Source organism: Mercurialis annua, linkage group LG3 (genome assembly GCF_937616625.2).
Source record: "Mercurialis annua linkage group LG3, ddMerAnnu1.2, whole genome shotgun sequence".
NCBI classification, from domain to species: domain Eukaryota; kingdom Viridiplantae; phylum Streptophyta; class Magnoliopsida; order Malpighiales; family Euphorbiaceae; genus Mercurialis; species Mercurialis annua.
In genome coordinates this window covers 67,412,233-67,478,788 of record NC_065572.1, presented here as the reverse complement: position 1 = coordinate 67,478,788, position 66,556 = coordinate 67,412,233, and the positions used below count along the sequence as shown (strand labels likewise).

The window sequence follows — 66,556 nt, the reverse complement described above, 5'->3', positions numbered from 1 at the left end:
GAGATTGATGGCCGGAGGTGGTGGAGGAGGAAAGGCTGAGGAGCCACAACCACACCCACCAAAAGAGCAGCTGCCCAATATTTCTTATTGCATTACTAGCCCTCCTCCATGGCGTGAGTATAATCTTTTCTTTTCTTTTATTGAGTTTGATTATTCATTGTTGGATTTTATATTGTTTTTGTTGAATTTTTTTAAGGTAAGTTTTGTATGAATCTATTTGTAGCAGCAGGTGTTAATTGCTTTCTGTTTTAGAATATGCATTAGCTCAAAGTTTTCTTTTCTAGCTTATCTTTTCTTTATTTCTTCCTTTTTGGTAGTAGATACTCCTTTTTAAAAGGGTAGTTCCTTTGAATTAAACCCTACTGTCTTTCTGATTAAAGATTCTGTATTTTTTTAATAAGGAAAAAAATAAGAAGGGAAAGAAAAAAGAGACACTGTTTTGTAATTAATTATTCTATCTAATTATGGAGAATTTTAATGTGTTCTCCTTTTTTCTTTTATGTTGCTAATTTCTATTTTCAGGCACCATGTTGTATATACAGGATCTGGTCCTCTGTGTGTGATAGTTTCTGTTTTTTTAGAAATTATTCCTGATTTTTGACATTTCATTATTAATCTGTCATTTCCTATGTCACAAATAGAACTATGAAAACAATTCTTTTCCTTATTTTCTTTTTTGTTTAATACGGGTTAGTGTATGTGAGACAGTAATAATCTGCAATAATACTTTATTGTTTTTATTTAGTTATTAGTGTAATTTTAAATTCTTATCGAGAACTCGCGTTGATCATTCTAAATTTGTGTGATGCAGCTGAGGCTATCTTGCTTGGTTTCCAGCACTATCTCGTGATGCTCGGGACTATTGTTATTATTCCCACTGCTCTCGTTCCTCAAATGGGAGGTGGAAATGTAAGTTCCAGAGTAGCATAAATAGATATTTCATGTTTATTGAGTATTGGCTCCCGCTTGGTGTGGTCATTTCTTTCGGAGATGAACTTTAATTTCACGATCTTTAAGTAGCATTTCTGAATGTTTTGTAGAAAGAGAAGGCTCAAGTAATCCAGACATTGCTTTTTGTTGCTGGTGTGAACACATTGCTCCAAAGCTTGTTTGGAACTCGATTGCCTGCTGTTATTGGAGCCTCTTATACCTTTGTCCCAACTACAATTTCCATCATCCTTGCTGGTCGATTTAGTGATACTACTGATAACCCTGAGGAGGTTTTATTTCTAGCCCATCAACATTCTATGATTCTTCTTTTCTTTTTATAATGTTAAATTTCCATTTCCAATTAGATGTCGCGTTTTGTTTCATGCACAGCAGACTATGCATTAATCTCCATTTAGAAAAAAAAAGCTATGAAGAATTATTTCTTATAAACCTTTAATGCAAGTTTGCGTTATATTTGCTGATGTTTGTCCTAGTTAGATTGCGATTTTATGATAAATTTTGATGCCCATGCAGCGATTTAAGAGGATAATGCGTGCAATTCAAGGTTCGCTTATTGTTGCTTCAACTCTTCAGATCGTTCTTGGCTTCAGTGGCCTTTGGCGTAATGTTACCAGGTCAGCTTAGAACCTGAACTGTTACTCTGAGTTTCATCATCTCTCGTTTTCTTGAAAATACAAGTTTACCCCTTCGCTCATGTCGAGTTGACTAATTTCATTCAAATTAAATTAGAATTACGATCCATTGTACTTATGCTGTAGCTTTTTGTATCTTATCAGTTTCCACTGAAAACTTAATTTCACTTCAGGTTTTTGAGTCCACTTTCAGCTGTTCCTTTGGTATCTCTTGTTGGTTTCGGGCTTTATGAGCTTGGTTTTCCAGGGGTAAGAATCCTTGTGCTGCAAATTTGTGAAAAAGGACACATCATCACGGACACGCTCATTATGAAAAGTACCCTTGTTGCCATCAGAAATTAATTCTTTTTGCATTGGATATTAGGTTGCCAAATGTGTGGAGATTGGGCTGCCAGAGCTTATCATTTTAGTTTTTGTATCACAGGTAGGTCTTTTATAACATTAGGTTCAGCTGTCTCTTGGATTTGGATCCTTTTCTTTCTTTTACCTTATGAAAGAATGACTATCGAAGGGCTGAGAATCCATGTTTTTTCTATTGCAGTATATGCCCCATGTGATAAAGTCTGGAAAAAATGTCTTTGATCGTTTTGCTGTCATATTCTCAGTGGTTATTGTGTGGATTTATGCTCACCTTCTTACTGTGGGTGGGGCTTACAATGGTGCAGCACCAAGGACACAAATTACCTGCCGAACTGACCGTGCAGGGCTTATAGATGCTGCACCATGGTAAATTTGTACTATATACTTATATATATGTCATGGTATATATGCGATTATATTTCCCGTATCATAAAAATGGGGTGGTATAAATCAGACAAATGGTAGAGCAATAAGATTTTTTGCAGCATTGTTCTATTGTGGAATTTGAGATTGTTTCCAAAGCAAAATTTTAATAGCTACGTCTGTTATAATCAGCAATTGTCATTTGACTCCGTCATTTGAAATTTGGAAGATGAAGTTCAATCATAATTGCTGGTCTAGTTATCGTTTGAGCCAGGACACTAAATGCAAATTAGGAGTATGCCATGCCATTCACATTGGATTCATCCCTTGTCTGTATGGATTTGATTATAGCTGATGGTGGCTTTTATAAAACATAGCGTCTCTCCAGGCATGTCTTAGCTTTGTGCAATGACATCTATTGATAATTGGAATTATGGATTTTCAGGATAAGAGTCCCTTATCCATTTCAATGGGGAGCGCCTTCGTTTGATGCTGGTGAAGCCTTTGCCATGATGATGGCTTCCTTTGTTGCTCTTATTGAGGTTAGTTAATTTCTAGCGTATTTTCATCTCCCATCTCGTGCATCTTCAAAGTGTTGAGACTTTAATTAAGGATAAGAGTGCACTAAACATATTGAACTGGTCCTGTTTTAACAGCTAGTATATTTTTATGCTATACCATGTCAACAGATTAAACTGTTAACTTTTCTATAATGTAGAATAAGAATACAATTAGAAGTTAGTTGGTCATTGTAGTCAGTCTCAGCCAAAGGGTCTTACTTGAAACTGAAGTTATTCTTATTATCTTAATGTTTAATTGTTCTTTTCTGGTTCCTCGCTCTCTCTCTGAGTCCCAGATGCAGTGTCACAGATTTGATTTCTTGTGGACTATTTGACAATACGTGCTTGCAATAATTTGCTGTCTGATTCTGGAGATAAAATATTTTGTGTTTAATGAATGTGCAGTCCACTGGTGCATTTATTTCAGTGTCAAGGTATGCAAGTGCAACTCCAATGCCCCCTTCTGTTCTTAGCCGCGGTGTTGGCTGGCAGGTAATTTTCAAAGACTGACATCTTAACATTAAAAGTGTGAAATTAAGTCTCTTAATATCATTAGGTTTCCAAATGTGTTCATCTCGCAGCAACAGTTCAAATCTTTACTTTCATTTCGTATTGCTGCAGTCAATCCAATATGTTAGGAATTTTATCGGTTGAGTGCCGACTAGTGCAAAAACTTGACGTGTGCTTGCATAGGACAACTTTTTTTTATGAGACCTTGAATGTAGAAAAGCTGAATGAAAGACGGTTTTCCATTTTTGGTTGCGGTTGTTTGATCTAACAACATTTGTCCACAAAGAAGAGGGACAAACCTTCATTGTAATGGGCTGTTGAGCCTTAACCCTTTAAATGGTGGGATGGGTGTTAAATACTGTTAATTAATTCCATTTTTTTTGAAGTAATTCTCATTCTGCTACAAATCATTAACCACCATCACATCTTCAGAGCTGTGACCTTATTTCTAAAAGAAAGGAAATATACTAACTTTTTATGCAGCTAACATTTGGTTGAAACTAAATCCTTGAACAATGTAATAAACATTTAATCTTTTTCCTGTGTGGTGAGGTCATTGTCTATCCTAGGAGTTGGCATGCCTTTTTGCAGAGATGATTATACTGTCACGAGTATTGGACAAATGCATTCTTACTTCTCTACCTTAATTAATTGATGCTCTAACTTTTGCTTCAGGGAGTTGGCATTTTGCTTTCTGGGCTGTTTGGAACAGTGAATGCATCCTCAGTTTCTGTGTAAGACACACACACACAGATAGTCTTCAATTTTAAACATTTTATTTCTGTTTAAAGAAAGAAGTTCGATGTAAACTTTATTTATTTTTCACAGAGAGAATGCTGGTCTTTTGGCCTTGACACGAGTTGGTAGCAGACGAGTTGTGCAGATATCTGCTGGATTCATGATTTTCTTCTCCATTCTCGGTAAGAGATCGACTTATAAGAGTTTCTTGAAAGCTTCATTGTGAGTATTCTTATGCAGTATAAGTCAACTGTTCGTTATTATGCAGGTAAATTTGGGGCGGTCTTTGCTTCTATTCCAGCACCAATTATAGCTGCTTTATATTGCCTTTTCTTTGCTTATGTTGGTACGTTTTATTCGATCTTAATGGTTAAGAGCTGAAATGGATCTTGGATGTCTAATTTGTTACCACGAGGCCTACTAAGAATCGTACTTCGAAATATGGGTTTGCAGGTGTTGGAGGTCTTAGCTTTCTTCAATTCTGCAACCTCAACAGCTTCCGCACAAAGTTCATTTTAGGCTTCTCACTTTTCTTGGGATTGTCTATTCCACAGTACTTCAATGAGTACACTGCAATCAACGGTTTTGGTCCTGTCCACACCGGAGCAAGATGGGTATCAGAATAATTTTTTTCTTCTATATACAATGTATCTTTCTTTTTAAGGAACAAAACTGATGAAAACTATAATTCTTTTCCATGGCAGTTCAACGACATGGTGAATGTTCCTTTCTCATCAGAAGCACTTGTTGCCGGATGTGTAGCTTATTTCTTGGACAACACACTTCATAAGAAAGACAGTTCAATCCGAAAAGACAGAGGTAAGCATTGGTGGGATAAATTCAAGTCATTCAAGGGCGATACGAGAAGTGAAGAATTTTATTCCCTACCCTTCAATCTAAACAAATATTTCCCATCTGTGTGATTGATTAAAAACATTGCTAAATTATGATTTTGTCTTGTCAAAATTATGTGTTCTTCATCTTCACAATAGCTCTGCAGGATCACATTACAATGTAATGCTATTATTTCTTCTTTGTGAATCTTATATCACACGCTATATATAGGAATAGTTCTCTGATTTGTTTTTGTTGTTGTAAATCCAACTGTGACTTGAGCTTGAAGCAGCAATGCATTTTTATTACCTCTCTTTTCTGCTCAATAGTTTGTTCTTAGTAAGAACTTCTCACTGACCCTTTATTTTTGGCTTTTGTCTGTTTTGGTCGGTTGTGTAAAAACCGAACGAGATTGAATAATCAAACCAAACCGAGAAATTCAGTTTGGTTCAGTGTGACAATACAAAATTAATTTTGTATTTCTGTTTTGGATGTAAAAAATTTGAATCACTAGTTCTTATATGGTGACAGAGCAGCCAACCTTGCCTTTTGTTATTAAGGCTAACTGGTCCAGTCATATATTAATGCAGATCATACACGAGCACTGAGGGTGTTCAAAAACTAAACCAAATTAAATAATTGAACTGAAAAACCGAATCAAAATAACACACTGTATCTAAAAACTAACCAAAACTGACTGAAATTGTTGATTTATAAAAAATATTTGAAATTCTTTTAAATTTAGTCTGGTTAGAATTAAAAGAAATCTAAATTTTAATTCGGTTCGGTTCAAGCAGAATGCATACCCCTGTAAGGACTTGTAGTTCACCTTTTTTTCCAATTTCACCCAAAAGTTAAAGCTTTTTGAGACTGGTAAATGATCATGTTATCTCAACAGCATTTTCAAACAGTAGTTCCCATCAAACACCAAATTTAATTTTTAAATTAATAATACAAGGAATTCCTTGCGACGACAATGATTGGCCACCAGTAGTAAACCATTGAAAATTGTATTTTTCTTTATCAAGCTTCCATTGATAACAAATTAGCACAACATAATTAAAATATATGAAAATCATATAATCCTCATAGAAATACAAAAAAGTTAAATTTGAAAAAGAAAAGGCCGAGAAGGTAATATGTCATATTAGAAAAATTATTACACGCAACTCTTGCGTCATGTTATTCGTGTAACAAACCAATAATGCGTTAACCATGTGAACAAATTAATAATAAAAAATTAAATAATAATTAAAAAATTTCATATCACAAATGCTTATTTTTTTTTGTCATAGGCTAAATTTCCATTAATAATAATGAAAATACAATAAATGAACGGTTCTTCAACAGATTGAAAGAACTATTCTACAATAATGATGAGTGCTGTAAATACAGCTGTAAATACAGTCATCGATTAGGGCTTTTCAAACCACCAAATGGGTCACCCAATACATTTATGGTTCCAACGTTAAAAATACGATCTTGAGGTCGCTCTATCCGTGAAACTTCAAGCCTTATCTTCAACATGAATCCACAAATTAGATCTAATAAAACACAAACACAACACTAAAAAAATATTAGAAAGAAGCAACCATAAAGACTTTATTTTTCAAGTTGAGGATTAAGATCCGATCAAAAAAGTTTTAAACTTTTATGATTCGAGTAAAGATCCGTCAAAATCGACTAAAGAAAAAGAGAAGAAAAGTTTCATTAATAGATTTTTGAAGAAAACCACTAGTTAAAATGAGAAGGTGGTTTTCCGACCACCAAAACCACCTTCAAACTATAGTTCTTCATCCATCTATAATAAAAGGATCTTCTTTATTCAACAATCACTAAAAATCACTAAAAAAGAGAGAGTAAAAGGATGGAGGAGGTGGTTTTCCGGCCAAAGGCCAAAACCACCTCCTCAAAACTATGGTTTTTTATTTGAGTATTTTAAAGAGATGGAAGAGGATTTTTCTAGAGAGAGAATTTTTAGAATTAATATTACTGTCATTAGCTCCACAAATGCTTATTTACTTGTTATAAATATAACATGACACAACTAATGAATGAGATAAACGCTGGTCATATTAATATGCATGACTGTACATGGGTGGATTATAGTTTTCCAATATTCTGCAAAAAGCAAGTGAAAATGTGAAAGAAATAAAGATTAATCCAGATAAAGTTGATAGAGAAGATCAGCTAGTGATTGTAATTCTGCAAAAGCAGATGCTTCAATTCACTACTAAAAGCCTTCTCTACCTCTAAAATCTACCCAATTACATTATGACAACAACATATCACTAAGCTTTTACATTAAATTTATCAGATTTTTCTTGGAAAGATCAATCTCCACTCTACAACTTCTAACTTTTTAAGATTTTCCTAAAAGAAGAAAAAACAGCTTTTCAGATTTTTTTCATGTTAGCCCTAAAATTTGTTGAGTGTTATATGTTCTGGTGTTTTACTTCCATTGTCCAAAAAACTTTTAAAACTTAAGATTTTAGTATATTATAATCTATTTTTACATATCAAGAATAATTTTATCAATTTTCTTTTTAGATGTTTTCTAGTATTTTATTATTTGTATTCGAGTGGTATGTGATTTTTGAATATTTTGATCACATTCCACCGAATTCATGTACTAGTGCATATCGATAAAGGTTCATGTTGTACTTATAATTTGAAACAAAAAATTTCGAGAGTTTAAATTCACGATCTTCGATAAACAAAAAAAACACTCACAATTTGGCATTTTATAGTCGGTTTTATATTTTTTACTTTCAAGACGGACATTAGATTATATGATATAAATTGATTTAAAATTGACAAATTCGTTTGTTTTAAAATCACGAATTCAAATCTTTTTAATTTTTTGTGTCAAGTTGGAGGGGTAAAATGAACTTTTATTCCATTATAAACCCCACCATAAGAATTATCATTAAAACATGAAAAAGCATATCAAAGCAATCAGATTATTGTCGTCCAAGCACTATGAATTTGACTCTTATTAACAACTTATTTAACTAACAAAACATTCTCTTAATATTCTGAATACCTAAAAAGGTCTATAATTGTTGCTCAAACAGAAGAGATTTCTTGGCTTTCATAATAATTCAGACCACAAAAGTACAAAAATGACACCTATTCACCAATGCCCAATTCTTGATTTATGTTATGCATTATAGGCACATTATATGGTGAAACCAACAAAAACCATAAGAACCCTAAAAACACTCTGTATGCTGTTTGGTGAGGGGAGTGAAGTGATGGCCTATTTGGAATAATATTAAAGGTAAAACGTATATCTGGGTCCCTCTATTATCGTATTTTTTCAAAATTGGATCCCTTTTGTATACATTTAATTTCTACATTTTTTAATTTTATAGATATTAGATTATTATGTCACAAAAAATAGTAGTTATGTCAAGTTAGATTGAATAAAAACCGGTCGAATGATTAATTTTTAATGAAAATAAAAATGTAGAGACGCAGTTTATACAAATTAATAAGGATAATTAATATTTTTTCCAGTTGTATTATAGCACGTGGAGTATACACATTTCATTACCATGGTTGAGAGACCTAATGTCTATAAATTTAAAAGCGTAAGAATTCGATCTTGACAAATGAAAAGAGAAGGAACCCAATTTAAAAATAGAATAGTACAAGGATCTAAATGTACATTTTGCCAATGTGAAATTGTAAATGCTAAGGTAGTGACAAGAGGGTCCTACAAATATTGTTTCTATTGATCAGAAAATGAATTCTTGAAAAGGAGAAGAAGCAAATTGCTACCCACAAATTCTAATTCTATACTCTGCATTATGGATTTTATTGTTAAAATGTGGTTGGACAGATTCTGTACACTTAGTTGAGATCTTTAATGTAATAATTATTTATTCTTATATTATATGCTTTTTTTCTTGAAGCCAAATTTTGAACTAGAACAAGTGTATCATATAAGGTCGGTAGCAATAATACTAGTAACTCTTTCACATGGCTACTTCCCCCTTTCAGAAATTAATTTTAATGATTTGGATCACTTACATTTAGTTTTAAATTATTAATTATGCCATTTTTTTAAAATAAGCTAAGAACATTCATTTAGTTTCTCGAGTAACTTCAAAACAGTCGGTTTGATTCAGATATTATTGTTGTTGACATGAGAAATTGATTATAAAATCCTAACAACCTACGAAAACTCTATTATAATTTTTTTTATTTCAATGGTTTGATCATATCACAAATCTTTTTAATCTCTAAATTAAATATCGTCATATTCTTGAAAAAACTTTTCAATTTCATTGGCAGATGTTGAATTTGTTTAATGTAGCTATATCTTTACTTGCTTAAATCAGGTTGATTTATATGAACATTATTCTGTTACCAAGTAAATTATATTATAAGAAAATTCTTATGCTTGGTGCAAGTTGCATAAGGTATTGGACAAGTACAATATGGCATGTGGGTGTGGTTTAGTTTTAATTAGGGAAAAAAAAGTTCCAATACAAATAAGCAATCTTTTAACTAAATTTTAATCATGAAAAACATGACAATATGCATGAAAAAGCAAAACATGAGCATCAAATACTACAAGGTAACAAGATATTGTCCGCCCATAAACTAATTACACTTGTCTAAGTTAAAGGGTGTCAATCACTAACTCTAATAATAATTATTAGTGAGTTAAATAAAATCCAATAACAATTATGAAAAAAGGTCAAACAATTCTGACTGACTAGTGATTCGCCCACCACTTTAATTTTGATCTAATGTTTTTGTTACCAAATTGTGCAACCAAGCATGAAACTATGTCATGCTCTCTCAAGAATTCACAATGATGATGTTGAAACAATGTTATGAAATGATAAATCATTGCGTGGATTATAAAGTGAACAATTTGCTTCTTCTCTTCTAAATATAATTGAATGAATTGTGATATCTAAAAAAGAAAAGTAATTTTTATTTAAATTTTTAATATTAAAAAATAATTATTTATTTAATATTTTAAAATTGAATGGCCTGATTTAATTAAATGAATTGTTAATTTATGTATAATTTGGTTGAGTGGGTGACTATAAATTTAGTTAGATTGGCATGTCTTGATTTTTCTTATTGGATTTAGGAGTATTATGGATATTTTTGAGAATTAAGAGGCTCAGGGCGGTTTTTTTGGACGGTTTTGGGATAAAAATGCCATAGGTGATCATTAAATGAAATTTAGGAAGTTTAGCGGGCCATAATTTAGTTCAGAAATTTTGGTTACTCGAATGTTTAAGTTGGATGCCATAGGTGATTATAAGCCCATTTTATAAAACTAGTGTCGCTTTACGTGTTTTCACACGTGGCTCGTAGTGTAACTCGTCAATTTATGAAACAATATTTGAAATAATAGTTAATTAGAAATAGTTTATCTTATTTAATATTTTAAATGATTATTTTAATAGTTTAACATACAAATCCTATAATTATAGAAAGTTTAAATAGAAAGTTTAAATAATAATTAAATAGTATTTATTGAAAGTAGTTTACTTTATTTAAAATTTTATATGCTTAAAATAATAATTAGAACACTAATTATTAAATATTTAAAATAGCCGTTTATTTTAATTATTACTCTAATTTTAATAATCATCTAATAATTTTTAATTAATAATTAAAAAAGTAATTTATTGGAAGTAATTTACTTTATTTAGTATTTTATTTAATTAAAATAATAATTATTTGAAACTTGTTTAATTGTCATAATTTTTTAGAAGAACATATGGTGAGAATCCTAATAATTTGCATTAAGAAAGTGCTGAATTTAACTCAAATAAAAAAACTAATGAAAGTCAACTTTGAATAGAAATTTATGTGTTGAATTACGTTTTTTTTCTCAAATATAATGCTACAAATTAGGCTAGAGTTTTCTTATGGTAATCAACTTCTAATTATAAATAGTAGTTTATTTTAGTTAGTATTCTAATTTTAATGTTTATCTTAATAATTTTTAATTAATAATTATAGTGAAAAGGTCATTAGCGTAAATGTGCTGTCCCCCCATCCGTACTTTTATATATAGTATAGATATAGATTTGTTAAGTTAATTATAATATTAGAGATATTCCACATAGTCCAATATTTATTTTACTTTTTTCCTTTTCATATTATCTGTCACTTTGAAAATATTTGTTTATTTCAAATCTATGATACTCGAATTTCAAGATGCATTAAATTATAATTTGACCAAATTTTACTCCTATTTTCTGCTAATGACATATTGTAGTCATACGAGCAAACTATGTTGATTTTTAAAATAGTCAAAGTACAATTTAGTCAAAAATATTTTGTTGATATAGTTATAAGTATATAATCATTTTGTTAGGTCTCATAATTTTGTTTAGAATGATTATCTTTTTCTTTGATAATATATGGATAAAATGAACTATCTTTTTCTGGTCACTTTTACAAAATTTACATATTAATTATTTTTATCTTTTCTACTCTTGCTATTTCAAGCATTATTTTGTGTTGTAATTTTCAATTTTGCATAATTATTCATCAATATTTTTAATTTTCAACATTTTCAATTGGTTGGGCATTTGATAGTGATATTATATTAGACGTATAGAATAGGAATGGGGAATATAAGTAGAAGATAAGGTTCCACAATTCTTACTTGACATTTATTATTATTATTAAGAATTTTGATTGTGAAGTGAAAAAAGGGCATAGGGTTAGGGAGAGCCAAGATGTGACAACCCATTTAGGGATTTACATGGAGGGGGGCCTAGCAATTTTAGAAGGTTTTCAAAAGAGAAAAACAGTTCGAGATATAAATTTGAAGGAAGAAAAATAATAACAATAGCGCCTTCTATTTTAAAACAAAATTTCCATGTGACTACATTAATTTTTTATGTTTTTGAAAATAATTCACTTAAATCAGGTATGTATATTATACCACCAAGGCACCAATTATATTTGACTAATGAATACTTGAAGAATGTTAACTTGGTAAATATTTATAAATTTTAATTAGATGTAATACATTCAAACTAAAAAAAAAAAATTCTCCCCAGAAATCTGATAACATCTTTGATTTTTTCAGTGAAGAAGCTGTAATTTTTTATTTCAATTAAAAATTAGTGTTTTTTCACTAATTGTTTATATTTGGTCATATTTTTATGCTTTTTCTTGAATAAACTAATCCAATTATGGAGTTTTGAGTATTTTTGATCTTTATGAAATTATTTTGAGTTTTTTGTGTAGATTTTTGCATGGTTCAAATTTTTTAGCATTTGTTCAAACTTTAAATTTAAGTTTTTTTTTGGATATTTGAGTTTTTTTTTTAATTTGAGTGAAGTATATTCTAAAATAAAATAAAGTATAATCTGTCTACACGTGTAAACAGTGTACAGTCTATCTAGCGCCGTCAAAATTTTTTCATATAATTTTTGAATTTTTATTTAATTTATAATTCAGTAGATCAAATGTTAGCTTTAATTTGATGTTTTTAATTTGTAACATTTGATCACTCCGATCGGATGTCCTTCAATTTTACTTTGAAATAATTTAACTTTTGATAAAAGAAAATAAGTACTATTATTTCCAATTGGTGTTTATCTTTTAGAAAAGATTCACAGAAGCATGTTAAAGTTGTAAATCCCTTAAACAAAAGTCAAATAAAATTCGAAGTTATAATTAAAACAAACAAGTACTGGCTAATTCCATTGGTGTCGTGTGCGATCAATTTGCAGATTAGGGACCTATTGATGGGGTGTATAACATTAGGTCGCAGTACAAGATTTTTCCTTTTTGTCTTTTTTTGTTCCTACTTAAAATTTAAAATAAAATTAACCCTTTTGAAATCAAGTAGAACTTTTGTCGTTTTGGTATGAAGCATTTCTCATAGGATGCTAAAAAGAAAATCACAAAGAAATAAAAGGAAACGCTTTTGGCTTAATGTTGCTTTAGAAGGTTTGGCTTTGAGTTTTTGAGGGTAATTGATGGTAGAGGTTATTATATTTTTCTCTATTTGCAGTTTGATTATCAAATTTTAAATTATTACACATTGGTTATCGTACAATCATTTAGTGATTTTGGCAAGTTTTGAAATAAAATCCGGCTAATTTATACCTATGTGGCAGTTAAATTTTGAAATAAAATTCGGCTAATTTATACCTATGAAGCAACTAAATTTCACTATGAAATTTAGAATTTGGTAGAATAGCAAACGTAACATGGTAAAGGGTGATTAAGGGTGAGCATTTGGTCGGTTTGGTCAAAACCGAGCTAAAAATTCATAAATCAAATTAACTGATCAACTGGCTGCTTATAATAGAACCGACCAAATAAAAAACCATAACTAAAACCGAACTGATTAACAAAAATCAAAACTGAACTGGCCGATTATATTAATAATTTGTTCGTTTAAAACCAGCAAATATATAATGAATTTTTTTTTAAAAAAAAAATCAGAATTTCAGTTTAGTCGATCTGTTTGGTTAATTTGGATAATCTAAATTTTAAAATGAACCGATAACCAAAAACCAACATATTTTATCAAACCCGAACCGGCCGACTCTAACTTATAACTAAACTGAACCAACTGAAAGTCATGGGTCCAAACAGTTAATTTGACCGGTGGGTACTTTTGCTCACAAACCAACAACCATATAGACATAAATTAACCAAATTCTATTAGAAATCCGCTAAGTCACTAAAAGCATAATACGATAACCAATTTATAATATTTTATAAAACAATAATCAAACTATAAATAGAGAGAAGTACACTAATTCCATAATCAAATTACTCAAGTTTTTGGAGAAAAGGTTGGAACGTAACTAGGAATGTACAATAAACCAAGCCTTCTTAACTTGTACACTAAGCCTTCTTAAGTTTGTACATAGATACATTTTAAACGTAATTATTATAATTGTAGTATATAATTTTGTATGGTAGTTCAATTTAACCAAAAAATTGGTCCCCGAATAAGAAGGCTAGTTTATCTTTGTCACAAAATGTGATGGGTGGCTAATGTGGATGAAATGTCGCTTGCTGGTCCATCCCACTCTCATTCTCTCACTTTTTGGGTATTTTCATGCAAAATCATTCCATCATTATGTCTATCAATCAATTTCCAATTTAATTAATTAGCAAGTTAATGAAAAATGTTTACTGGTGAACTTTTATTAGGTTTTATAAGCTTAAAATTTCAAAAATAAATTAAATCAGGTTCAATTTCATAATCCTATAATTTGAAATAGGATCAATATTGAAATTATTATAAAAAACAAATTAATTAAAATTTACATCCGTGCTAAAAGGGAACTGGAAATAACTAACTGGCTAGTGGCATAGCCAGAAAATTTAATTGCAGAGCGAACTGTATATTGTAATCAATGTTTCTTCATACAAAACCGAGTGGAGCTCATAATCAATTTTTTTTTTCAAAAAAAAACTTATGTCTAGAAGAATGTTATAAACAGAGATAGAGAATAAGTTGTTGTGTATTATGTTCAACAATTACAAGGCTATTTATACAAGTATAGAATCTCTATTATAGGAAGGAAATCCTACTCTAGGAAATAATCAATCACAATCAATCACAATCAATCATAATCAATTAGCCTATAATTTAGCTACTAATTAATAGACTAATTGATTCTAATATATCCACATTCCTAATATGCTTTAACACTCCCCCTCAAGTTGGAGCATAGATGTTAATCATGCCCAGCTTGTTACAAAGATAATCAACCCGAACTCCGTTAAGGGCTTTTGTGAAAATATCTCCCAGTTGTTCTCCAGTCTTCACATAACCTGTAGAAACTAAACCTTGCTGAATCTTTTCACGAATAAAGTGACAGTCAATCTCAATATGCTTGGTCCGCTCATGGAACACTGGATTGGATGCAATATGAAGTGCAGCCTGGTTGTCACACCACAACTTAGCTGGCTTAGAAGCTTGCAAACCCAATTCATCAAGGAGTTGGTATATCCACATTATCTCACAAATAGACTTTGCCATAGCCCTATACTCTGATTCTGCACTTGATCGCGAAACTACATTTTGTTTCTTGCTTTTCTAAGAAATCAAATTACCTCCAACAAAAACACAATATCCTGTGGTGGATCTTCGATCTTCTTTCGATCCAGCCCAATCAGCATCCGAAAAACATTCAATCCTAATGTGACCATGATCACCATACAAGATTCCACGACCAGGTGCCCCTTTTAGATAGCACAAAATCTGCTCTACTGCCTTCCAATGATCAATAGTAGGAGATGCCATATACTGACTGACTACACTGACTGAATAAGCAATGTCCGGACGAGTCACAGTAAGATAATTTAGTTTACCCACCAATCGTCTATATCTCTCTGGATCTTCAAATAGTTCTCCATCTTTCGTAAGTTGCAGACCAGGAATCATTGGAGCACTACATGGCTTAGCTCCCAATTTTCCTGTTTCAGATAATAAGTCAAGCACATACTTCCTCTGAGATAAAAAGATGCCTTTCTTGCTTCTGATCACTTCGACTCCCAAGAAATATTTCAACACTCCCAAATCTTTAGTATGAAACTGTGTATGCAGAAAAGACTTGAGAGATGAAATCCCAATGGAATCGCTGCCAGTGATTACAATATCATCCACATACACAACTAATAGTATAATGCCACAATTAGATTGTTTATAGAAAACAGAGTGATCAGATTTACTCTTCTTCATTCCAAACTTCTCAATAGCATCACTGTACTTGCCAAACCAAGCACGAGGACTCTGTTTCAAGCCATATAAGGATTTGCGAAGATGACATACTTTCCCATACTCCCCCTGAGCAACAAAACCAGGTGGTTGCTCCATATAGACTTCCTCCTGAAGATCTCCGTGAAGAAACGCATTCTTGATATCTAATTGATGTAAAGGCCAATGATGAGTAGCCGCCATTGAAATAAATAGCCTCACAGAAGTAAGCTTAGCAACAGGAGAAAAGGTTTCAAAGTAATCCACTCCATATGTCTGAGCATAACCTTTAGCAACAAGGCGAGCTTTTAACCTAGCAACAGAGCCATCAGGATTAACTTTAACAGCAAACACCCATTTACATCCAATAGTTCGTTTCCCTGCAGGTAAATCAACTAAGGTCCAGGTACCATTAGTATCCAAAGCATTCATCTCCTCAATCATAGCTTTACGCCATCCAGCATGGGATAAAGCCTCTTTTACAGACTTAGGAACAGAAACAGAATCAAGAGACGCAATAAAAGAACAAGATGATGACAACAAATGGTCATACGAAACAAAAGAAGACACAAGATAAGTACAAGTACGCTTACCTTTACGAAGAGCAATGGGAAGATCATCGCTCGGAGGCGGATCCGATGACGAAGATGCTGGTTCAGGACATGGAACTAGAGGATCTGAAGTAGGTGTAATTACATGATTAGACGGTTGTGTTCGACGAGAATATGTTTGAATTATTGGAGGCTTAGCCGGAGCACGAGGAGGAGGTACAGAGCGTGATGTAACAGTATATATTAGCAGATCATCCTCCTCCCCCTGACTAGTAGGACCTGAAGATAAAGAAAATGGAACATTTTCCAAGAAGGTGACATCAGCTGATACAAGGTACCTGCTAAGAGTAGGACTATAGCACCTATATCCTTTTTGAACACGAGAATATCCAAGGAAAATACACTTTAAAGATTTTGGATCAAGTTTCGTTATCTGAGGACGGACATCTCTAACAAAACAAGTACAGCCAAATATCCTAGGTTCAATAGGAAACAAAGTTTTATTAGGAAAGAGAACTTGATAAGGAGTCTCACCAGATAGTACCGTGGAAGGCATTCTATTGATTAAAAAACAAGCTGTAGAAACGGCATCAGACCAAAAATATTTAGGAACCTGCATTTGAAATAACAAAGCTCTAGCAGTTTCAAGAAGATGTCTATTTTTTCTTTCAGCAACACCATTTTGGGATGGTGTGTCCACACAAGAAGTTTGGTGAAGAATACCATGATTCACCATATAATTTTGAAAGGTGTTTGACAAATACTCTTTAGCATTATCACTTCTTAAAATTTGCACAGGCTTACTAAATTGAGTTTGGATTTCAGCACAGAAATTAGTAAAACGAGAAAATAATTCTGAACGATTTTTCATCAAGTATAACCATGTCGTTCTAGAGTAATCATCCACAAAAGTAACAAAGTATCTGAATCCAGTTTTAGCTGTAACTGGACAAGGACCCCAAACATCAGAGTGTACTAACTCAAAAGGTGCACTAGCTCGTTTATTGATTCTTGGACTAGAACTAAGACGATGATGTTTTGCAAACTGACAAGACTCACAATCTAGAGATGACATGCTAGAAAATTGAGGAAAAAGTTTCTTTAATAAAGGGAGAGAAGGGTGACCAAACCGACAATGTGCTTCAAAAGGAGTTACAATTCCAGTGCAAGCTATAGATTTTGGTATTTCTGGATCAAGTATGTAGAGGCCTCCGGATTCATGTCCCTTACCAATAATCTTCTTCGTCGTAAGATCCTGAAACAAACAATAATCGGGAAAGAAAGTGACATAACAATTCAAAGTACGAGTAAGTTTACTAACAGACATCAAATTGAAAGATAATTGAGGTAAACTAAGAACAGATGACAAAGGTAATGATGACGTGGGTTTAATAGTTCCAGAACCAACAACACAAGATTGCGACCCATCGGCTAAAGTAACAGAAGAGCTAGACTGATTTGACTGAAATTTAGAGAACAAACTAGGATTACCTGTCATATGATCTGTAGCACCTGAATCAATGACCCATTTTGAAGATGAAGAAATAAGACATGTACTAGATTTACCTGATTCAGCAACGTCATTTACTGAACTAGATTGAATGAGCCTGGCATACTCATCTGCAGAAATAGTAACCGTTTTTACAGAGGTTTTAACCGTAGATGCAATACAAATTAATTGAGATCTCTTAGCCTGCAACTTCTTGCAATCTCGCTTCATATGACCCGCTTTATGACAGTAGTGACAAATCACAATTTTATTTTCCGTCATAATTTCCACCAAAGTTGATGACCGACAAAGTTGCAACTAACTGCTTCGTTAGGCAGTAACACAACACTGCTGCAAATACTACTACACTGCTTCTTTAGGCAGAAGAAAAAAAAAATCCTATTCTTTAGAATAATGCTCTGATACCATGTTATAAACAGAGATAGAGAATAAGTTGTTGTGTATTATGTTCAACAATTACAAGGCTATTTATACAAGTATAGAATCTCTATTCTAGGAAGGAAATCCTACTCTAGGAAATAATCAATCACAATCAATCACAATCAATCATAATCAATTAGCCTATAATTTAGCTACTAATTAATAGACTAATTGATTCTAATATATCCACATTCCTAATATGCTTTAACAAAGAACTCCGACCCAGACGGATTCACTGCTCAGCCACTAAAGCCAACCCGGGTACGACAGTGTACCGATTGTTATGCCAAAAACAGCGCTAGACAACTAAGTTGTTCGAATTATGATATTATACAATTAAGATACCGTGTGGATTGAAAATCAAATTTAATAATTTAATGAAAATTTATCATTTGATAAGAAAATAAAAATTCACCATACTCTAAAATTCTTTATCTACATTTTTCATCTTTTAGACAAAAGAAATTAAAATCTGTCATTTTTATGCTTTATGAATTATTTTAAATTAAATTATCTCAAAATTTATTACTATCATTCAGATTCTATATTCAACTCAAATGATGAACTTTTAAACTTTTAAAATTTATATTTCATAAATTAAAAATCTATAAATTTTATAAAATCTATCAATGTTTTAAAACTTTCGATCCAAATGGAGCTGAAAATATAGGTCACTCTATGCGTCAGAATAAAACAATTTTATTAGTATCTAACTGCTCAAGAACAACATAGGTAACATTGTCTTAAGCAGAAAGAGCTACAACTCTAATTTCCTAATATTTCAATGTTCATCACATGATCATAAAAAGGTACAATAGGATTGGCCTGATCCGTATGCAGCAGAGCAGAATCAAATATAAAATATATTTTTGCTATCTTAGGTTATCTACTTATTATTTTTTCATATGCAATAAAAAAGCTTATTAGGTTTAGGTAATCTAGTGATTCTATTTTTTGTTTTTACCTGCTCTAAAATATTACAGGGTTAATGACGTTTTTGCAATTAAAATTAAGAGAATTTCTTAAATTAGGACCTGATTGCATATTTTTCTCTATTTGTGGCATCCAGACCGCGGAACACTTCCGCGGTTTATAACAAACCGCGGAAGTGTTCCGCGGTCTGTGCACGTGGCTCCACCTGGACGCAGGTGGAACCACGTGGACGTAAACCGCGGAAAGCTTCCGCGGTTTACAGTGACAGGTCACTGTAAACCGCGGAAGCTTTCCGCGGTTTACAGAGGGAATTTATTCCCTCTGACAGGGAATAAATTCCCTTGACCGAGTGGTTGTAGACCGCGGAAATTTTCCGCGGTCTACAACCACTATATAAGGGGGAAATCATTCCCCCTTCTCCACTCCACACTCCAAAAAAATGAATTTGGAGAAAATTTTAGAGAGAGAGTAGTTAGAGAGAGAGTTAGAAGGGATACTATTTTGGAGAAAATTTTACGGAGCCTAATTTCGGTGGCGGATATTATTTTGCGTGGCGGATATTATTTTTGGTGGCGGATATTATTTTGCGTGGCGGATATTATTTTTCGGCGCGGAATATTATTTTTTGGCGCGTAATTATCGGGTGAGTTCTTAAAATTTATAAATATATTAATTTTAAATTATTGAATATAGTTAGATTTAAATGATGTTTACTTAGATTAAAATAATATTTCAAATGTAGTTAGTTAATATTGTAGTTAGATTTAGTTCAAAATTTTAAAAAATATGTATTATAAAATAAATTAGATTAATGTGTAAATTTTATTAGATTAATGTGTAAATGTAATTAGATTAAAATAATGTTTGAAGTGTAGTTAGTTAATATTAAAGTTAGATTTAGTTTAAAATTTTAAAAAATATGTATTATAAAATGAATTAGATTTATGTGTAAATGAAATTAGAATATTGTGTATAAAATTTATAGGAATGAATAGAGTATATTAAAATTAGAAAATCGAATATATGAAATTTTTTAAAATATTTTAAAATTAGGTTGAAATTAGTGAAAATATTAAAATTTATTAGATTCGGAATTTACATTTAATGTAATCCATTTGAATTTACATTTAATGTAGGAATTAGTGAAAATATTAAAATGTAGTTAAAATTATATTTTTTTAATGTAGTAATGACGACAAATGCGCTGCCAGCCCTAAAAATTTATTGGGATGGTACAATATTATCGACTCCGGGTGGAGTGGATTATGTTTCCGGTAAATCGGAAATGGTTGAGCTGACGAGAGTAGTGAATTTTGCACAACTACAAGTCGTAATTAGAAGGGTAATTGGGCTGAACGATGCTGACGAGATAGTGAAGATTTATCTAAGAGTACCTCGGTTCGATGAACATGGAAGATTTCAAAAATATGATGGTTTTCCTATGGAGACAGATGTTCACATGGAAGCAATGTGGCGTAATGTTTCGCGGACGCCACAAATGAGGGTAGTTGAGTTTTATATTGTGTACAATCCGTTATCTCAAGTACGTGCGGATGTAGACGACTGTGCGGATGTAGACGACTGTGCGGATGTAGACGACTGTGCGGATGTAGACGACTGTGCGGATGTAGACGACTGTGCGGATGTAGACGACTGTGCGGATGTAGACGATGGTGATGATTTTAGTGATGAAGATGAGGAAGAAGAACACTTCTACGGGGCCGTTGCTGATGACAACGAGGATGATGATGATGATGATGATGACATCGGTGGTGAGAATGGAGATGGCACCCATGGTGAGAATGTCGGTGGTGGGTCGGAACAAAATACAGATCATTTTGAGTCGCGCCTTCCTCATGAGTACACGGATCAGAATATTGACGACATGCGTGTCAATATGAATCTGTGGCCTAAAGAAAATGCAATATGGGAAGCAGGCAAAGAGTTTGAATTGGGGATGGTTTTTAGTTCGAGGTATGCTGTCCAGACATGCGCGGCGAGTTATCACATTGCAGCTAATAAAGAGTACAAGAGCAGTGAAACAACTGGTAAAACAATAGTTCTTGTGTGTGTGAAAAATGACACTTGCAATTGGAGGTTGCGTGCGTCGCTTTTAAAAGGCGAGTCAGACTGGATGATAACAAGATATAACGGCCCCCACCAATGCAGCGGCCAATCAATGAACCAAGACCATCGCAATTTAAGAGCGCGACAGATAGCTGACCACATCGACACGCAATTGCATCTGCAACGTGACATTAGGATTAAAACGCTTCAAGAGGGCATTTTTCAAAAACTGCGAGTTAGGCCTGGATACAAAAAAACTTGGTATGCCAAGGAAAAGGCCATTGCAAACAGGTTCGGACAATGGGACGACTCTTTCAAGGAGATTTGCAATTTTATGACGAATGTCACCGTTGCTAATCCCAGGACAGTCTGGCATGCTACCGGTAATTTTTTAAAAAATTTCGACTATTAAAAATATGCTCGATTTAATAATTACTAATAACGGTGTATGCACAGGTACACCAATTGAAAACAATCCACAATTCAGAACTTTCAAGCATATGTTTTGGACTTACGAGCCAGTGGTGAAGGGTTTTCAGTATTGCAAGCCTGTGGTGTACATCGACGGCACCCACACATATGGAAAATACGAAATGACTTTGCTGATTGCTTCTGCAATTGAAGGGAACAATCACATCATGCCGATAGCTTTTGCAATTGTGAAGTCGGAAACTGCCGCATCCTGGAGGTATTTCATGTGGATGTTGAAGAGGTATGTTTTGGGTGAGCGAAAGGTGTGTATCATATCTGATCGCGGCTCCGGTATTATGAGTGCCATGGAGGGCCCTGAGTGGGGGGGGGGGGGGGGGGGTGATACCCACAAGTGGTGTATTAGACACCTAGTGAGCAACTTCCACAATGCCTTCAAGAAAAAATATCTCAAAAAACTTGCTGAAAAAGCTGGTAATTTTCTTGTTAGTTAATATAATACATACATTTTTGGTTGATGGGAAAATATTGACGGTTTAATCGACGTGTAGGACGCGCATACCAAGAGCATAAAAGAGATCGGTACATGTCATTGATAGAGGCGGATTCACCTGAGGGTTATGCGTATCTTGACCGCCTTGATGTTACAAAATGGAGCATGAGTGGCGACACGTCTGGAATGCGGCATGGTGTGATGACAACAAACTACGCTGAGTCGGTCAACGCGATGTTGAAGAACATTCGGGGGCTCCCTATCACAGCCATGTTGGAAGCAATATTTAACAAGGTCAACTCCGTGTTCATCAAGCATGTGAACGACTACAAAACGTGGTTGGCATCCGGTTTCATGTGGACCCCAGTCTGTGCACACAGAATGGAGACTTGGGAAAATAAGTCAAGGACTCATACGGCTTCACAGTTCAACGTGGCACAGAAGGTATTCAATGTCTTGACCCAGTGCGACAATGTAAGACAAAAGGGTGGCAATACACAGCAAGTTCGTCTACTGGACGGGACATGCACCTGTGGAAAATTTCAACAGTGGAAAATTCCGTGCTCCCATGCGATAGCTGCCTGCAACCAATACGGAGAGAACTACCGTGACTACATTTCATGGTATTACAAATGCGAGTACGGAATCTTAGCGTGGAGCTCTGTTTCATTTGAACCCTTATGGAATCGAAAGCGTTGGTATTTTTTTAAATTATACGTTTTTCAATTAATTAATCAATAAATTGTGGGTTAATTTTCTACTTTTTTTAACGTATTATATCGTTATTTGCAGGCCGATTTTGTGGAGCGTGTACGTAGGGATGCTCCTGTTGACACTGAGCTTCGGCGGTTCGCAGCCAGCACACAGAGAGGCACTAGAGAGGACCGCCGTGACGTTACATCGCCCCCTATCGAGCCTTCTATACCGCCGCATCGACTACCAGTCATACCTGACGCGCCGATAGATCCGACTACACTGCGACATCGACGGCGACAGCGGCGTCACCCCCCTGCACCACCTCAGCGTCCGACTGATCCTATGCCTCCCCCAGTGGTTTTTCATCCTTTCAGAGGGCATTACTATTACGCGGGGTCCAGCTCTGCACCGCCGCCCTTTTCATCGGGTCCTCCTTCTTCTTCTGGCCAGTTTTACGGGGATTCGGCACATCACTATTTTCAGGGGTCGTGTTCATATCCAGTGCCACCAGGACCTTCTTCGCCTTTTGTTCCACCGCCGCCTGCTTATGTACCACCTACGGTGCCTCCTTTTCAGGTGCAGTGGGATCAGCCTACACAGGGTACACAGGACTTTCCAGCTTCACAGGGACTTCCACAGACACCTGGGACTACAGACTTTCTGGCATATGGTAGCAGTTGGTTAGGTCTAGACAGCATGGAGGCGATGATGTTCCGCCAACAAGGAGAATTTGTTACCCCGCCACCAGCTACGACGAGTACGGCCATTCCACAGGACCAGCAGGGTGACGACGGAGCCGACGACGAGGAGGGCGATGCAGGAGAGGGAGATGGTGATGGCCGCCCAGGTCGACGTTACCTCACCATCAGTACAGGCCGTCGGGCGAACCGTAACAGAAACAACTTGCGCTCGAACCTCCCGGTCACTAGCAGATATGACGATAGGACTCCTAGGTGATTTCTTTTTTGTACTTTGTACATTATTATCTGATGTAGTATTCTTTTTTAATTTGAAATTTTTAGTTTATTAAATATGTTATTGTTATGAAGTATAAATTATATTTGAATATTTGTTAATATAATTATTTTGTAGTATTTTATAAATTTATTTTTGTAGAATGTTAAAAAAAATTAACTAATTCAAATGTTTTAAATTTAAAAAATTCAACAATTCAAACGTAAATTTTTTTTAATAAAAAGTTTTCTCATTTTTAAATTTTTATTTAATTTTTTTTTAAATGATTGGGAGAAAACCTCCCAATCATTTAAAATAAAATCAAAATGATTGGGAGAATTTTCTCCCAATCAGTGCAGCCAGGGAATTAATTCCCTGGCTGCACAAAAGCAAACCGCGTAACACTTACGCGGTTTGCCACGTTGGCAGTGCAAACCGCGTAAGTGTTACGCGGTCTGCTTTTGCCTATGTGGCTCCTCCAGCGAGGAGCCACGTAGGATAGACCGCGGAACTGTTCCGCGGTTTACATAAACCGCGGAACAGTTCCGCGGTCTGGTAGCCATAAAATGGGAATTTTATCATTTTGGTTCATAAAATTGGAAATAATTAACAAAAGTCCAATTTATTGGTCATTAACCCAATATTACAAGAGTGGGGGATAGATTGTGACAATTTCTATTTGGCATTTATTCACATACTCTAATTACTACTACTGCCCTATCTTTTCAGATTCGGATAAGCATGCTCTCTACCACATGAAAATTCTGCTCTGGCTATATGCATAATCCTAAATCTTTCATAGATGTGTAAAATTAATTACTCTGATATAAAGGCTTTGTCATCTAAAAAAATCTCGATTATTTTAATTTATAGTCAAATTTTAAAACCGTCAAAGCAATTTTTTGATTTTTTTACCGATACAAAAACATTCGAATATAGCTTCATATTTTTTTCCTTTTTTGATTTCAGTATATCAACACTAGGGGTGAGCAAGAACCGAATCAAACCGAAAAACCTGACCAAATTAAACCAGAAAATTATGGAAATCGAACCGAACTGACCGAAGTTTTTCGGTTAAAAAAAATTGGTGTTTGATTAAATAAAAAACGGTTTGGTTTGAAATTTTTTCAAACCGGAAACCAAAAAAATCGAAAAAATTCCAACCGAACTGAACCGACCGATACACACCCCTCATCAACACTTTTATGATTGAGTGTGCAGTGCAATGCAGGTTATTGGTAACATTTTCCAAAAGCAAGTGTGTGAGTTTTATAACTTTCTGGATTTGCCTTTTTGTTTGATACAAAAAGAAAGAAAGAATCTAATATGTAATGTAAGCATGGATTATTATTATTATTGGTGGACCAATCTTAATGCAACTCATCCCTTCTGTCTTTTAAGGTTTTAAATCACATGTGGCCCAACTTTCTTTGTCTCTTTAACTCCTAACCAATCACACCTCACCACATCATTACTTCTATCACTCTAACCCTAATGTTCTTCTACTTACTTCAAAGGTTAGTCTCTAATTAATCTCTACCTATTTTGTCTACTAAATAGCTCATCTAACATTAACCCCATTCAAAGTTTATTCTTCATAAAGGAAAAAAAAGATGTTTCAGCAATCTGAGTTAATTTAGATCTCGAGTTCTATACATATATATTTTATTAATTTCTTTTCCACAATAATGAGGGGAATCAAATTTGAAATTTCAAAGTCAAGTTAATTTGTTTAGCTTGTATCGATGGTGACATGAGAGTTAGTAGTGATCTATGTGAATACAACTAGCTTATTTTTTTTCTAATTATTATTAAAATGATAAATTCTCATATAAATAGATATTCATATTCGTATAAGTAACGTTTCAGACATGAAAGTTTTACAATTTTCAGGGTATCATTTAATACTATGATGTTACCCATAGTAATTTGTGATTAGTTTTGCTAACGAAAAAGCCTTTTTGGACCACATAATGAAAATTAGAAAAATATAAACAAAGAGTCAATTCGGTCCCTAAACTTGTGATTTAGAATTAGTAATTCACTTTTTCATTTTAATGAATTAAGGACGTTATAAACTTGGACGACACACATTTATCCTTAATTGATACTCCCTCCGTCCCAATAGAGTTGTCCACTTTGAGAAATTTTTTTGTCCCAAAATACTTGTCCACTTTCAAAAAGTAACTAATTTTTACACTCAATTTTCCTATATCACCCCTATTTAAAATTCACTAATGGATAAATTGAAAGTGGACCCTATATTAAATAGGGGTATGAAAAGAAAAGTAAGGAAAATTTTGCAAAACCCATGAACAATAATTGCTTTTCTTAAACTGTGTGATAAAGGCAAAGTGGACAACTCTATTGGGACGGAGGGAGTATAAAAATAGAAAATATTGTTCTTAATTGGTCCAAAATTTGAAAATATTAATTGATTAAAATAGTTAAAAGTGAGTTATTTGACCTTAAGTCAGAAATTGAAGGACCAAAAGAGTCACTTGCTAAAACAAGACCATAGCCTAAAAGAATAAGTTGGTGTTGGCTATAAAGACACTACTTGTATCTTAAAACCTCCTCCTGCTCCTTTATTTATTACTCTTCTTCAATTCAATTTCTCTGAAACCAAACAAGAGAAAAAAATGGGGAATTGTCAAGCAGTAGATACAGCAACACTAGTGATACAATACCCAAGTGGTAAGGTTGACAAACTCTTTTGGCCTGTAAATGCTTCTGAGATCATGAAGATGAACCCTGGTCACTATATTGCTCTTCTTCTTTCCACCACCTTATACCCCAATTCTAATGCTCAATGTCCTAACAAAACCACCACCACCACCGCCGCCACGGCCGCCAAGAATGATTCTCTTAGGATAACAAGAATCAAGCTGCTCAGGCCTACTGATACACTTGTTCTTGGCCATGTTTATAGACTAATCACTAATGAAGGTTTGTTTATTGTTCATTAATTATGTTTTAAAGTCTGTATATTATGAGTTGGTTTATTTTTTGGTACTTATGTGAGTTCTTTTGTTTTCAGATGTTATGAAAGGGTTGTTGGCCAAGAAACAAGCAAAGCAGAAGAAAAAAGGGGTTTCTGAATCATCATCAGAGAAGGCTGATGTGAGTTCAGGAGTAGATTTTGAAGTAAAAAGATCCCTACTTGACAAGAATTATCAGGTTTGTTTTAAAAAATTTACAAGCTATATTCATTTAATGTTTTCAAAAATAATTCCGCCACAAATTAGGGACGGAGGGTGGGGGTGCAGCTGGTCATCCGCCTCCCTCCGCTGCTCTGAAGCTTCTTAGGGGTAGTTCAATCATCTGAACCGCCCCTAAAAACGCCAGCCGCCCCTTGAATAAAATTTCTGATTCCGCCGCTGTATATTAGAAATACTAGTTTATTTTAATGCACATGTGCAAATGAGTATTAATTTTTATTACTGCATAAAAACTGACTCGTCGTTGGTACCAAAAAATTAATATTTTCAGGTGAGCAACAAAACAGAAAGAAACAGAGGAAGAACAGCAACAGGTACCAACTCTGGCAGTGGCACAGTCACAGGCAGATCAAGAACATGGCAACCTTCACTCAACAGCATCTTAGAGTCTGCCACCAAATAATCAATGTTTCTTATGACACAAGCAACAGATCAGCACACCTGCACATAAATCTGCCATTCTTGCAAAAAATATTAATTAATACAGAGATCAAGCAGGGATTCTGATGCTGGTGCTGGTGCTGCAGGGTTGGTGTAACAGAGAGATTAATTGCAGTGAATCTCCCAATCAAATTGTAGATTTGAGTACTTCACAGTTGTATAGAAAAAGGACTTCTCTTAATTAAACATAGTTGTAATCTTTAGCATATTCTACTTTCTAAATTAAAATTAGACTTTTTGCTCATGCTATTGGTTATTTTTTTATATAATCTGTGTTATTTTTAAGGTTAGATGCAAATAAAATCGTAAATTATTAAGAACTGTTTCAAAATTTAAAATAAAGTAATAATTTTTGCAATCTGAAATAGAAATTTTATATACTTTGCAATTAGAATCACTTATTAAAAACATCATCTATTATATCACACCTTTTATTTTTGAAATTATGCGTCTCTCGTCAGCCCGGATTGATGATAATATTCTTCTAAAGACACTGACTTAGTTCGTTGACTCTACAATAAAATTTAATCATAATAATATCCTCTATATTATTAGTTTGTTGTTTAAACTGTTATAAACTAATTTTTCAATAATATGAGTTACTTCAAACTATTTAAAAAAATACTAATTTTTTAATTATTGTCTTAACGTTGCACAAAGATTTGTTTTCAGCTACTTGTTGCTAAGGATCAAGAGTGGCCTTGAAAATGGAAAATTTTAATGCCCAGGTATGCTTCAGATTGACTTATGCAAGAATCAATGGATTTCATATTTAGATTATATTAAACATATAGTTTGAGAATGGACCGACAGAAATAACAGAGGGATTAAAATACAAATTTGGAGATTTTTGAGTTGATATTGTCACTTCCCTTTGTAGTATCCCCTCCTGTTAGTTAATCATTAATGAGATATCAACAAAGAATCAAATTAACATACCCGTTAGAATAATATCTAAGAAGTAAGAAGTAAATTAAATTTTTTTAAAAACAAAAAAATCAATCCAAATTTTTTATTTTTATAATATGATTAAATAATAATATGTATCATATTGATTTTGGCACAAGCTTACATTAATGAAATAAGATATGGTTTGGAAATAAAAGATCTCAAAGAAATAAAATAACTAGTATCATCAGCCTCTGTGTATTTTTGACTTTGAATCAATCATTTCATACTGATATTTTTTAATTTCTCAATGCATTAAAAGAAGTGGCTACTCTTTTTCTTTTTAGTACATACTACCCATTGCATCATTTCAGCAGACCAGTGCCATAAAAGCAAAAATAAAAATATAAAAGAATTTCATTTTTTTTCACTGATAATTTATACCTAGATAAAGGACGGGAGGCCGCTAATAGCTAATTATTTCATAATATTTTTTTAATTGTTCAATAATTTTTATCTCGTTTTTTCTATAGTCGCCCATTTTTATTAGTTTTTTTTCGTTTTTTAATTTTAAATTTCTGTTTCCGTCACTGTCCGAGTATAACTGCAATCAACTCACCATTAGAACATTCTTTTAAGTATAGAAACTTTACAATAATATTGATAATTTACATTTATTGTTCTTGATATTACATATTTATATGAATTGAGTGGTGGAGATTTGTGATAGTGCCTAGAATTCTTTAAGTAGTGGGCCAAAATCCATCAACATTTTGCCGCTAATAACCAAAATTGTAGAACTATATAAAATTTGTCTCAACTTAGAACAATCATTGAATATAAAGAATCGAAGATTAATTTAGGTGTGGAGCAATATATGTAGGCCACGCCATACTTGACTGAGCCGTGTTGGGTCTTTATTTTTTCGTCACAAGTTGGGTCTCCCTAATTAATATTGAGAGCAACACCTCTCAATACAACTTAGCACCATAATAATAAAAAAAAAGTAGTAACAATGAGAAAGAGGCTAAAAAATTTAAAGTGAAATAACAGAAAAAAAGAATGCCGAAAAGAGTAAGAAAACAATCGAAACTGACATTTGTCTGTTTTGCGTTCACTATCAATGATAAAGAATCGGAGCGAACCGGTCAGTTCAACGAGTATAATAAAAGACTGGCCACAAACCAGTTGTCCAATCTAACTAACCTTTCAAAATTGAAAATTTGGTCCAACCGGATTGAGCCGGAAGAACCGGACTGAACCGGAAAGTTTTAGGAACTCAATTGAACGAGCCAGTTTTTCGGTATGGGGCAATTTTGCCTTAGATTTCTTGGTATTGGACAATTGTGCCTTGAGTTTCTTGACATCGGTCCATGAGAATTATTAAGAGAGACATATACCATACGCTAGGCCCATTTTTTCATAGTGTTACTCAATTGATCAACTGGCGATCGAATCTGTCAAACAGAAAAGCGATGGTCGCACTAGTTCAGCCACCAATTTGGTTTTTAAAACACTGCTTAGTATCACATTTCCTCATTTTTGTGGAAATTCCGTGAACCCGAGCTGGTAGCTCATATTTCTTTTTCAGAGAGTTTGTGTACAGTTTCTTGGTGAAAAAGACTTAATTTTCTGAAGAAAAAAGAACTTTGATTTCAAAGAAACACAATCTGAGACTTTTCAGATTGTCTTCAAGAGATGGTCATGGACTTCATGGTGATTAAAAGTAGAGCCACGCCATTATAATTAGCAATGATGCTTAGGAGTGACAAGTTTTTTCTTTAATAAAAGCATGCAAATGAGAGAATCTCCGAAAAATTACTTCAAAACTTTAAAATAAATATTAAATACAAAACAGTGCTTTTATGTTCATACTTTATTCAAACAAATACAACACCAAAAAACTGTAATTATTAAACATTCAAAAACTCACACTCAAGAAAAGTTGGAAATCCGCAACTAATATATCATTTCCTCCATAATCATATTATTATAGCTAGCACCTCTTCTCGCAAACTTTCGACATTCCCGTCCGGCTTTGAGCAATAGAACTCCTTCAAATACTACACATTTCAAGATTTGTCAAAGATTTTACATTCTCACTCAGTTGATGGTATCTCGGCTGATGTCGTAACGTCTTCGTGCTTGTCGAGCTGGCTGAAGTTTCCTTTCTGTTTGAAGAGTTGGTTGTGATGATGCCTGCAATAAAGACGATGCTCGTGGGCTACATAGTTTGAGGGACTGATTACACAGCCTCCATGAGTGCACCTGAAACAAGCCTTGTGATAAGAAGTTCCGTCCACCGCCACCTGAAACAAGAAGAAAGTTAACAGTTACGTATCTATTTCTAATCTTCCTTCAGATTATGTTTATCATCTCTGAAGTGAAACTAAGTAGCACGGAAACAAAAGAGCTGAAACAGAAGATGGTAAAATGACATTTCTTACGAGAATAGCCTATAAACAGTTTCGGAGTTTCATAAGCATTTTCAAAAATGGAAATGAAATACTAAAATATAAGACTCGGAAAATTTTCGTGCACATAGCAGGGAATTGACTGACAAGAGTTTTTGAAGTTGGGCTTCAGTTCGGCTCAAAGTTGAAGTTATAAAAGAAATTTTGTAACCCACAAAGTTGAAGCGCTTATGTTTAAACTTTAACACACATTCTTGAATACCTCATTCGATACTCCTTTAAATTTTAGGGTTAATTCCTAAAAAAATCACGAACTTTCATTTTAATCACGACCTTTAAAAGTTACCATTTAAAGGCACGAACTTTCATTTTGTTTCAAATCTATCATTTCAGTGTATTTTTTTTGACTAAATTTTTCAATAAACCATTAATGAAAGACCCAAATTATAAATCAACATTAAATCTTATTATCTTTTAGTTAGAGTATATAGGATTAGGAATTTTTGGTTAGATAAAATACACCAGATTTTACTTTGACGATAGATTTGAAACAAAATGAAAGTTCGTGCCTTTAAATGACAACTTTTAAAGTTCATGATTAAAATGAAACTTCGTGTAAAGTTCATGATTTTTTTAGGAATTAACCCTAAATTTTAAAAAGAAATGCTCATGAAATCAGTTATACAATCAACATTATTTATTAAGTAGTGAAATGATGTGGAACAGATGCAGACACTGTGTTGTCTAGACATTCAAATGAAACTTTTCATGTTGTTGAACTAATAACAAAAAAAACACAAAAAAACATCTTTCGCCGGTTTCAGACCCACAAAACCCCAGAAATATGATTAGCTACTATATATATATATATATGTGTGTATATATATATATATATAGCACAAGACTGACATGTAATTTTCTACTGTATAACACATGATTAGTTTTAAATTAATTTTACACATTTACCTTTTCGATGGGGTAAACAGTTCTCTTGCAAGCAACACATTTATCCTGGGTTCCAGCAAACATGCTCGAAACTCTGCTGTTGCTATTGGCCTGTGGAATAACATACATGAAATTTAAATACTTGTATACACAGATCATTAATATTAATGAAGATACAAAATCATTGATATACCTGATCAGCGGATCGGTCTCTAACAGTTTTCGGAGCACCTATAGAAGAGAAATTGAGAGCATTGAATTAGATGATGGTATGGAAAAGATTAAGACAGATAATGTATTAGAAAATGTTTGACAAAGTAATGACCTTCAAAACTTTTATCCAAGCTTCCGGTCATCTTAAATAGCTGATCAAAGTGAGGTTTGCAATACAACACTCCCTCAAAAGAGGAGTAATTGCTCAGCTGTAAGAGAAGCACAAGAAAAATGTAAAGATCCCATACTTTTAATCAACTATTAACACAAGGATCACGCCAATATTACAATAAAAACACCTCAGACTCGATCAGAAATACTCAACTAATCATCTGCACTTGATTAGCCTTACAGTCACAAAGTTCATCACTCATGATCAGCCCACTCAGATTTGAAAATTTCAGCTTGTGACATGGTTATTTCTACTACTTTTTCGGTTAAGCATAACAAACTTATGCTGTCAATTGTATTAGTCACAAGCTGCAAGTATATAAGCAGACTTGATGTTGTAATTCAGATTATGAGAAACATAGATAGAGTGACAGTACAAATTTGATAGAATTATCCTCAAAAACACATTTAAACAGTAACAGAAGAATTGTTGAAGTAACGAAGTTCGTAGAACTACATAAAATAAAAACTAACAATCGAGGCATTCAAGCATATAAATAATGCCACAACAATCCAGGTCACAATTAATTCGAAGATTTATACTTTTACCAATTTCATTTGCTAAGTGTGCTTAGATGTCATCTTCCAGCTAATTAGTTATACCGCTAAAGCATCATCTTCCATCAAATTTACAATTACTAGATAGCAAGAGATGAAATTTGAACTATTGCTTTCATTTGATGTTGTACGTTGTTGCTTGTCAAACGTAAAACAGGATATTTTAAGCAGAAAACAGAGTACATGGGGGATTAACAATTTAACACTGTAAGAAATTGGCAACTTGGCTCTGTTTAACCCTAAATATGCTTTTTCCTTGATATTCGAACAAAGTTCTCGAAACTTCTAACATTAAATCACACTCATTCTATTGAATATGCATTTGCAACTATACCAGTGATCATTTCGACATGTCTAAGATAGTTTTCAGTTCCAAATCCTTTTTTCCCCCAATTCTTTAATTGCATCTCTTCCCAACTATATATTGAAAAGATTTAAAACTAAGATCTATCTCCTTCTCAGCCCCACTGCTCTCTGATTGATCGCGCTGCGGGGCTGCACCCCTTCACCACTCAAAATTAGAATCTAAACATGATTATGGCCAAACAATTGAAACTATCACAAATCAACCTATACAAAAATCATAGCAAAACAATATAATATCCTATTAAAATTTCCATGTAAGAGAATTACAGACAAAAAGCAGTAAACACAAATCTGATCTGAATTAACCCCACAAAAGGGCAAAACAAACATACTGATCATTACTTAACCTTCACATGATCAATCATATAAATCACTAAATTAACTAAACAAAAACACACCTAATACCAGTAATACATACTTAAACTAATCCCACTTTCATTTTTAATCCATTCAAACACACATCCACACTTAAATCTAAACATTCAACTCAAAAACAAGCTCATGATCATCAAAAACACTAAAAAAACATCAAAACACAACAGAAAAACCCAGTCTTTAATTATTCAGAATACAATTAAGTAAGTAGAGGAAGTGAAAGAAGTAACCTTTAAGGTACCCTTACAGTGGTGACACCTAAAACAAGCTTTATGATAAACTTTATTATCAGCAGTAAGTTGATCTACTAAGTAAACAGTCTTGTCACATGCTTTACACTTCTGGGTAGTTCCTCCAAATGTTGCCATTTTTTTTGCTTAGTTTAACCTCTTCAACTCACTAAATTTAGTTTGTTTTGAGGAATGGAAGACTTTCAAAATTCTGAACAGCTCAGAAGAAGAAATAAAGTTGTAAAAATCAAATTTAATAAAACAAAGATAATTATTAGAGTAGCAGTTTCGTTTTTGTGTGATGACTTTGAAATATTTTGGTGTGCTTTAAAAGAGAGAGAGAAAATGCAAGCTGTCTCTGTCGGGAGGTATTTTTGTAGTAAATGTTTTTGTCATGTTTTTACTGAATTACCTTAATTTATGTACTGTGGAACTCACGGTTGCAGGTGGAATCGACGGTTAAGGTTGAGCCACTTTTGACAAAAACAGGGAATTACCTCGATAAAACTAGCCGCCAACATTTTATTCCATCTTGAAAATTGTATTTAAAATTACAATTTAAAAAAAATCATATAAAATGACACTAAAAACATAATATATATATTTCTTACTAATGACAGATATAAAAATAAAATATGTTTTTTTTTAAAAAACGGGACGAAAAATAATTTATTTACTTATTGAAAATATAATTTTTTAAAAAGAATTAGGAATTTTAATATGAATATTTTTGGACATAGTTTTATGTCATCACATCATCTTAATCTTTGGGCTAATAATCATGGACGGTCCTCGACCTTTGCACTAAGCTTCCCTAAACCCCCTCACCTTTCAAAAACTTCACTAAACCCCCTGACCTTTATGGCGGCGCCATTCACGGCCCTTCTGAAAAAAAAAAACACAAAATCGCGGCGCCGCCAACGATTTAATCGTTTGCATGCGTTTTCCTCGCCACCTGTCGACCCACGTGACCTGTCCTCTGTCAGTTGCAACAGTCCCTCTCTCTGACATGCCGGTTGACTTTTCAAATTTTAAAATCAAAAAAAAAATTAACCGCTCGGTAACTTTTATCTCTCTTTCATCTTCTTTCTGACATACTCTTTCATCCTTCTCTTCTCTTCCCTTTTTTCTTCTGAAACTCATTCTCTTCCCTTTTTTCTTCTGAAACTCTCATTTTCACACCGCCATTGTCTCGTCGATTGCCTGTTCATCTTCCGTGCTTTCTGTGTTTTTGCATTGTGAAGAAGAAAAAATAACGAAGGAACAAAACATAAATTTAGAGTGAGAAAGATTGATTTTTACTCTTGTTATCTGGTTCATGTGGTTTAGGGTTTGATTAACGTGGTGTATTTACGCTCTCTGTGTGACAGGTTTTTATAGTGAAAGAATTACAAAAATGAGAAAGAAAGGAAAAGGAAAATCAAAGGAAAGAGAACGAACGGGACCACCTGGAACTGCTGGATGGGGTTTAATGGATGAGAGCGATAGTGACGAAGTGGTGGAAGGTATGTAGGACCACATAGTACTTTGGTTTCTGTAAATGTTTGTTATTCTATGCTTTGATTTATTAGCCGCTTTTGGACATAGGACTACAAGTTGCTTTATGTTTGTTTACTGCTGTAGGACCACTAGTTGGTTTGATTTGTTTAATCTTTGTACGAGTTGTTTATTGTTTTCACGTTTCTGTTGGTTGGCATTTACTATTATTTTTGTGTTGCTTGATGGTTGTTGGTGTGTTTAAATATTTGTCTGTTTGCAGTGTCACCAGGTTTTGAATTTTTTCAAATCAACCTTCACATTAATGGGTCATTGGGGGAATGGGGTTACCATGATGGGGAAGTGTCCACCGGCGTTTATTCTGTGTCTGGTATGACTATGAAGAAATTAGATAGATGGATGAAAAGAGAAAAAGTTGAGGGCTTAGTTGATTATTACTGGAAAGAAAAAGACAAGGAATTTCATGATTGGATTAGACCGATAAATCACGACGATGATGCTATGGAAATGGCAAGTGCTGGGAAGAGGGACGGAGAAGTGGATGTCTATGTTAGGAAACTGACCGTTAAAGACATTGAGGCTTTAGTCCCTCCGCCCCCCTCGCCCCCACATGTTGTAATTGAGGAGATACCAAATCCCAAAGATTTAGCTTATGTGTATCCCACTCCCGTGAAAAAAGTAAGGGGTAAACCATTGGCTACCAAGGCTGGTGGGAGTAAACCACTGGGTACCAAGGCTGTTGGTGAAGGTCCTTCAGAAAGTGGGGGGTCATGGATGAGTCCATATGTAAGTGAATATGTAAGTGAAGGGGCTTCTATGGTCCAGGGAAATACGCAGGCTCAGGGGAATGAAGGGGCAGATTTTTTGGGACAAACTGACACTGGGAATGATGAGGTTGCTGGTGAGCGGGCAAATGAAGAGGCAAGCGTTCAGATGACTGATGAAGATTGCCATGATAAGGGGGATGGGGCTGCTGAAGATTGCCAACTTATTGGAGCTGAGGCTGGGGCTGTGGATGGGGCTGAAGCTGATGCTGGGGCTATGGATGGGGCTGAGGCTGAGGCTATGGATGGGGCTGAGGCTGAGGATATGGATGTGGCTATGGATTTGGCTGAGGCTGAGGCTGGGGCTGCTGAAGATTGGCAAGTGAATGGGGTTGAGGCTGGGGCTAGTGAACAGCATGGGCCACAAGAGGAAGAAGTTCCAATTCAGGGGCCACATGAGGAAGCTCAGGATTTGGGGGCTGACGATGGGCCGCACATGGATGAGGTTGAGGGGCTGCATGATAAGGGTCCTACTCAACAAACTCAAGATGTGGACTTCGACAATTTCTTCCAGACCCAACATCAGCCCCCTTTTGAGGGTTTATTTGAGGACCAGAACAGGGAAATACCGCAAAGGCAAAGTGAAGACCAGCCACCGATGCCCACTGAAGAAGAGCTTCATCATTCACATGAATGGGTTGAAGTTGAAGATTGGGATGATGATCTAGATGAGTACATTGTGGATCCTGATTATGACATCTTGGATGGTGATGAAGATTTGACTACCGAGTTGAGGTCAAACGGTCAGTTGCCTGAAGAGAATGAAGAGAATGAACAGGATGAAGAGAACGAAGAGAATATTGGTGCTTCGCAGAACAGGGCTGGTGGGAGACCCAAAGGTAAAGCCCAATTTGAGTCTGGTGGTGTTGACAGAACAATTCACCAGGACACTGTGGGTGGTGATTCAGAGTACGTAGAGTCTGATGGAAATAGATCTATTTCAGATTCAGAAGAAGAGGGGGGGGAGGATTTTAATGTGTTTGATGAAGACCACGACCATGAGGGTCCAACTTTCTCTATTGGAATGTTGTTCACTGACAGGGAGCAGTTTAAGAAGGCCTGCCGTGAGTGGGGGATACACCACAGGTACCAACTGCACTTCCCTGTAAATGAGATAACAAGGGTGAGGGCAAAGTGCTACTCAAAGAGCAAATGTAAGTTCTACGTGTTTGCCTCAAAGCTGCACCTCAAAGATCCCAATGACAACACATTCCGAGTGAAGACCCTTGATCTGCGCCATACATGTCCTAAAGTGAGCAAAAACTTCCACCTGACTAGTGCAGTCCTCGCCGACAAGTACTTAGAAGAATTTAGAAACGATCCTGAATATAAGTCTGAAGTGTTTGTGAAGAAGATTCAGACGGACCTAAAACAATCAATAAGCATTCAGCAGGCAAGAAGAGCAAGAAGGGCAGCATTGGACAAATTGGAGGGTGATGAAGACCGGCAATATGAGAAGCTGTATGACTATAAGAGGGAGGTTTTGAGAACCAACCCAGGCAGCACGGTGGAGTTTAAAGAAGCAAGGGGGAAGTTCCAGGGAATGTATGTATGTTTTGATGGGTTGAAGCAGGCCTTCGTGAATGGGATGAGACAGATTGTCTGTCTGGATGGGTGCTGGTTGAAGGGTAAATACGGTGGTCAACTTCTTTCTGCAACAGGGATTGATCCAAACGACTGTATGTACCCCTTAGCATATGCCTGGGTTAAAACGGAGAACACGGAGACCTGGATGTGGTTTATTGGGCTACTATCAGTTGATCTGCACCTTACGAATGCCGCTGTTTTCATGTCCGATAAACAAAAGGTACAATCCTATCTTGATTAATGTGCTGTATTAGATTTTTTACATTAAGATCAGGGTCCTTTGGTGAATAATGTACAAACTATAGGGTGTGTTATTGATTGCATGGGTGATTATATTTCGTGCGCTTGTGCAGGGTTTGTTGAATGCTGTGAAGGAGTTGTTCCCATATTCAGAGCATCGATTTTGCTGGAGGCATTTGTGGGCCAATTTCAGGAGCACATTTCACACGCAACACATGAAGCCCTTCATCTGGAACATTGGAACAGCACATAGGCAGTAGTGCTGGAACATGGATTAGTGGTAGTTATTTTGCTAATTATTATTGTGGTGCACATAGGCAGTATTTTGAACCATGCTTTTGATTGTTTTGAGCCACAATGTTGTGGTTGTTTTAGGAATGGAATGTTATGAAACTTAGGAATGTTATGTAATTAATTCTTGAATCAGTGTACAGACATGAAAATTCTTAATATAAAAGTACTCTACTAAAGACTTCTGAACCCTGCATAAATGAAGGTGCAACACATTATTCAACTGAACACTCAACCCCTTTCTGAAAACCCTCGTCTCATTTTTTTTCTTACCAGCCTTCCCATAGATCTCCACTCCCAAGACACAACGACAATGGAAGGACAAGCTAAACAAGTTGTGTGCGACTGTGGAATTCCATGCCGTATGCAGATTTCCTCCACCGAACGAAATCCAGGACGGAGATTTTACGGCTGTTCGAAGAGAAATGTAAGTATTTTAGATTTTACGGCATTTCGAAGAGAAATGTAAGTATTTTTTTAAAACTTAATCTTCATTTGTTGCCATTTAACTGTCGTTTGACCTACACTACACAGAATCAATGCGATTTTTTTGCGTGGGTGGATAACGACATGGCCTATCAGATGACGATGGTCAGGAATTTGAAAAGTGAGGTTAATGGCATGACTGAAGAACGCAACAAAGCTCTACTGGAACTAGTTCATGCCCATACTCAGGTGGCGGCTAAAACTGACGAACTGGAGCAACTTAATGAGGCCTTCGAGGGATTGAAGGAGTCCATTGAGATGTACCACGAAGAAAATGTGCTTATGATCCAGGATAGTGGTCTGCAACTTATGGAGATAAACACTCTGAAGAAACACGTCAAGCTGATGGAAGTCAAGTGCTCAGACATGGAGAGGAAAAACAAGATCATGAGGCTTGGTTTTTTTGTGGCATTTACAATTGCCGGTTGCAGTTTATTCGTTGCTTGTTTGAAGAAAAAATGATGCATTTTCTATTAAGTGACAATGGCTTGTGTTTGTGCAGTGTTGTTAGTAAACTGCGTTCCAATAATTTTTTGTATTATCTTAAACTCATTTAATTTGCTTGTTGGGAAAACTTTGTGTGATTCAAAAATTTAAATTACAGTACTGTCGTTGATTACATAATTTAAGTGCAGGTGCTGTCTTTCATAATTAAATATAAGTTCAGGTGCTGTCTTTCATAATTGGTCGAAATGTCAAGGGCTATATTAGACTTCACAGAGAAATAAACCGCCAAAAAAATGAAAACTTAATGGCAAAGATTAGCAATGGGTTTTCCAAGAAACCCTTTCATTACACCCGTTCCATCAGTTGTATTGTTCCAATGCAGCCTCTTCGTTAACCACAACCACTAACACAAAGGGCATGTAAAGAAATTGAAGAGTCATGATGGTAACTTATTTAAATAGGCAACCACAGCAACTGATTCAACCATTTCAGATTACACAAATTGTTCTTATTCTCAGAAAAACCAGAAGATGTCCGATAATATTGTTGTGTCTTCACTTAATATGGAACTCATGGATTGCCCAATATGCTGTGAACCCTTAACAACTCCAATTATTCAGGTTTTTACCCATTTATTTATCTTTACCGTTTACTGTTATTTATTTCTGTAATTGTATTGTTTAATAATTGTATTTTTTTCTGTAACTAAATTTAGTGTGAAAATGGGCATGCAACATACAACTCATGCTCGGAGAAGACTCAGAAGTGCCATTCTTGCACCCTGCCTATCAGAAGAATGAGGAACCGGATTCTTGAAGATGTTGCTGACTCTTTGAGAGTTTGTTGCTCGTTCAAGAATTATGGATGCCCAGCAACTGTGAGGTACCCCGAAAAGAGCAACCACGAAAAGTTCTGTTCTTTCATAGAGTGCTCATGCCCCATTGAAGTTTGCAATGTTAAGGGAACCTCTGAAATGATTTATGCTCACTGTAAAGTGATGCATAAAGATTTTGTGAAGCCGTTTGTTTTTGGTCGTAAATTCCCTGTTTCTGTTCGGCTGAATGATAATTTCTTTATTCTCCAAGAGGAAAACACAGACATTGTGTTTGTTCTGAACAACACAACGTGTTGTTATGGGAATATTCTTACAATCTGTTGTCTTGCACCGTCACAAGCTGGATGCTGCCCCTATGAAATTGAAGTGAATGCCAACTCAAGTCACAAGTTTCACAGTACTACCCAGAACATTCAAGGCACCGGCAATTACTATCGTTCTTTTTCAGGGTTCCTTCTTGATAGTGACCACGAATTTTTTGCTGACGGTATGATCAAGATGGAGTTTTGTGTTTATCGCGCACCGGAGCTTGCTTAAGAGGATGACCTGTTTATGTAGTCTTGTTTATGTATTTTTTGGTTAATTTTGGTGAAGATGGATATTTTTGTTCTTGTTTTTGTTCTTGTTCAGGGTTAATTTTGGTGAAGATGGATGTTAATGTAATTTTTTTCTAAACGTTCTGAAATGTTTGAATATTTAATGAAGTCAATTATTAATCTTACTTTTATGCTTGTTTATATGTCTTTACGAATTATATTTTACATGTTCTGTAAGTAGTGTAAGTAATGTATGTTCTATATGTTTTATGTATATTTTTTTGTCCAGCGTAACAAATATCAGGGTCCACTACTCAATCCATTTTAAAAAGTCAGGGACCTTATGTGAACAAAAGTATAAGAATGAAAGACAGTGGTCATGCATGAACCATACGTATTTCATTTCTCTAAAAATAAATTTATAAAATTTCCAACATATAAGTGTCTTTGAATAAGATAACAACATATCAGGAAATAATAAACAATGCTAAATTATGAAATAGCACATATAAAAAACATATAAGTGTTTTAAAATAAAATAACAACAATATCCGGAAATACAAAACAACGCTACATTTATTTGTTCTTTCGTTTTTATTTGTTCTTCTGTTTTTTGCTGCACCCTTCTTCTGGACCTTCAGCCACATCAGATGGGCCTTCAGCAGCAGCAATCTCCACTTCCAAGGCTTCTACTTGGCCCTCATCTTCAGTGCCGTACCACTCTAGCAACAATAATTCATCACCTGGACCTTCTTCAACTCCCGCGGCATCTTCAACTGCCTCCACTGGACCATCTTCAACTGGCTCAAATGGACCATCTTCTTCAATTTCTTTCAATTCTAACTTGGGTCCACTCTCAGGCACCAAATTATGCACATCATCAGAGGTTAAATATCGAACGTAGACATCAACCACACCTTCTTTTAGTGCAGCCCTTGCCATCTCCTCAACATCTCTATCATGTTCAAGAGGTTTTATCCCTCGATGATAGTCCAACTCTGGCTGCCTCCAATAATACATAACCAGCCCCTTCACTCCAATTTTTTTGGCCCACAAATCAAGCCTATTCAGTGACAGTTGGGAAATGTCAAAACATCTTGCACACACGTCGCCCCACAAATAACCACCTTCTCCAAATTCTCCATCATAGTGCAGAACAATTTCCAGGATCTGAGAATCCACTTCCACAGTACGGGCTGTTCAAACAAACAATATGGAGACATTCATTCACAGACATTATGCAAAACAAATCAACAAATTTTACAACCAACTTGAGAATAACTCCCCCCAAAAAACATACCCATAAACCTAAAAATTTACAATAAACCTAAAATCACAATTTCAAGTACCCAAAAACACATACCCAAAAACCAACAAAATTACCCTAAACACTAAAATTAAAATTCGAACCTGGCCGTTTCTTCCCTTTCGTCTCATCACTGCCGAAGAAGATCTTTTCTTTTCCCATTATCTTCTTAGCCTGTTTTACCATATAAAGATATCAATACCAAAAAAGTGTGCACATGACACTAACTTTACAAAAATTGATCAACCATTTTTTTTCATACCCGGATTTGTTCTTCCTCGAAATGCAACGCAGGCGAACTACAGAACGAGAGAAAATGAAGAGCAACCAAACGACGATGACAAACGTCTAGGTCAGAGGAGATGGGAAATAGAAAAAGACTGATTTCAAAAACAAATATAATGAAGAAGAAAGAGTATGTCAGAAAGAAGATGAAAGAGAGAGAAAATTTACCGAGCGGTTAATTTTTTTTTTGATTTTAAAATTTGAAAAGTCAACCGACATGTCAGAGGGAGGGACTGTTGCAACTGACAGTGGACAAGTCACGTGGGTCGACAGGTGGCGAGGAAAACGCATGCAAACGATTAAATCGTTGGCGGCGCCGCGATTTTGTGTTTTTTTTTTCAGAAGGGCCGTGAATGGCGCCGCCATAAAGGTCAGGGGGTTTAGTGAAGCTTTTGAAAGGTGAGGGGGTTTAGGGAAGCTTAGTGCAAAGGTCGAGGACCGTCCATGATTATTAGCCTAATCTTTGAGAGAGTGCAAGGGTAATGTATCCACCACCACCATGGCAACAACTCAATCCAATTATGATCCACTTCATTCTTCCTTGCTTTTCTTTTAGAAAATAACAGAAAGAAACCCACTTTTGTTTCTTTTTTATTCATATTGGTTTAGATGCGTCATCAAATTATCAGTCACTAATCAATAGGAGTTGGTCCAAGTGGTAAACGGTTTGTTATCGCTTAAATAAGGTCTCGAATTCAAATTTTGTGAATGCAAAAAATTCCCACTGGCAAACTCTCCCATCATGCCAGGTGCGCGACGCGGGTGGGATCCGGGTTAGTCAGAGCGAAACCTTGGAAACCGGATGGAAAACCAAAAAAAGAAATTATCAGTCACTAATCAAAAATATACTAGTTTAACATTTTGATTTTTCTTTGGATTTTTAATATGGATATTAACCGGAGTATTAATTTTATCTTTTGACTATTTAATTTATCTTATTACATATTTTATTATCTTAAAATTTTGAAGGATTTAAATTATGTAATAATGGATATTATTGATTTTTATTTTAAAATTTAATTATTTTATTAAAAAAAATTATAGATATGATTCATTTATATTAACAACAAAAATAATTCTATTTAAAATATCTCATTTTTTCATAACAAAATTAGGAGATAGTGACATAATCTGGTCTCATATAATCCAACCTTTGGAAATCTTTATTAGAAACTTCATTATTTATTATTTATTATTATCATGTTGAATTTTCATGATCTATCATATTCGAAAGCAACTATTTTCATAGTCTACTCACCGAAAGCTGAACCACATCTTTTGAGCGTCTACCTTTGCTCCATGTTTCAATTTGGCCATCTTCATTAAACTTCAACTACCATTTCGTATCTTCTTTCAGACTGCGGAATCTAACACTATTGACTATACCATATGAAAAGGCAGGATCTTACTTCCATAACCAAACATTAAATATCACAATCTAGAGGAATAGATAATTTCATAAAAATTAGTTTATGAAAAGAAATGGAGCCTAAAATTATGCAACTACCACTCATGATTAACCCTCTAATTGTTGACTTGAGCCACCTAACACATAAAGCACATCACAATCAATTGCAGAAAGTATATAAAAATACCTTTATATGTTAATGTCTGCAACCTTTTTTAATGCCAAATTATTGATTAACATTTGTAATTACTGGGCCTATTTCATTTCATCTTTCCAATTTAGAATGTACCAAACCAAAATATTGCCAAGATTCAAAATTCTAACAGAGAACACAAGCAACTTTTGAGTGCAAGCAATTGGCTACAGGTCTTGCTTATTCTATTCAAAACACTCCCACAAAACCATAAAGGAGGTTGTGCTGTCATGACCATGAGTTGCATGCTTTTGTTTACGCACTTTCACCAGCCGCCTTCCGAGCCTCCTCCCTCATAGTAGCTTTGACGTAAATTTCATAGCAACACCCTACAACATACATTCATTAGGGTATTGGTAAAGACATGAGCATGAAAAACAACTACTTTTTGCAAAATAAGTTTCAATTTTAAGGAATCACAACAAAAATAAACAAAAGATAACTTCCTCTAATGATTAAAGTGTTTCCATATTACCTCTGGAAAGCAATGTCATGACTCAATTTGACTTGAAAATCTCAATGACAGGTTAAAAGTAATAGAGATGGTTTTATGTATGATACAAAAGCCTTTAGTTTGGCATATTATATGGTCACTCATGATGTCAAAAGGTAGCAATTGCAAGTGCCAGAATAATCAGGTTCATTAATATTTTTCTCTCTCTCATATTGGTGCCATCACTAACATGAACAATTTCCTTTATGAAATTTATTTACTCTCATGGGCAGGAACGTTGAGCTCGTTTAAATGATGCAGTCAAGACTAAGCAAACATCTGAGTAAATAACATCTTAATGCAATTTCTATCTCAAAAAACAGGTCAATCTCTTCACTTGCCACTCATATGGTGAAACAGATGAGATGTAGATTATAGGTCTACAACTCTCTAAGAACACCTATCAACTCAAGATTTATATGGATCTCGTATTTGTATGCGGTTTTGAAGAGATTACTTTAGCACCTTGTGGTTACTAGTCTCCAAAGTCAATCAAGGTCACTACTTAATTATCATCCACTAATTAATTATCATCCTTATCGAAGATAATTTATGAACACAATTTATGGATGCTCATGCTTCATCACTTAGCCTATTAACTATGTGTATTTTGAATTTAATATAAGTTCAATTCAAATTCTTGCTGTAAATTTGATATCCCGCAAAACTGCTTCTCAACTCCACTACTCCAAAAATGCTAACATCATACACAAATGCAACGAGAAATGGAATTGAAAGGACAGAGCTCAACATGCCTGCTACAACAACAATAGTGAGAACATCTGCCACTCTTTTAAGTCTCCTTACGCCCGTCTTGTGGGATTTGAATCGACGGAGAGCAGGGTCTTCTGCCAAGAGCTGCAATTGATATCAATTTCAGCTAATTACTAATTAGCATAGTATCAAAATCAAATGCTTAGCAGATTCAGACATTTGAACAGGTAAAAAGAACGAAAAGTTTCTACACGAGCACATTTAAAATTTCAAATCGTCTGGACTCAATCCGGAGATAATAATTCACATAAGATTTGTAAATTTGGAGTTGTCTGGATAAAATTGGCTTCACATATTTAAAACTACAAGTAACCAAAATTTGAAGCACAAACTGTTTGTGATAATTCCTCATCTAATAACCTAAGATAAATCCCTCAAAAAGGATTCAGCTTTCGAAACCCTAGACGAAACGGAAAAACTTACAGCTTTCTCTCGAGCACCCAGTTCGACATGGAATCCACGACGCGGAACAGATGATGATAAACTTTCCTGTTAAATTCCCAAGCTTCGATTATTCATTGCCAAAATAAACAAATCAAATACAATCAAAATTTACATATAAAAAAATGGATTAAAATAGCTAATTTTTTTTTCCGAATTACATGAGAATGAGATCGAAGGCGAGAAGAAATGGAATTGTTGAGTAGAAAAGCCATTTTCTTTTAGATCAAAGTGGCTGCTGCTACTGCTAAATTGACAAAATCTGGAGCAAATTGTTGTAAACTGCAATTTAACAGACCCACCTGACGAAAATAGAAAAAGAATTATCTTTAAGTCCTCAATTTAAAATTTGGAGTATTGCAGTAATGCCCCTATACTTCCACAATACTTATATTTGTCCCCTCTTGGCTTAGTTTGTGAACTCCACATTGCCACGAAGACTTAATTACTAACCGAAAAAACTAACTCCTCTGTTCAAAAGAAGCCTTAAAAATATTGAAACCACTAAACAAAATCAAGAAACGAAACAATCAATGGCAACGAGAGGTGCTGCTGCTGTCTGTAGCATTGCTAGAAAAGGAAAGTTTTCATCTTTGCCGTCCGTTCCACGCTATGCCGCCGTCAGATTCCAGAATTCTCCGTCACGGTTTCTTCCTCAAGGATTCACATCGTCTCCAATTCGTGCAATACATGATCAAACGGCTATAAATCCTGTAGCTACCAAGAAACGAGATGAAGAGCAAGTTCCCCCAAATTGGAAGATTAAAATGTTGTACGATGGGGACTGTCCACTCTGCATGCGCGAGGTGGCTCTTTCACTAGATAATTGAATTTTTTCTGTCATTTATTAGGTAAGAATATGATTAATTTGCTAATTATGTGTCAGGTTAATATGCTTAGAGAGAGGAATGAAAAGTATGGTACTATAAAATTTGTTGATATAGGCTCAGATGATTACTCTCCTGAAGATAATCAAGGCCTGGACTACACAACTGTACGTTTAATTTACCGTTTCCCGTTTCAGTATTCTGTGTTTCGGTGTTTTCCGTTTCCGTGCAACGTAGGTTTAGGTTGTGAGAATTGACATGTGTAGAATGCTTTTGTAGGCTATGGGGAGGATTCATGCAATTCTTTCTGATGGAACTGTAGTAACAGATGTTGAAGTATGTTTCCTAACTTTTTTTTGTTTCTATTTAACATTTTGAATTTGGATTATTGAGTTACTAGTACTTCTTTGATTGTGCGGTTCTTGATTTCTGTACAAATTTATGCAGGCATTCAGAAGATTATATGAACAAGTTGGTCTTGGATGGGTTTATTCCATTACCAAATATAAACCTGTAAGTGTTAAAAGTTGTTGTAAATTGTGTATGCATCTGTCTTCTTTGGTTCATGCTTTGTGCATCTTTCTCAGATTGGGAAAGTAGCTGATTCTGTATACAGTTTCTGGGCTAAATATCGTCTTCAAATAACAGGTTAGTACTGCATGTTGTATTAGATTCTTAAATTGATTTTTGGCAATATGATACTTAAGGGCAGTATTCTGTTTCGGTTTTGATTTTAGGCCGAGCACCTTTAGAGCAAATTTTGGAAGCACGAAAGAAGAAGGTAAGCATTTGCAGCTTCAGGATAGATATTCTTGCTAATGCACACCTTAAAATATTTCAGTTTTGACATGAATCAAACAATGACTTTCTGTTGAATAATGGAAAATCTGAAACATTACAAGAATGTGGTAGTAATATATTTATGCTGTTCAATAGCCATGTATGGTGACTTCACAATCCTCTGCCTATTGATTCATTTGGCTACATCCGCCCCTACCCCCGGAGTCCATCTATAACTCCCCCTACCCTATGACCGCAGATAGCGTAACATGCCTAATAGGTTTTTACTAGGGAAAAGGGTTATTTATGCCCATAAGGTTTGTTTGCAGGATCAAGTGAGCCCCTAACGTCCGGAAAGGTTCAAATATGCTCCTAACGTCCTTAAAAGTGAACAACCACACCCCTATTTTGACTTATAAATTGGGGGTTTGATTGTCAAAATCGAAGGGACTGCTTTTTCAATTTTTAAGACACTAGAGGCATATTTGAATCTTTGCGGATGTTAAAGGCTTACTTGATCCTCGAGTCAAACATTAAGAGCATATATGACCATTTTCCCGTTTTTAATATGTTACATCAATTAGAAATATTTGTGCATTTATGACCTTATAATGCAACCACATTATCTGATACAATTGCTGTTTTTGTTTATGTATTTCTGATGTGTCCCCTAGGTCAGTCTGGTTGGTTATGGCTTAATGTTGTCATTGCAGGGTGCAGTATGTAATGATAGCAGCGCTTGTAAGATGTGAACTCTCTCTGTCGATACCAGTGATTACTAAAAAAAAAAATCTCTCTCTCGACATGCAACCTCTTATACTATTCATATGTTGATACTATAGAAATGCATATATAAATCTCAGTCTTATATCCTATACTCGTATCAATAATTTGCTCTAGAGTTGCCTCATATCAGATAACCCATTTGTAGAGAATTTTGTTAATGATAAAGTTATTTTCCTGCCTGCAGTTTCTAGTTTCTTATGAAATGACGATGTTCATAAGCTGCATCGGTTGCACATTAGTATTTTGATTCACAAAGGCAACAATATGTGTCTATAGGTCACAGATGATTGTTTTTTAAACAGTAAGCTACTTCCGAATGAATTCATCCCAGTTATGTCATATCATATTTACAGCATGTCATGAGCATTTTCTTTATCATTAATTTAATGTTCCAACATGACAAATGTCTGACTGGTTTGTTGCATGAATAATATGGCACAATCATTGTATCGTATAATTTTCCATTCATCCAACTAGATTTGGATTTTAAATTAATGGAAGTTGCAATTCCAATTAATTTTAATAGACTTTATCAATAATGTTTATAACTGAAATTACCTTATATAAAAAGTTCTTTTTTTTTTTTGCATTACATGTTTATTTTAATTTTGGTTAACAATTTTACCAACTGTGAAAATTCATACCTGCCAAACATGTGCAAATACAAAATCTTACATCACATGTAAGCACACATGTAAACACCTATGATTCAGTTGCCTTTGATTGAGCAAATTCCACAAATACAAAATGATAAACTCAACATAAAAACTACAGGATTTTGAGCATACCAGTTTTGCAGCTTTCACTCTTTGTATTCTGCACTCAACTTTGAAAAATTACAACCAATAACCTGCCTCTGATTGCATGTATGCATCAAAACTACATATTTACATTGCAACTGTAAAACAAAAATAGTTTCCTAATTTTCACAACCAAGCCGAGCCATGTATTACACAACTGTCGAAGCCAATTTGTCTCTACAACTGCACACGGATTTTAATTACTCGGGCAGCACTCGGCTAATACTACTCTTTCCACTGTAACATCATAAAAACTATTGCCATGTCCATCACTTGTATCTATGAATTTCGGAAACACGGGTCTTTTTCGAAGCCACGCGTCTCATAATAGAGAACCATTTCAACACACTAGAGATCTTTGTCCATCTCCTTTGAGCTTTATCGACAGCAACAGCTGTTGAACGCGTCAACAAGAAGCTATCAAGTGCGCTCTGTAAATCTGCCGGTGCTTCCAAACTAAGGTTCTGAGACTGAAGATCTGAATCAAAAAACCTCAGATGATCATCATCACAGAAAGCCCGAGTCATGGTATCTGTATCGCATATGAGGGTGTTAGGGACATGGCCTGGGAAACTCAAACTCTGATCATATCTAAGACCCATATTTTCGATATTGTGCAATGCATAATCATCCAAGCCGCTCACACCTCCAACAGAATACATAGATGAAATGATATCCGGGGATGATGCATTTGGTGGTGCATAATCAAATTCTCCAATTTTATGTGAAGCCAAAAGTTTGTCCCCGTTAGAGTCAGTCCTGGGAGAGTTCGGGGGGTAAGGGATGTTAGACAAGCGTGAAGAGCCGTCCACCAGACAGGCTTCATCCTCAAAAGTAATGACCTCGTCGGGATGTTCAAAAGCAGCAATAACCAAGTTTTGAGCATCAGCCTGAACACAAACTTCACAGTAAGAAACAAAAAATAACAGAAGAACAAGCATGGAAAAAACATGCAATTACACAACAAACATAGAGTTGTAATAGAAGTATGCCTTTTCAGGTTCCGCCAGCTTATCAATAGGAACATACTGGCAGTCTGAGAGCAGTCCCGTTAGTTGTCCCACGACATTAAAGACCACTCCACTTTTTTGTTGAGAACTGGGAGCAAAATGCAAGTACAGTCTCTTATCAAGCACACATGTCCGAGCATGCTCTACCGTAACTTCCCACATTTTGGCAGACATGCCTGTCCCAAGAATCTACATATAACCCATTACATAATCATTACTTACTGATCCGCACACATTTTAACCATATATGTGAACCTAACACAGTAGATGAACTATTCATTCACAGATTGAACGAAGAACATGCATAACATAAAACGACATTGCAAGTTAGATTAAATGAAGTCCACACTCAAAGTTTCAGCCTTTGAGGTGAATCTTAGATCACCAAAGATGTGCCCAGTAGAATATAAAAAATAGATGCCAATCCCACATGGACTTAATTTGTCCACCATGGTGAAAGTGCAAGCATAAATAGTTGCGAGGTTTAAGGTAGTAAATGTAACGTTGGTTAGAAGTTTTAAAGATGAGCATACCAGCTAAAGAGGTAGCTTTTCCCCAATAAAACCATTCTGAGATTGATTTTCTTTTTTTAGAAAAACTATTTCATAAACGCATCATCCTTAACGAGAAATGAACATAAAATATAACAAAGAATCAAAGATATAAACATAAAATGCAATGTGACAAAAAAGCAGTGAATTCTTACATGGCGAAGGCGTTGAGGGTCTAGAAAAAGCTGTGTCAGGAAATCCTTAACAGTTTTAATATTTTCCCGGCTCAAACGCTTATGAAAAGCCCCATCTTTGCCGATCTTTTCCAATCTCCACACCTCATCAAAAAGAGATGGAGGGTGGTGCTTCTTATACACTGCAACCAGAAACCAACAATTAAAACATAGTTCACCTGTATCGTTCTAATTCAATTAAACTAAAACTCCTTTCTCCTTATTAACTTTATTGACAATAACCAAATTCCCATTCAACTAAAGTAAATCATAATATTTTTCTACAGTATGGGCCATGAATCAGAAGTCCAAATCAAAATTGTTATCAGAAGCTAAAAACAAGGAGAAATCAACCAGTACATGAAAGAAAAACTAAAACTTCTGTTTACTCCTTCAGTCTACTACCATGGTAATCACGAGGATGGAATTTGCAGTATAACAGAAATTATATGCTTTCAGAAGTAGTACATAAATGAACAACTTTATTCAGAGTAAAACTTGGAAAAGTACTCACATTCTCCTCGGTGATCCCTGACAATGAAGGATTCTGTCTTTGCCTCCCTAACATTAGTTCCCTCAAAACTATCAACAACTCTTGCCCCAATTCTGAACCTACGACTTCTAGTCCAGCTCGAATTATCTGTAAATGAAATCTCACCCACCAAACCAATCCCCTCATTTAGATTTAGAAACACATCTCCTGTAAGAAGAGGTTTCTTTCCTTCTCTCTCTCTGACAATATTATTCTTAAAATCATCATGTGTCCAATTTTCACTCTCTTCACAATCAAAATCTCCTTCGAGAACAACAATTTCCACCTTTGCAGAGCACTCAGGGCCAGTATTAACAATTTTTCCAGTGAAAGTATCAATAAGAACTACTTTGATCGAAGAGCATTCTTCTCCTTCAATTCGAGCTCCAGTAAACACCGGAAGAGAAAGGCCGTTTGAGAACTGCAGTTTAAAGCTCTTCGATTCAATGAAATCATTTTCTTTCCCACAGTTTCTGCATAGAATAAAAGAAGTATGAGCAATTCTAAGTCTAGCAGACATCACAAGCTTCTAAAAGTACAGAAATGTCACTTCCTCTTACAAATGCAATAAGATGGATGGATAACAACTTCATAATCTTCAGACTATTGATTCTTACCGCTTAATATTCGCCAAATGTTTTTTAAGAGCCAATTCAACTTCCTCTTTGACCTGTGAATGAAACATATTGGAAGATTGATCAAGTATGATCAAAAGAGGTCCGGCATAGTAACTGTGTTGCACAGAATATCCATCTTAAGTAATATCAAGACACATGATGCTGACAATGGAAGAACAACTATAACTCTATACTATAATGGAACCAACAAACAACTGAACAAGCATCACTCAAAGAATAACTATAACTATACATTGTACTGAAATTCACTGTCATAGAAGTTGACATAGGAACACGCTTACCACTCTACGAATCAATGGCTCCAGAATCGGCTCCAATAAATTCTGGACAGATTGCATCTTAATAACCTCCTGAACCACACTAGACATCATTAACAAACACATTAGACACACAAAGATTAGCATTGCCAGCACAAAATATATCGAAAGATACTAACATGACGAATCATATCAGAAAACAATATATCCATTTGTAATACTGAAAATTTCCAACGAAAATGTATTCAACTAACACTTAACAAATCTCATTTACGAAAATTTAAAAGTAATGGACGCAATACGCATCCAATGGCAGAATTCTTAAATCACATTCACAAATTCTATCCATTCTACAGTTCAAAAAGCCTATTCCTCATTTAACAGAACCACCATCATCACATCAATCCTCCAAGTTTACATTCAAGTTCAACATCTCATACTCAATGAGCAACTTTTTCTCCTAGGAACACTTCAATTTAACCATTCTTTACACAATCAAACAAGTTCTTAATCAATTTAATCCCACTCAATGACTAAAACCCAATTAAAAACTCAATCCAACAAAATAAAAAACCAACACAAAATCATGAAAGGAACTCACTTTCTCAAATTAAACCTCCTCCTCTTCTCCTCAGAACTACCCCCATCAGAACGAGGCTTACCCTCCTCAGGCTGCCTCTTCTGCGACATAACTACACCAACCCAACACAAAACAAATCCTAACCGCCACTTTCTGCCGTTGGTAACAACCGATAACCATCAATAAAAACAGCAGGCAAAGAGACCAACATGCGCCAAATAATTGAAGGAACAAACTGATTTGTAGTAGAAAAAATAAAACATTTCAGCTAAACATTTATAAGGGTCAATAATTTAGTAATGTATAGCTAAAATCCAAATGAACCCGGAAAATTTTAAACTTTTAGAATTATATTGTGGATGTGGGCTATGTATTATCTTCCATGTGGTGTCCATTATCTGGGTTTGGCTGCATCTGGTAAAAGAAGTATGGGTTCGGTTTGGATCATGGAGTGTAATATTTCGTCGTTTATTATGCAGTGAATTAAATATGGTCGCTAAAAAGAGTGAAACTCAACTCAACAACCTTATATTGTTTTGGTGAAACTACAGTTTCTTTGAGAGGACACATCAGATAGTACGACATTAAAGAGGAGAGTGTGTTGTTTGTGGGTCCGACAAAGCGCGTTGTGGACTAGGATGAGTACGTACACGGATTTTACATACTAATGAGGGAAAAGATACAGACATGACCCTAATGTTTATCGTAAATCTCACTTAGCCCCTTTATGTATTTTGAATCTCAATTATAACTCTTATATTTTTTCCGTTAACAAAAAAAAAACACATTGACTTAACGGGGACGTCCATTCCTATTAAGTTATCTGATGTGACACTCATTTTCTACCACAAGACTCTAACTTGGCATGCCAGTAAATCCTTAAATTAATATCACGCTATATTTGTTAATGAAAATATTTAATTCGAACAATATTAAGGTGGTCTTTGAGATTCAAAAAAAAACGTTAAATGGTTCAGTGAAAATCATAGTAAATATTAGGTTTATTTTTATATATTTTTATTAAAAGCATGTCATGTTGGAGTCTTGTGGCATGAAAGGAGTGACACATTAATCATAACATGTTCTCTTTAATTCGTGCGTTTTAGTTGTTGACGGAAGAAATATGAGGGTTATAATTGAAATATGAAAAATATAAAGGTGTCAAGTAAAATTAGGATAAATATTAGTCATTTTGTACATTTTCCCTGCTACTATTTTCTATTTATGAAAAGTTATACTAAGAGTGCTTGAACTTTTCTAAATCTGCTATTTAAGTAGCTCAACTCTTTTTTTTTAAATATTGTTTTAATTCTGTCTCAGTCATTGAAAAATGCCATTTTTTTACTTGTTCTATCTATGGCCCGAGTTTTTAAAATCATTAATTTTGCTCATGTTTTTAATTTTTAATTTTAATTGTAGTCATTTGGTTAAATTGGAGTAGAAAAATGTTCAAATTTTTTATAGTTGAAATTCTTGATGATAAAAAATTAAATTGAAGAAATATATAGCAATACGAAAGACATGTTTAATATTACTATTATTTTTACTTTAATTTAGATAAATAGACATGATTGAAATTGAAAGTTGAGAACTAGGTTAAAATTGATATTTTCAAAAATTTGGACCAAAAAAAATAAAAATAAATATTTTTAAATGATTAAATTTTTAATTTTAAAAAAGCATACCAAACGAGTACTTTTAGATATTTTGTAATGTATTAAAAAATATATTTTTGTAATTAACGGACTATTAAATATTATATATTTACTGATATAGTATGCCATTTTAATTTAAATAGGCAAGCATATTTCCTGTTAAAAAATTGACAATCATATGATTTATAGAAAAAATTATTCTCACGCCCTTTACATATATAGTTTAATTTGCGTGTGTACCTCTCTAGTTTTATGATCAAACTATGTCATTTTTGAATATTTTTTTTATATAATTGGAGAGGGGAGAGCGCTTGTAGGAGGAATCGAACTCACGACCTAGCAGTTTGCTGCTTAGCGCTTGTACCATTTGAGTTATAACTTATTGGTATGTCATTTTTGAAATTAGTTTTTGTTGATATTTCAATCATTTTGTTCATTGTTTATATAGTCAATTAATATAAATAAAATTCTATTTCTATGAGATCTAATATTGTATACATGGAAATATATAAATATACTAATATTGAAGGAAAGATACATTTATGATTTATATATACAAATGTTAAATTTAGTAAATTTTGTATATATAGTAGGATGTAATCATAGAACATACCAATCTATAAAAAAATTATTATAAATGGTAAAAACAAATATTAAAAAAAGTCAAGTTAATGTATATTTTTATGAATTTAAACTTTTATTAGCAATTTATTTTAAATAATATATAGCTATCATTAAACAGTTTTAGGTCTCAAAATTAAAAGAAAATAATATATTATTTATATGCAAATCATATATAAATATTATGAATTTATTTAATAGTATTCGGCATACAGAATAAAATTTAATGTCCACTTTGTCTTTATCACATAATTTAAGAAAAACAATTATTGTTTTTGAATTTTTTAATTTTTTTCTTAATTTTCTTGTCATACCTTATTTAAGATTTAAGTGGCAATATGCCCCCTCAACTTGTAAGCAATGGGCAATTAACACATAAATTAATTCTATGGGCATATCAATACACGAACTTGGTAATTATGGGCAATTTGCCCCATTTTGACAATTTGCCCCCTAAATTTGTTAGTTAATTGTCTCTTAAATTGGCAATTTGCCCCTTAACTTGTAAGTTAATTTGTTAAAATGGGCTAATTGCCCTTAATCACCAAGTTCGTGTACTAATTTGCCAACAAAATTAATTTATGTGTTAATTGCCCATTGTTTACAAGTTGAAGGGGCAAATTGCTACTTAAGTCCCTTATTTAATGTAGAGTCCACTTGCAATTTACTTTCAATATATTCACTAGTGAATTTTAAATAGGGGTAATATAGAAAAAAAAGAGTGTAAAAATTAGTTACTTTTTGAAAGTGGACAAAAGTTTTGGGACAAATTTTTTTTTTAAAATGGACAACTCTATTGAAACAGAAAGAGTATATTTATCAATGTTATCAAAACCGGACCGGACCGGCCGGTCCGACCGGGTTAACCGGGAACCGGACCCCTACCCGATCCGGTTAGTTACAAAAGACAACTTTTTTAAAAATTGGTCAAAAACCGGATTGAACCGGGAAAATCCGGTTTTTAACCAACACCGGCCAAACCCGGTTTTTAAAAAAATTGGACTAAAAAGTCTCTTTTTTGTCTAGAGAATATTTGTGTGGTCCATTTTTACACATGTCAACATCTTATGTATTTATTTTTTCTCTTCCTTACACACATTCTACTTTTTACATAGATTTTACTTTTTTTTCTCTCTCATTTACACACTTTCTCCTCTCTCTTCAACACTTTTTTCTCTCTAATAATAACTCACATTTTCTCTTTCATATACAACACTCCTTTTTTTTTCTCTCCCACAAGTTAATTATTCTACATATTTTTAAATATTAATTATTATTATTATTATATTTCACATAATAAAATTTGTTAAAATTAATCTTTATTTCTCATATATAATAATTATTCAATATACTCTTAAAATATTCAATATACTCTTAAATATTAATTATTTATTATTATATTTTAATTTTTACATATAAAAATCTAAAAATGGTATTATATAAATATCTTATCATATATTTTTTTATTAAATTATATATTTTTAACTTTAAAAAATATATATTTATTAAAATTAAAAAATCCGATCCAACCCGGTTGAACCGGTTGAACCGTGAACCCCCAACAAAGCCGGTTTCCGTTCCGGTCCGGTTTTAAAAACATTGATATTTATAAATAACTGTTTTTACAGAATCATCACTTAATTTTAAAATAATTCGCCCATTTTTAGAAAATTATTCATTACTATTTTATTTGTATTTTCATTCAATAAATTTAGAGAAAAAAACAAAAGTATTCCAAAATAAATTAAATATTACACAAATAGCCAAAACCCAAATTTTTTACATTCATGACAAAATAAGGAGAAAGTTTACATTTTCTAGTCAACCACTAGATAATAGACACATGGCACACTTAAAAGTAGAGGTCAAGAAAAACATGTTAAACAGCTGTCAACAGCTATAAAAACGCGTCAAAACGCGTCAATAATGCGTCTGACACGCGTGTCAGTTACGCATCGGCGCGTGTAGCGTATCAGAATTATTTAAAGAATTATCATTTATGTATCATTGATGTATCAAAATTTATTTGCAACTCAAATTAAGTTTTTATGATTTTATTTAATTAATTAATTAACCACTTTCCCTAATTAGACAATTGTACTGAATTTTATTATTGGATGAATCTGTTTTAGGTCTCCAAGAACCTAAAAGCTTGGATTAGTTGAGGATGTAGTTTTGTCATAATGAGTTATTTAAATAGGGATATTTGAATTACTTTTGTTCATTGAAAATAATATATCGGCTACAATATATCAGTTTCTTCAAAATTTATTTGTTGAAAATAATTATTATGAGTTGGAGACTCATTCTAAAAATTATAATAAGTGGTGTATTTATAATGTATTAGCGATGTATCAATATTGTATATATAATGTATCGTTGATGTATCTAATATATATACATACAACATATACTTAAAAACTGAACCTACTTAAATTTTTATTAGAGATAAAGAAGTTATAGATAACATATACTAGTCTTGGTCTTTTAATTCAACATTTGTTTAATAGGCACTCTAGGACTAAAAGAACTGATGCCATACTTTCAGAAATCAAAATCTCCTACGGCTCTATGCTCCACGAGGAGTCAACAATACTGATACTAAATTATTCCCACTGATTTATATATAACAATTCCTAAAATATTTTAATTATGTGAGACGTAACTAATGTAAATTATGCAAATCTTTATCATAATTACACTTTAGAAAACTACTTTTGGTCTAATTAATTATTTATTGGATTTGACTTCAAGTGCATATCATCATCATTCATAATTCTATAGGATTACAGAACAGGGGCGGAAATCACTGATGGTGCATACCATTCCATATGTATAGCCAGTGGCGGAACTAGAAAATTTATCAAAACTCAAGAGGGACTAAAATTATACTTAACAGAATTACTTGGAAACTTTTGTTTAGGAAAATGGTATTTTGTTCCACATTTTTTTCTTTTTTTAGCTAAACGACAAATTATTTGGTCCAGTTTTAAATAAAAAATTATTATGCTTTTTTTTAAATAACGGATCAAGATTTTTTTACAGTTAATTTCATTAAATAGGGATCTATATGATTAATCTTTTTACTTAAAAATTTAATTGATTAAAAATTTATTTTAATAGTTTAAATTATTTTTAATAATATTGAAAGGGATAAAATTAATTTGTTTGTTAAAGAAAATTCATGTGGCGAAATTTGGCCACCACTTACGCGTTTTGGCCGAAAAATTTGTCATCGAAATGAAATCAAAATTTAATAATTAAAATAAAACAAAATAAAATTCAATTACCAAAATACAATAAAATAATATATTACATGTGATTGTACAACAAATGACGTGACACAATGGTTATGGCAAGTCATTTTTCGGTAAGTGCTTATAATATTAATTTCTTTGTCATTAAATATTTTAAAATTGTAAATATTACATATGTATAACAAATGACCTGACATAACGGATGAGATATATGCATGTTCATAAAATTTCGAATTGCTGATGAGATTATCACAATCTATTGAAATTCTTTTTTGTTTGATCAGTTTGTCAATCATTGAACTTCCATTATGACCAGTAAAACTTCACCAACGCACAGAAAAGGATAAAGAACACAAGAATAATAACGTCAAAATCAGCATCAACACAAATCCTCACTTCCAGGAATCTTCCCTTGCCTTTATTCCCTCTCAGAATCCAACTTTTACTTAAACATAAATACAAAACTCACTGTATAGCGACGAAGAAATCAATCTTTAGTGACCATGCATGCATGCATGCGTAGACAATAATAAAAAGCTGTCGGATCGCCGGAAAAGATGGATATTTTAACGGCTGTGATAAATCCAGTTGCGTTCCATATCAATCCAAAGAGAAGAAGATGGTATTTTACAGTTTCAAAGTACTTTCGAGGAACGTTCTTGATTGGGAATTATATGTAAACTAAGCCAAAACGTGAGCAAAAGAATATATATTAAGGAGAAAATGCTGTGAGTAGAAGAATTGGAGGGTTGTGTTGTACAATAAATTTGGTTTGGTACTAAATTGAAGTTTACTTATCATGAGGAATATATGTGAGTGAATGATACGCAGTTGGAGTAATTACTTGTTTAGTTGTTTGGAAGGATGCATTATATTATGCATGATATGCAGAATATATTATACATGAACATTCATTGGGGTTTCCTTATGTCATTTCTGGTCTGATATTTTATTATGAGCTGGCTAAACAAAAATGAATTTAAGGTGATATAAAAATGACCCTTATCTATATCCTGCATCTTTTATTGGCACCTCATGTATTTCGGATCTTAAATATAAGCCTAACGTTATGCAAAAACTATAAAAAAAACCCACAAATAATGGACGGCGTTAAACAAATATATGTATGACATTAAACGGAAATGTTAAGGAAAGGATCATTTTTATAGTTTTTCAAAACATTAAGGTCATTTTTAAGTTCGAAATACATGAGTTGCTAACATGAGACGCGGGCTATATATTAGGGTCATTTTTGAACCTTTTGATCACTATATTTGAGTTTTGATGTATAACATCACATATCGCAATGTGAAATGGTTTGAGTGGTTTATAATATTTAGAATTCATTCATCAAAAAAAAAATTAGAATTCAATAATAAATTACTTTCTGTACAAATCAGCGGATTATATCTAAAAGTCTACATGAAGTAATTGAATTTGAACTATTATAAGTGATATTAGAGCCAACTCAAATGCTTTATGGTGTGCCTGACCTGCAGAAAAAGAATGCATTGAGGAAATGTACTTGGAACTGTCTCAGTCTCTGAATCTAGACTTCCGTTCATTTATAATGAGGACGCCATTTTTTAAAGGGAGAATATGTAACACCTAACATTAAAAAATGTTTAAATAATTTGAGTGATTGATAATGTTAAATATTAAAAAATAATTTTAAAATTGTAAGACAACAGATTAGTCTTAAAAATTATTTTGAACCAGTTAAATTTGAAGTGTTACATAGCGTTAAGACTTTCGATCTGACTTCTCATGTAACAAATTTTTAATTTGGTTGATTAATTTAAAATTTAGAATTTATAAATGCTTTGTGGATAAAAAGAGAAAATTACTTAGAATTATTAATGGTGTGTGAACAGAATTAACGAGAGAAATTATTAAATTAGAGAAATGTTTATGGGAGAAAATAGAAATGAATAAATAGGACTAATGTTAAATTTAGTAGTTCTCTCACATTATTTTTCAAAGAACAGTTATAAGATTTATTTTCATCTTAGATTAGTATAGTAATCTAAAAAATTAAAAATTTACTACTTTATTAATTCTAATTGATTTTTTCTTAAAATTTTCAAGTGTTGCTCAATCTTTTTTAAATAATTCTAGTATGCTCATTTTTTTTTATCCTAGTATGCTCATTATTGGATCAAGAAAAAAAATAGAAAAATGACCCTCATGTATATATCCCGTATCTCTTGTTGGCACTTTATGTATTTCAGATCTCAAATATGACCATAACGTTGAGAAAAAATATAAAAAAACACAAAAAATAACCGATGTTAAACAGAAATAAGTACGTCGTTAAATGGGAATATTAACGGAATGGTCATTTTTGATACTTTTTAAGATATTGGAGTTATTTTTGAGATCCGAAATATATGAATTAACATGAGACGCAGCCTATATATTATGGTCATTTTGCCCTTTTTCCCTTGAATCAATTGAATTTATTTTTGCTATTTTTTTTAAAAAAATCTGGTTTGTAAACAAAAATACAAAGTGATTGGAACATGACTTCCTCAAATATCATAACGGCAGTGCAATTATACACCCCATTCTTTACAACGTTTTTTACGGTGGTGGGGACAAAGAGGTTTTAATGTGATCACATGTGTATGAGCCTGTGAGTAGCATTGAGGTGGTCCCATGATCTAATGGCCCACTTGTGTATTGCCATTAAGATCGAAACATCAACATGGCCCCACTTAAGAAATTACTACTACTAATTTTAATTTTTTTTATTTTTCAAAAATTTCATTTAACCGGATCAACCGGTGTTGAACCAGGAACCGATGACTTTACCGGTTCGGTTTTTAAAACACTGCTTCAAATTTTCCATCTTGTTTCCAATATCAAAAAAATTTGAACTCAAAACCTTTCAAGATTTTGGACCTCACTCCTAGCCAGTTGATTTAGGAGGTCATTCTCAGCCTTATATTACTTTTATTAGGGAGGAACGTCATTAGGATTTAAATAAATAAATAAATTACATTAATTTTTTTATCTGATTTGATTTTTTAATTAATTTGATTCAATTATGGTCAATAATTTTGAAAAGATAAATTAATTTAGTTTGATTGATAAATTAATTAAACCTACTGAATTATATATTCACATAATGTTATTCTTGTAATTCTTAGAAATTTATGATTTTTTTGTAATATTTTACACTAATGAGGTATCTATTTTTCTTCTAAATTTTAGCGTTAATACAATTTTATTTATTTTTTATTTTTTAATAATTAATATTAATTAAATTTGATTATTCAGTTAACTAAAGTAAGTAGTCAAAGCAAACAATGATTTTGTGTCGGTTATAGTCCGATTTACCTATATTTTGATTATGGTTCGATTTGATTATGGTTCGATAAGAAAAATGCTATTTAACCCACCATTTTGAATCATCTTCATTGTCCCTTCTTACATGGCAGCATTTAATTCGTCCAATTACTCTTCAAAAATGTACTATATCTCAAAAAATAACCTTTAATGCATCCACTAATTTATTGCTATGTCAGGTTGGTTAAAGAAGTTGGATTAAAAATGGTGGATTATATAGCATTACTCATTAAATAATTGTGATATCTGAACTATTTTTATTAGTCAAATTAGTTGTCCAACTCTAAATTTTCAGCAAAAAATTCATTCTAACCCTCCAACTAGACATTAAAAATAAAAAATTTATATTTTTTGATCAAAATATTCACGGTTTGTCAATTTTAAATCAGTTTACACCTTAAATCATACTAGGATGTAATTGTCCCAAAATTGACAAATTGTGAATTTTCCTACCAGACAAAAATGTAAACTTGATTTTTTTTTCTTTTGTGCCAAGATGAAGGGATGAAATGATTCTTTGTCGCAGAAATAATAGGTCGATATTGTATTTTTTTACTAATTTAAAATCCAATTTTACACTGTTGTTAAGTTACAGAAAAGCATTATTGTGTACCAATTCTGTACATAACTTGTTCTTCCCCTTCAATTTAATCTAACTGATGTTTAATAAATGCCTGACCAACATTACTTTCTTTCTCGTCAAGGCATCATTCAAAATTTATAAACTTGTCTAGTCTTTTCCTTTCCTTCCTCAGGATTTTGCTGTATTTCATGATAAATATATTATAATTCGTATCAGCGTGTCATATAAACAACCATAGCCCGCAGTAGCCGGCCATGCTGCACGATCTTCTTCTACAATTAGTGGATTCAACTCCGCATTCCTCATCAGAGTAACACCTGTGATCACTATGAGTGTCAGGGATGTGACAAGCACTCTCAATCCGTTGCTCACCATCGCTTAAACTCATTGCTGGACAGACTTGCAATGACATTGCACTTGCTCGTTTCGCTTCCCGTCCACTCTGCACCAGTAAACACCGCATTTAACAATAAGTATTTCCTCTTAATTAAGAAACAAAGGATTAAACAGCACTTAGTTGCACAGATGACGGAACTTCTCAAATTGTATATTAAGATTTTTCAATTCCAGAAACGCTTCTGAAACTGCAGAACTCTATTTATAACTTAATTCTTATAAAGTATGTTTGTTCTGCCATTTTTTTGTTTTCCATTTCCAAGTTTTTGATTTCGTGCTAATAGGATTCATCACGTTGGCCTTTTTAAGAATAGGATTCATCATCAGTAAATTATCAAAGACGGATACGAGTATTGATTTCAATTAATAAACTAAAACCAAACAATCTTTCTTTATGCAGTTTATAGATCGATAAAAAAAGAGATATAAGGACCTTGACATAAGTCCAGTTCGAAGGTATATATGTCTCTGGAAGCCTTTCATGCCAAGCACTTGAGACTGGCAGAGGATGACCTTCAGTTGTAAATATGTAATTCCGATCAGCCACAAATGAATCATCAAAGAGAAGATACAAATACTTGCACCTGCAAAAGAATATGAGGGACTACATAAGATATGAAACATCTCTAAAATTCCATGCCACGGAGAAGAAAACGAGTATTACGTTTCAGCAAGAAAGAAACTATGCTGATGATCTTCCTGTTGCATAGTTGTCACATCTTTAATGCTGGCAAAACCTCCTTCCACCTTGGTGTATAATTCAAGAGCATTAACAATTGATTCACCCACTTGTATATACCATGGATCTAGAACATGCAAAAAGAATGTTTACAGGTTAGAGTATACAAAATAAAATTTCTTAAACCTGTTCAGCTCAAGAACTCGGGTCATGATCTAGGCAATGCAGTCGGGTCATGATCTAGGCAATGCAGTGATAATTTATCGCAAAATTTCTTTATGGAAGCTTAGAGATAACTGAATTAGAAAATAATGCAAATTCATCCGACCATGTTTCTCTCTCTCTCTCTCTCTTTGTTCAGGTAAAATTACTCAATGTCACACATAATTCAATCTGTCCAAGATGATAACCAAACCTTTAGTTGCTTGATATAAGTAGAAAGTGGATTCTGCAAATTCAGGCCGCAATGGATAATACCTCTCCGTAGGATGTATCATTTGAAGGTCCAGCAAATACCTAAAATGGTTTTCAATTTATATTCTTCACCAGAAAAAAGGCACAACAGAAGTATAGAACCGAGAAGAAACAAATGACGAAAAGAAAACAGGAGAACAGAAGAACCTAGAAAACAGAAGTTACTATACCTTTCTGGCAGCACTCCAAACTTATTCCACACATAAAAAAATTCACGGTGTGACGAATTGGCAGCTGAAATATCACCAACCAGAACCTAATCAACAGCCAAATCAATGTCACTCTGTGCAGAAGGAACAAGAATATTGTTTTACATTTGAATAGACGACTTAGGGCAATGTCACTCTGTGCAGAAGGAACAAGAATATTGTTTTGCATTTGTATAGACGACTTAGGTCCCTTACCTGCAAACCTGGCCAAAACGCTTGAAGGCTTGTCAGTTGCCAGTAAGTTGCTGTCCCAGTTCTCATATCTGCTTCATGGTACCTAAATTAGAATTATACACTTTAATTACTTATCTACTATAATACTCCCAACTAGCAATTACCAGAATGCAAAACTTAACGCAATCAATCTTAGATTTATTCATTATCATTTTAGTACCATGGGCCGTGTTTAAAATATTTCTGCACACCGAGATAAGCATAATGAAACATCCTCCAAAAATCCTCCTTCCCAAACAGAATGTGAGCCTTATATAAGTACTCATAGAATGAATCAACCCCTAAACAGTGAAACAACCGGAACAACAAACATCAAGTCATGTCAGAGAGAGTTTAGAAGACACAATTTTTTTATTATACTAAAGATTATCAAGTGGAAAATTTATATATATGAGAAACCTAACAAACACAGACAGAAAACCTCATACCAAAATGGTATCAAAACCCAGAAAACATACCAGCTCCAATCCCAGACGAATACTCAATCCACTCCCCAGTTCTGACATCCAATGTTGTTCCTAATAAGTTTAATGAACTGCGCATGCTCCATAACTTCCGAAGAGCACGTAAAGCTGCAGCTTCATATCTAGGGTCACCGGTTAATCGTGATAATGCTCCCATTTCAAGAATTAGAGAACCTAAATTGAAACAGAAAAGTTAACTGCCTTCTGGGTAGCGCCATTCTGCAACAACATCATCTGAAACTGACAGAAGATTCTTACCACAGCCTGAAGTGCTTGTTTCAGTTGTTTCATTCTCTATGACTCCATACTGTCCATAGAATTTCGTAGTGCTGCAGTGTCATATATCCCTCTTACAAACAAAATCAATAGAACAAATAAATGCTTCCTAAAGTTAAACCCAGATTAAATTAATATTTAATAAGGGCATAGTACTTAATAAGGCCATTATACCAAAAATGAGAATTAGTCATAGTATTTAATAAGGGCATAATAGGAAAAATGAAGATAAATTTGTAAAGTTTAGAAAATTAATTGTGTTCTCTTAAATTGTGTGAAAATGGCAAAGTGGACAACTGTTTTGGTATGCAAAAAACAATGTGCACTAAATCTGATTCTTTCTGCCTAAGACTTTGTGATTGTAACTATAAGAACCTATTCTCATTCAGTTACATCACATATAATATCATCAATTGTATCAAGCTTTCTTCTTTATCGAAAAATAAATACATTAAAAATTGGAACTCATTAACAAATCCCAAAATTTTAAGCATGTTACAGGCAGTACCTTTAAGTTAATCCAGGCATATGGCAATCCAGTAGGTGTAGCGAATGCAGGTAAGAAGCGTCGCCCTAAATCTTCAGCCAGAACAAGCAGCTGATTATTATAAGATCCTTGAAACAACCTGTTCGAAAAGTCAGTTGCAAGAAGATGAGCTGATACAAGTCCTCCAAGAACTCTTATGTTGCACTACACAATAAAATGAATGTTAAAGGAATGCCACACGAAATGTCAAGCATGTAGCAATTCAAAAAATATAAAAAAAATATAAAACATAGACAATCAACAAAGTCCAAGTTTACAAGTAGTACCTCAAATAGGTTTACCCTAGCATCAACATCAAATGTTAGGTTATCAGAAAGCCACAAGACTGCCCTTTCAAACTCCGTGTAGTTGCCCAAAATAAAAAGGCTGCCAAAAGGGGGGGAAAATCATACCAGCACAACGATTCCAATCAGTAAATTAATAATACGTCGGAACTTCTGAAAACAAAAATAAATGGACAGATAAAAAACAGACGAAAGATACACGTTTTCTATCTATATTTCAACAAAGTACCTGGACAATGATTCAATGAGTGTAAGGGCAGATCCATTGTAGTCTTGTGGCAAGTGCTCAAGCTGTAAACAAGACCACATTGTGAATTTCTCTTTATACAAAAGCGTTCCATAATCACCAATAAACAAATAGCTCTATATACCTTTAAGTTTCCAAGCTCACTAAGCGAGTCGGTATGAGATTTCGAGATCGGCTTTAGCTCATCATGCTGCAATCCAATAGAACAGATAAAAACAAATTGTGTAAATACATGCTGAAACCAACCAATAACATAAACAAGAAAAATGAAAAAATCAATGAAGAACATGAACTAACCGGAAATGCATATGTCATATAGTTTTCATAGGCATGATAGAACCTGTAATAAATAAGAAGCAAAACCAGCTAACACTTTTGACTATCATAACAAATAAATTAAATCAAATCACTATAAAGAAAGCTAATTATTATAAACTATAATCAAGCCATAATTGCAATCAAAACTTGAAATATATCACCAAAACCAGAGCTGCCCATTAATCCAACCACCAAAACAACAATAAACCATTAAAACAAAATTGAAAACCTAACAAAAAGCTTACATTTTTCGAACTTTCTCCCGCATTTGTCTCTTCTTAGCTTCACAGCGAGAGTTAAGAAGGGACACTGATGGTTCAAAGAAGATTGGAAATATCACAAGTATCAGCAAGAGCCATGTCCCAGATTTTCGACTCGACATGGTTTGAATGTGTCCACTGTAAACAATGTTTAAACTGGTAAGAAAAGATATAATACAATGATTTGGAGGAGTGTTTGAGTTTCGTGCAAGGACGCAAGAAGAGACAAAACATTACCGGAAATCGAACTTACCGATATTATGTTCTTTGATCTGGATTCGTGTATCTGACCAATCATAATTGAGACAAGAAAGTAACAGCCAATCAAATTTTGGTCAAACGGTCTCAAAGGGTTATATTGTGAAAATTAATACTCCCTCCGTCCCATAAAGATAGAAAAAGTGCCACCTTTTTTTATCCTATAAAAATAGAAAAAGTAAAGTTAGTTAAGTTAAAAATTATTAAAATACCCCTACATATTTATCATAAAACATTAAATGCATATTTTGAAAAGATAAATAAATGAGTTGTAAGTACTATAATTAGTAGAGTGACTTTGGAAAATATACATAACTAAT

At 33.8% G+C, this 66,556-nt stretch overlaps 10 protein-coding genes across 14 annotated transcripts in view; 5 read left to right on the top strand and 5 right to left on the bottom strand.

Annotated features, from left to right (window-relative positions):
- LOC126674761 (nucleobase-ascorbate transporter 6) overlaps window positions 1-5,274 on the top strand; it is a 6,015-nt gene extending 741 nt beyond the window's left edge. For all 3 annotated transcript variants that reach the window (XM_050369266.1, XM_050369264.2, XM_050369265.2), the window contains exons 2-15: window positions 1-113; window positions 812-909; window positions 1,041-1,220; window positions 1,465-1,565; window positions 1,757-1,832; window positions 1,948-2,007; window positions 2,125-2,309; window positions 2,752-2,848; window positions 3,272-3,358; window positions 4,052-4,110; window positions 4,205-4,296; window positions 4,383-4,460; window positions 4,568-4,728; window positions 4,819-5,274. The exon at window positions 1-113 is cut by the window's left edge and continues 34 nt beyond it. In XM_050369266.1, the coding sequence (XP_050225223.1) occupies window positions 8-113; window positions 812-909; window positions 1,041-1,220; window positions 1,465-1,565; window positions 1,757-1,832; window positions 1,948-2,007; window positions 2,125-2,309; window positions 2,752-2,848; window positions 3,272-3,358; window positions 4,052-4,110; window positions 4,205-4,296; window positions 4,383-4,460; window positions 4,568-4,728; window positions 4,819-5,037 (1,599 nt within the window). In that variant the 5' untranslated portion in view covers window positions 1-7 and the 3' untranslated portion in view covers window positions 5,038-5,274. The remainder of the gene's footprint in view (window positions 114-811; window positions 910-1,040; window positions 1,221-1,464; window positions 1,566-1,756; window positions 1,833-1,947; window positions 2,008-2,124; window positions 2,310-2,751; window positions 2,849-3,271; window positions 3,359-4,051; window positions 4,111-4,204; window positions 4,297-4,382; window positions 4,461-4,567; window positions 4,729-4,818) is intronic.
- A 14,876-nt stretch (window positions 5,275-20,150) lies between these two features.
- LOC126672896 (uncharacterized) lies at window positions 20,151-24,819 on the top strand. The gene is made up of 6 exons (XM_050366847.2): window positions 20,151-21,535; window positions 21,609-22,055; window positions 22,133-22,791; window positions 22,867-23,723; window positions 24,115-24,217; window positions 24,694-24,819. Exons 1-6 carry the CDS (start codon window positions 20,275-20,277, stop codon window positions 24,817-24,819), a joined length of 3,453 nt encoding a protein of 1,150 aa, XP_050222804.1. The 5' UTR covers window positions 20,151-20,274.
- A 1,471-nt stretch (window positions 24,820-26,290) lies between these two features.
- LOC126675375 (uncharacterized) lies at window positions 26,291-27,630 on the top strand. The gene is made up of 3 exons (XM_050370008.2): window positions 26,291-26,673; window positions 26,765-26,904; window positions 27,217-27,630. The coding sequence occupies exons 1-3, from the start codon at window positions 26,367-26,369 to the stop codon at window positions 27,346-27,348; spliced, it is 579 nt and encodes a 192-aa protein (XP_050225965.1). The 5' UTR covers window positions 26,291-26,366; the 3' UTR covers window positions 27,349-27,630.
- A 2,453-nt stretch (window positions 27,631-30,083) lies between these two features.
- Window positions 30,084-33,878, bottom strand: LOC126673833 (LIM domain-containing protein WLIM1-like). Its single transcript, XM_050368136.2, has 5 exons — window positions 33,547-33,878; window positions 31,959-32,055; window positions 31,827-31,864; window positions 31,655-31,744; window positions 30,084-30,583 (listed from the first exon to the last, which is right to left on the bottom strand). The coding sequence occupies exons 1-5, from the start codon at window positions 33,682-33,684 to the stop codon at window positions 30,374-30,376; spliced, it is 573 nt and encodes a 190-aa protein (XP_050224093.1). The 5' UTR covers window positions 33,685-33,878; the 3' UTR covers window positions 30,084-30,373.
- Window positions 33,879-34,315: 437 nt separating this feature from the next.
- On the top strand, window positions 34,316-38,454 carry LOC126672895 (uncharacterized). The gene is made up of 5 exons (XM_050366846.1): window positions 34,316-34,827; window positions 34,917-35,051; window positions 35,306-37,674; window positions 37,808-37,950; window positions 38,262-38,454. The coding sequence occupies exons 2-5, from the start codon at window positions 34,943-34,945 to the stop codon at window positions 38,452-38,454; spliced, it is 2,814 nt and encodes a 937-aa protein (XP_050222803.1). The 5' UTR covers window positions 34,316-34,827; window positions 34,917-34,942.
- Window positions 38,455-40,756: 2,302 nt separating this feature from the next.
- On the bottom strand, window positions 40,757-42,688 carry LOC126671770 (uncharacterized). Its single transcript, XM_056105276.1, has 3 exons — window positions 41,858-42,688; window positions 41,700-41,769; window positions 40,757-41,485 (listed from the first exon to the last, which is right to left on the bottom strand). Exons 2-3 carry the CDS (start codon window positions 41,755-41,757, stop codon window positions 40,884-40,886), a joined length of 660 nt encoding a protein of 219 aa, XP_055961251.1. The 5' UTR covers window positions 41,758-41,769; window positions 41,858-42,688; the 3' UTR covers window positions 40,757-40,883.
- Window positions 42,689-43,462: 774 nt separating this feature from the next.
- On the bottom strand, window positions 43,463-45,508 carry LOC126671771 (succinate dehydrogenase subunit 7A, mitochondrial). Its single transcript, XM_050365576.2, has 4 exons — window positions 45,351-45,508; window positions 45,172-45,237; window positions 44,730-44,832; window positions 43,463-43,810 (listed from the first exon to the last, which is right to left on the bottom strand). Exons 1-4 carry the CDS (start codon window positions 45,402-45,404, stop codon window positions 43,737-43,739), a joined length of 297 nt encoding a protein of 98 aa, XP_050221533.1. The 5' UTR covers window positions 45,405-45,508; the 3' UTR covers window positions 43,463-43,736.
- Window positions 45,509-45,625: 117 nt separating this feature from the next.
- Window positions 45,626-47,765, top strand: LOC126671769 (uncharacterized protein At5g50100, chloroplastic). 2 transcript variants are annotated; one of them, XM_050365573.2, is made up of 7 exons: window positions 45,626-45,995; window positions 46,076-46,183; window positions 46,296-46,352; window positions 46,464-46,529; window positions 46,604-46,664; window positions 46,754-46,797; window positions 47,471-47,765. In XM_050365573.2, exons 1-7 carry the CDS (start codon window positions 45,723-45,725, stop codon window positions 47,546-47,548), a joined length of 687 nt encoding a protein of 228 aa, XP_050221530.1. In that variant the 5' UTR covers window positions 45,626-45,722; the 3' UTR covers window positions 47,549-47,765. The 2 variants fall into 2 exon arrangements, with proteins under 2 accessions (XP_050221530.1, XP_050221531.1); XM_050365574.2 differs by having other exon boundaries at window positions 45,627-45,995; window positions 47,510-47,765.
- Window positions 47,766-48,277: 512 nt separating this feature from the next.
- On the bottom strand, window positions 48,278-52,677 carry LOC126671768 (calmodulin-binding protein 60 A). 2 transcript variants are annotated; one of them, XM_050365570.2, is made up of 7 exons: window positions 52,145-52,677; window positions 51,568-51,646; window positions 51,266-51,318; window positions 50,631-51,121; window positions 50,099-50,259; window positions 49,375-49,581; window positions 48,278-49,272 (listed from the first exon to the last, which is right to left on the bottom strand). In XM_050365570.2, exons 1-7 carry the CDS (start codon window positions 52,231-52,233, stop codon window positions 48,652-48,654), a joined length of 1,701 nt encoding a protein of 566 aa, XP_050221527.1. In that variant the 5' UTR covers window positions 52,234-52,677; the 3' UTR covers window positions 48,278-48,651. The 2 variants fall into 2 exon arrangements, with proteins under 2 accessions (XP_050221527.1, XP_050221528.1); XM_050365571.2 differs by having other exon boundaries at window positions 51,568-51,636.
- An 8,862-nt stretch (window positions 52,678-61,539) lies between these two features.
- On the bottom strand, window positions 61,540-66,186 carry LOC126674865 (alpha-mannosidase I MNS5). Its single transcript, XM_050369392.2, has 15 exons — window positions 65,964-66,186; window positions 65,698-65,740; window positions 65,525-65,590; window positions 65,383-65,444; window positions 65,136-65,235; window positions 64,831-65,013; window positions 64,305-64,353; window positions 64,041-64,220; window positions 63,743-63,863; window positions 63,544-63,625; window positions 63,310-63,395; window positions 63,081-63,181; window positions 62,651-62,792; window positions 62,420-62,570; window positions 61,540-62,032 (listed from the first exon to the last, which is right to left on the bottom strand). Exons 1-15 carry the CDS (start codon window positions 66,098-66,100, stop codon window positions 61,811-61,813), a joined length of 1,725 nt encoding a protein of 574 aa, XP_050225349.1. The 5' UTR covers window positions 66,101-66,186; the 3' UTR covers window positions 61,540-61,810.
- Window positions 66,187-66,556: the final 370 nt, after the last annotated feature.

What these genes read in the sequence shown, in the direction of transcription:
- LOC126672896 (XM_050366847.2), top strand. Translation starts at nt 20,275, where the DNA reads ATGACGACAAATGCGCTGCCAGCCCTAAAAATTTATTGGGATGGTACA. An exon ending in TATGACGATAGGACTCCTAG is followed by an intron (nt 23,724 to 24,114) that starts GTGATTTCTTTT and finishes GCTGCACAAAAG; the next exon opens with CAAACCGCGTAACACTTACG. An exon ending in CTCCTCCAGCGAGGAGCCAC is followed by an intron (nt 24,218 to 24,693) that starts GTAGGATAGACC and finishes TTTTGATTTCAG; the next exon opens with TATATCAACACTAGGGGTGA.
- LOC126675375 (XM_050370008.2), top strand. Translation starts at nt 26,367, where the DNA reads ATGGGGAATTGTCAAGCAGTAGATACAGCAACACTAGTGATACAATAC. An exon ending in TAGACTAATCACTAATGAAG is followed by an intron (nt 26,674 to 26,764) that starts GTTTGTTTATTG and finishes TTTTGTTTTCAG; the next exon opens with ATGTTATGAAAGGGTTGTTG. An exon ending in TACTTGACAAGAATTATCAG is followed by an intron (nt 26,905 to 27,216) that starts GTTTGTTTTAAA and finishes TAATATTTTCAG; the next exon opens with GTGAGCAACAAAACAGAAAG.
- LOC126673833 (XM_050368136.2), bottom strand. Translation starts at nt 33,684, where the DNA reads ATGGCAACATTTGGAGGAACTACCCAGAAGTGTAAAGCATGTGACAAG. An exon ending in ACTGTAAGGGTACCTTAAAG is followed by an intron (nt 32,056 to 33,546) that starts GTTACTTCTTTC and finishes CTTCTCTTACAG; the next exon opens with CTGAGCAATTACTCCTCTTT. An exon ending in CTGTTTACCCCATCGAAAAG is followed by an intron (nt 30,584 to 31,654) that starts GTAAATGTGTAA and finishes TTCTTGTTTCAG; the next exon opens with GTGGCGGTGGACGGAACTTC.
- LOC126672895 (XM_050366846.1), top strand. Translation starts at nt 34,943, where the DNA reads ATGAGAAAGAAAGGAAAAGGAAAATCAAAGGAAAGAGAACGAACGGGA. An exon ending in TCATGTCCGATAAACAAAAG is followed by an intron (nt 37,675 to 37,807) that starts GTACAATCCTAT and finishes GCGCTTGTGCAG; the next exon opens with GGTTTGTTGAATGCTGTGAA. An exon ending in ATTGGAACAGCACATAGGCA is followed by an intron (nt 37,951 to 38,261) that starts GTAGTGCTGGAA and finishes TTTTCTTACCAG; the next exon opens with CCTTCCCATAGATCTCCACT.
- LOC126671770 (XM_056105276.1), bottom strand. Translation starts at nt 41,757, where the DNA reads ATGGGAAAAGAAAAGATCTTCTTCGGCAGTGATGAGACGAAAGGGAAG. An exon ending in GAAAGGGAAGAAACGGCCAG is followed by an intron (nt 41,486 to 41,699) that starts GTTCGAATTTTA and finishes TTGTTTGAACAG; the next exon opens with CCCGTACTGTGGAAGTGGAT.
- LOC126671771 (XM_050365576.2), bottom strand. Translation starts at nt 45,404, where the DNA reads ATGGCTTTTCTACTCAACAATTCCATTTCTTCTCGCCTTCGATCTCAT. An exon ending in GCCTTCGATCTCATTCTCAT is followed by an intron (nt 45,238 to 45,350) that starts GTAATTCGGAAA and finishes GGAATTTAACAG; the next exon opens with GAAAGTTTATCATCATCTGT. An exon ending in CACTATTGTTGTTGTAGCAG is followed by an intron (nt 43,811 to 44,729) that starts GCATGTTGAGCT and finishes TGTATGTTGTAG; the next exon opens with GGTGTTGCTATGAAATTTAC.
- LOC126671769 (XM_050365573.2), top strand. Translation starts at nt 45,723, where the DNA reads ATGGCAACGAGAGGTGCTGCTGCTGTCTGTAGCATTGCTAGAAAAGGA. An exon ending in GTCCACTCTGCATGCGCGAG is followed by an intron (nt 45,996 to 46,075) that starts GTGGCTCTTTCA and finishes ATTATGTGTCAG; the next exon opens with GTTAATATGCTTAGAGAGAG. An exon ending in ATATCGTCTTCAAATAACAG is followed by an intron (nt 46,665 to 46,753) that starts GTTAGTACTGCA and finishes TTTTGATTTTAG; the next exon opens with GCCGAGCACCTTTAGAGCAA.
- LOC126671768 (XM_050365570.2), bottom strand. Translation starts at nt 52,233, where the DNA reads ATGTCGCAGAAGAGGCAGCCTGAGGAGGGTAAGCCTCGTTCTGATGGG. An exon ending in CAGGGATCACCGAGGAGAAT is followed by an intron (nt 50,260 to 50,630) that starts GTGAGTACTTTT and finishes TTCTGGTTGCAG; the next exon opens with TGTATAAGAAGCACCACCCT. An exon ending in AGCTGGCGGAACCTGAAAAG is followed by an intron (nt 49,273 to 49,374) that starts GCATACTTCTAT and finishes GTTTGTGTTCAG; the next exon opens with GCTGATGCTCAAAACTTGGT.
- LOC126674865 (XM_050369392.2), bottom strand. Translation starts at nt 66,100, where the DNA reads ATGTCGAGTCGAAAATCTGGGACATGGCTCTTGCTGATACTTGTGATA. An exon ending in ATGCCTGGATTAACTTAAAG is followed by an intron (nt 64,354 to 64,830) that starts GTACTGCCTGTA and finishes TTCTATGGACAG; the next exon opens with TATGGAGTCATAGAGAATGA. An exon ending in TTTGGAGTGCTGCCAGAAAG is followed by an intron (nt 63,182 to 63,309) that starts GTATAGTAACTT and finishes AAACCATTTTAG; the next exon opens with GTATTTGCTGGACCTTCAAA.